The sequence below is a fragment of the Strongylocentrotus purpuratus genome, unplaced genomic scaffold (genome assembly GCF_000002235.5).
Source record: "Strongylocentrotus purpuratus isolate Spur 01 unplaced genomic scaffold, Spur_5.0 spur5_scaffold_1, whole genome shotgun sequence".
NCBI lineage: Eukaryota > Metazoa > Echinodermata > Echinoidea > Camarodonta > Strongylocentrotidae > Strongylocentrotus > Strongylocentrotus purpuratus.
This window is the reverse complement of record NW_022145594.1, coordinates 46,658,744-46,730,832: the sequence shown is the minus strand read 5'-3', so window position 1 is coordinate 46,730,832 and position 72,089 is coordinate 46,658,744. Positions and strand designations below refer to the sequence as shown.

Below are 72,089 nucleotides of genomic sequence, written 5' to 3'. Positions count from 1 at the left end.
GAGTTGATCCTTGCAGGCTCTTGTCTCTGGTTGTCACATTAACACACAAACTAATTTCTTTGGCTTCTGCTTTCAGGTTGAGCTTCTTAGGCTGGGGAACGTCTGAAGTATCGGTGTCCAAAATATTCCAAGCATCAGTCACCATTTCTAGCACAGTCCTGGGTTTTTCTTCATCTTGGTCACTCACAGAAATATTTATTGCACTAGATTTTGCAGGGTTTTTAGAGCTCCGACATTCCCAGCCCACCCCATGCACACTTAAAATATCAGTAGGTTTTGGTGTTTCATTTACACCTTTTCTTTCCTTTTTGTCAGATCGAGTCTGGCTTGATAAAATTCTGTCTACTTTCTTAGATTTTGAAACACGAGGTCGTCTCTCAGTCCCTTTCATCTGCTTAGAGTTCAGTTCCTTAGACCAGCTTTGTATTGCCATCTCTTTTGAAACACCTCCACTGCCAGATGGTTTTCGGCTTTTGTTTGACTTGCTACCTCGTAGTTTCAGAGCCATTGCTATATCCAATGTAAGGTATCTCTGTACACTCACAACAGATCCTTCCCTTCCGAGGGAAGTCAAGGTCTTAGAATATCTTTCACTGAAGGCACCACTGACATGGGTCTGCTTATGGTTCAAGAGAGCTCTTTCCCTCAGGAAACCTTGGCTGCACACATCGCATTTTAATTGCGACATCTTTGCATCTTTCTTCATGACTGTAGGAGCTGTGTCTTGATCACTCTCCTCCCTGTATTTCGAACGTATGGCAGCTGATCTCTTACTTTGGCGACAGGCACGTCCCACGGGCGGTTCCATGTTCTTTGAGGTCCCCTTTTAGTTAAGAATCCCTGAGTCTCCCAGGTGAATATTGGATCTCTAGACCATGCATCTATCGTACACAAAGATCATCTGCAGAAGAAGAATTAGTTCCACCAAAGCTTTAGATTTGCTGATTTTGGATGGATGATCCTCCACTATTCTCCAAAATAGGGTCAATCAGCTGAAGGCCGTGAAGAAAATTTTATGAAAAACTTCGCTTTTTCAGGCGAATGCGTTAGGTCAGTTCAGCTCATTCACTTCCTTTGGTCTACTATTGTTGCGTTGCGTTTTGACACAAATCAATGTCCATCCAATAGTAAGACCATATTGAACTTTTTCTCATCAAATTTGGTCAAGCCAATTCTCCAAGGATCTGTGGTAAGAATTATAGAAATGAAATTAAAGCAACCATTACCATGTTTAATGTGTATTCCTTGCTAATTGTAAAATGCACCGCACAACATAGATAATTTTCTGACATCAATCCTTTTCATCTACATGTAGATCTACAGTGGAAAAAAGTAATAACAAGGACACTTGGACTATGAAAATTATATATCAGGGCAAAAATAACACCCTAAAATATAAAAAGCTGGGACCAGCAAAACTACCTTGTTATAACGATTTTGCTGAATTTATCAACACTCCCTACATGCACCTTCTTACACTTGCCAATGCAAAATCAGGCACTTTCACGTACACCGCATGTACTTGCTTCTCCGACAGAACAAACATTGCAAACTCTTGTAAAAGCTCAGGGTTTTTGTCATGTAAAATTCAATGTTAGCTCATTATCATCAGGAATACATGGAAGATACGCAAAAGCGCTATTACTCTGGAAGGTTTTCTCCACATTAACCAAAAATGTGAAAATGTTTTACTGGAGTGAAAGCGATTTGCTTACCTTCCATGTGTTTCTGGTGATAATGAGCTAACATGCCGTTTACATTTTTGAAATGCTGACTTCTCACGAGCGTTCACGATGTTGGTTTTGCCGGAAATGCAAAGACATTGTGTACATTAAAAAAACTGTTTTTGCATTGCCAATTTGATACCGGTACCTACTTTACGATAATAGCAATTAGTTTAAAAGGGCATGTGGGCAGACTTCGGGGAATATAACAAACTTTTAGCGTGTGCCTCAGTAGTATGACCATGTTTCGCGAATGATCTAAATCTTTAAAAAATCGGCAAGATTTCAAAAATCTGATACCACCAATGGAAAGAGTAACCTAAAATTACCCAGAGACAGTTTCCAATGGAATCAAGTGTGAAATTTGAGAGCAGATGTCTTCAAAATTGAAAGTAAAAAGTGGTACCAACTGATTGTTGATATTCTGTCAAATTATGCCTTGCAAAATATGTAATTACCTTTTATTTGATTGATCGCTTTCTGTGATAAATCAGCTGTAAACTCACGTTTTTTTCAAGTCTTTTTTCTGGAGTTGCAGCGATCTGAAAATGAACTTTCAGTCTCAGATCGCCATATTTCTGGAATTCTTTGACTATAACTTTTCTAGTTGCACCAATTTGTATTTTAAAAACTCTGCAGCCCTTTTGGAAATAATTATTGAACTAAATAAATGTGTGTAGAATATGAATAATCATGAACGTAATATCACATTTCAAAATATTTTTAAAATCTCCCTGAATTATGGTCACCCACTCATATACTAGTATACCCTGCACAGATTCAGTGATTTTGGTTGCGAAAAAAATTTATGGCCAACAATCACTTTTGCCTTAGCTTTAGCCTTTGGATTTAACAAGATGCAGGAGCGGTGATCCTGGGGGGGGGGGGCCCTCAATTTCTTTAGGGGGGATCATCCAACCCCCCCCCCCCCCCCCCACCCCTGGAAAATTTGTAAAAGTGCCAAAAAAAAGTGTATAGCAAATATTGACTAAAAACTGCAACAAACTTTTAGGCTCTGGAGAGCCCAAGAGTGCAACGTTAAGAAAAATAAAAATGCAAAAATCTTCTCGCATAAAATCGCAAAGTGTTCAAGTAAATATTGCAGACAAGTGAAGTGTGAAAAAAAAATATTGCTTGTTTTTATACTATAGTTTTGCTAAGGAATGTAATTTTTTAATACAACAAAACCTCAAACCTGTGAGGGGGTAGCCACTTCCGTTATCACCCCTCTCGTTCATTATGCTCCATCGTACAGGCGTAATGATGGGGGGGGGGGGCAGTATAAAATTCAAACATGGTATATTTCCAATTCGATACCAGTGAGTTTAATACAAATGTTGCTGAAATGGCATGGTTTTCACGTGAGCTTCCGGGGGGCTTTGCCCCCTGGACCCCACCAAGGGCCTTAAGGCAGGCCCTGGTTGCTCATCTGACCGTAATTTAATGCCTAAAAAACCTAAGCTTTCGGGGGCTATGCCCCTTGGAGCCCAAAAGGGCCCTAAGGCGGGCCCCTGGTTGCTCATCTGACCGTAATTTAATGCGTAAAAAACCTAAGCTTTCGGGGGCTATGCCCCTTGGAGCCCAAAAGGGCCCTAAGGCAGGCCCCTGGTTGCTCATCTTACCGTAATTTAATGCGTAAAAAACCTAAGCTTTCGGGGGCTATGCCCCTTGGAGCCCAAAAGGGCCCTAAGGCGGGCCCCTGGTTGCTCATCTGACCGTAATTTAATGCCTAAAAAACCTGAGCTTCCGGGGGCTCTGCCCACTGGACCCCACTAAGGGCCAAGAGTTATGTTGTTTTGCTAAATTTAGCCAACAGCTGCATTGCGCAATATGTAAGCGTATGCAAAGTGGCAAATTTCGGAGCTAGGATGCAAACAACATTTCTATCGCTGTTTTGACCAAGATATTTTTAGAATTCAGACACCCCTTTGGAAATAGTTCTGCTCTCTCATATGACACCTCATTTATTTAGTATCACTTTCAGGATCACAACAAATAAAGGTTTGAATCTCAACTTAAAAAAAAAAAAACGTCAACCCATTTTGCGCAATGCACATACATGTACATGTAGATCTAGACTGCATAGGGATGCATGCAATCTCTATGAGAAGGATTTTAGAACACATCGGATCTGCGATCAGACACCCTACTTCATGAAACACGTAGCGGACAAGTAGCTCACGAACGCTGAGTTAGTCAAGAAGTTAGACTTACGACGGTTTCGAGGAATGGGCCCCTGCATGCCAGTGTCACTGTCAAATATTAAGTTGGCAAAATATGCTCATCCGACCTTAATTAAATGCCAAAAAAAACCAAAAACAGAGGTCATGGGGCCAAGCCCCTCGACCCCTGCCGTGGCTTTACCCCCCTTAGACCCTACGCCAATTTTACGCTCGATCCTTTTGCTTTGCTCTACCTGTTCGTAAATACTTAGCTCCCCCCTCCCACTTTGAAAAACTTTCCGCGGGGCCTGTAGTGTATGTAACAATGGAAGTAGGAGAGCTACCAAGTGTCACACATTTTGAGGGTCTGGAAAAGCTCTCACGCACGACGCGCACGCTAGATTTCGAAAAAATGCTATATCTTATACGAGTGTTATACCCTTGCCCGCAAGCTCGCGCGCCGATTCATGAAAATGTCACGCATTGCCAGAGACGCCAAGTTCAAAGATCGGCAATGCGTGACATTTTCATGATTCGGCGGGCAAGGGTATAACACTAGGGTATCTGATCGCGCACCCGATGTTGTGTGCTAAAATATTTCCCATAGAGATTGCACACATCCCTATGCAGTCTACGTGCATTGCGCGACCATGAAAATTGGTCAATGATTTTATGAAAAAAAATTGAAATTCAAACCTTTGGGGCTTGTGATCCTGAAGGTGAAACTCAATAAATGAGGTGTCATATGAAAGAGCAGGTTTTTCTCCATATTCCCCAAGGGGGCGCACCCACGAAATTCTAAAAATATCTTGGTCAAAACAGCGATTTAAATGTTGTTTGCATCCTAGCTCCAAAATTTGCCACTTTCCTGAGCTGCGCCCCCCGGGCTTATGTCCGGCAAGACGTAAGGAAAATATGTATGCACTTATTTTTCGCTAGCCCCAAGAGATCACTCGCCCCAACAGTTTAAAAATACCCTTCCCACATTTTTGGAATCAGCTAATTAGGGAGGCGTGAGCTCCGCTCAGTCCAAACCATGGTTACATCGCGTAACATCTGCGCGTATAGTGAATGAAAGTATGGATAGACATTCGCGCCATAAACCCCGGAAGTGAATACACGTTATAGTCCATGGCAATATCGCGGAGTATCGCGGAGACAACGTGCACGTTGTCCCCGCGATATTCCCATTGACTACAACGTGTATTCACTTCCGGGTTCTATGGCGCGAACGGCCACCCATACTAGTCAATGGCACATATCGCGGAGACAGCGTGGCTCAAGCCGCAAGTCGCGCATTGGCTCAGCAACATGCGTACGATATGCATACGCTTGCATATCGCGCGATACAGCCGTTTGTCTGAATTTAGCAAAACAACATCACTCTGCGTGGACGTCTTTTTCGTCGATTTTGAGCAAAATGATATGAATATACCAGCGTTTTGGAGGGGCTGTAGAGTAGTGGCTCCGGTCTGCGGCCGATCGGCGGGAACTGCCGATTCTATTTTTATTGGAATACTCACAGAATACTTCAATACCCTCAATAAAGAGTCCATATACTTACTTATTAAATAGAAGTCACAAATAACCAAACTGACCCACAGCGTGGTCAGCATTGACCATGTTTCGAAATGCTTCGAGTTCCCCGGTTTGCGGGCACGCAGTACCGGTTTGCGGCACGCGTACGTCACAAAGCTTTATGCGCTACGTCACGATGAAAGCATGTACCAAATTACTACGGGTAACCCAAATTCTCATGTTTATCTGTTGCTACGGTAAATTTGTGAAGTTTTAAACAATTTCACCTTTTCCTCGAATGGATCATCCCATACGGGGGTACGTACTACTAGAAACTATCGGGTCATAGGGGGTACACACATCAGCACACATACCATCATACACGATCCCGCATGTTATGTGTGTATTAACACCCCCTGCCGCAAACCAGAAAAACACGTAATTACGTGCCGGTTTGCGGTCACCCCATGCAACTAGCCATGCGGTGGCACAATCAAAATATCTGCGATAGGAGACAGACCACAGCCATCATACTTCCACAAAAACATCAAATTTCACCTCCAATCGGACAAATATCGGACAAATAGAGCTACAATATTGATCTAGTCATGCCTCGATCTCTTAACTTAAAAGTTAGCACCTGCTGGAATTTTCATCGGCGACTGGTGCCGTAGATTTCCGACATCGCTGACGGATACTCCGTACCGATAGGAGCACCTGCTACGGACATTTTCGGCAAAGCAGAACTTACCGTGGAATCCACGGTAGGTTTCAATGATTATTATCGAGTCATATTCATTTTATTTTTGAAACAAATACCCCTGGCCGCAAACCGGGCGATGCCGCAAACCGGAGACTCTACTCTATCTTTTGATAGAAACATCGCTGAGACTTGAAATTTGATATGTATTATTCTGAATCTGATTACATTTTTTATTCAAATATCAAACAAAAATGGTGAAAAACGATCCCAAATTGAAAATTGAAAAATCGTTCAGACACCCACACATACATGTAACTTGTTAGACCCTAGATCTCGATTTCTAGATCTAACTTAGACTCTAGACTAACTTAGTCTAGATCTAGACCCTACTAGTAGATCTAGACCTACAACAAGTACAAGGTAGTCTAGACTCTATAAGCGTTTTTTTCAAAATCTAGCGCGTGCGTCGTGCGTAAGAGCTTTTCCAGACCCTCAAAATGTGTGATACTTGGTAGCTCTGCATTGCTGATCTTTGAACTTTGTGTCTCTGGGTGATGCAGATTTTTTTCTGCCCCCCCCCCCCCCCCCCCGCCCTCCTCCTCCAAACAAACGTTTTTGCTCATGCATGAGCCATGACACTGTCTTCTTAAACCCAATCGGTGAGGTAATCAAAATCTTATCCAAATTTATTACGTGTAAACTTCTCCAAATTACTATTTTAAATCAACTGTCCCGATACACAAACTTTCCCGAAACACAAGGGCTGGATCTGGGCGCCGCTAGATACACGTGCACTGTACGTACACATTTGCGTGTAGAGTCAATGGGGATGTGAAACCCCTTGGCCTTGGAAGTTTGACTGAACAGCAAGATAGTCTACATAAAAAGTTAAATAAAATGAAGTGAATGAGTAGTGGCTTATTTCACTAGAATGCTGTGATGTCATGTAACCTCTTGATATGTAATTACACTACAACTAACCTGCCAACACACTTGCAGTGCCTATTTATATAGCAAAATAATATTGTTCGTCGAGCTCGAGGTGTCTGTCGAATGGCCTGGCGTGAATCGGCTGCATGCGTTATTCTTCGGCGGTTTAGGCATATACTTCGCATGTACTGTACACAGTGCATGCATGATCGACGACACGCATGATGCATTTTGACCCAAAACAAAATGCACATGGTGCGGAATCCCAGGTCGGAGAAATAGTCTGCAAAAACAGACGCTTAACGGGTGAGGGGGCTAATTTTGGCTGATAAAAGATCTTCTTACATTATTTTGTCTGACACATTTTTTGTAAAACCCCACCCCTAACAATACGAGTCAGGGCACAATTGAGAGCGGCAGGGTCTTTACATGGGGATGTTATTGGGGCATTTACCAACAAAAAAGGGCACCAACAAAGGGAAATCTCAAAGGCGAAAATAGACAATTTTTTTAGACATATTAATTGGTAGATACCCCTACATTGTGATTACGTTATCAGGGATGATTTCAAAATTTGTTTCTCTTTATACGTATCATACAAGATATTGCATGCATCATATCAGTTGGGTGTGATGGTGTGAAAATTCATTTTGTACTAGTGGTAGTGCGAAAAAATACATCTTATAAAGAAGGAAAAACCCAATCCCGATGGGGTTGACAGGCGCGTAGCCAGAGTTTGATGTTTGGGGGGGGGGGGCACATACATGTAATCGATCGAGGTCAAAAAAAGGGGTCTACAAAATTTCAACCGATCCCCCCCCCCCCCCCCCGTGGCTACGCGCCTGGGGGTTGATAAGCACATTCTCATAACTGAAGACTGAAAAGACATTTTATAAGTAACATGATTATTTCATCTATGAATGCGAGCGAAATTTCTCTTAGTCGCTTAAAATTAGGGACTTGTTTAAATTAATGTGATAGAAAAGGGGATACTTAGCAAAAGTGATAAGACACCTAATAGAAAAGAAAATGAGTATACGTGTCAAAGTACAAAGCGTAAGTTATCAGAGGTGAAAATAGGGCACTTCTTACACCTAAAAAGAGACCCTCACCACGAATAAGGCACTTATAAGAATGGGAGATAGACATTCGTCGTCGGAAAAGGGGCACCAATCAGATTTTGATAGGGGCATTTATAACAGGTGAAACTCGGGGGCTTTCATGAGAAGGGGGAAGTGGTTCTAAACTTTTAAAAAAGGGACATGTTAAAATGAAAGGGGCATTTATCAGATGTTGAAAGGGGTAATTATGAGAAGGGGAAAAAACACTTATAGGAAGGGAAAAGAGAATTTATTAGAAAGGAAAAGGGGCACGTGTCAAAATAAAAGGGGCAGTTATTAGTGGTGAAAAGAGTAAGTCATCTGATATGAAAAGAGCACTTATCAGGAGGGGAATTAGGGGAACTTGTCAAACTTAAAACGAGTATTTCTAAGATTTGAATAGGGGCAATTATCGGAGGTGAGAGGAGGCACTTATCTGAAGAGAAAATGGGCAACTTCTGTAAGCATGCGTGACCAAAACAACGCGTATGAATTTTTAAAAAATAATAGATTGGACGCGGTCCGCGCGGTGCCGCGTTAAAGTGTTAAAATACTCAATTTTCAAGAAAAGGGGTACTTTTTTCAAAATCCTGCTGTACGCGTTTATCTTATTTTTTTCTTAATCCCGTCTTATATATTAGATGCCCTGACAGGGCGGATCCAGGGGGGGGGGGGAGGGGGCGAGCGGGTCTTGGCTGCTAATCTGACGGTAATTTGTAGAGTTAGGGTTATTTTTCTAGCCCTCAGTGCCAGACCGGGGAGGAAAAAAAAGGGGTAATAATCGCCCTAATCGTTCTTTAGTAGATAAAGATGGATGCCCGTGATTTTGACCCAGACCTACCAAGCAGGCGCGGATCCACGTGGCGATTTCTCCGGCCCGTACCCCCCCCCCCTCCCCAGCCCCCCAAAAGGGTAAATTCAACTTTTTTTAAAACAAAAAACAAAAGCGGACCCCCTCCCTCCCCCCCAAAAAAATATATATTTTCACCCCCTCAACAAAATTGTGGTTCTCCCCCCCCCCCCCGCTTATTCACCGGCTTGATGAATCGTTGCAAAATATTTTCTCACGAATTGGGAACAAAAAAGTGCCCCCCCCCCCCCGCTTATTCACCGATCGCCTGAGACGGTGCTGAATTTTTCCTCAAAATACTGGAAATATATATATATGTGCTCTTCCCCCCCCCCCCCTTATTCACCGGCCGGCTAAGTCGGCGCCAAACTTTTTCTCAAGATTTGCCCCCCCCCCCCCCTCTTGTCGCCGGCTGGATCCGCCCCTGCTTCCAAGTCTCATGCCTATAGCTGGGGGGGGGGGTTTCATAAAGAATTTATGTCTAGACATAAACCCCAAAGTCTCTCTTAAGTGTCCTACTTATATGAGAGACTTTAGTTATGAGACTTTTCTGTTTCATAAAGCAAAGTCTACACATATTAAGTCTCTCTTAAGTCAAAAGTCTCTCATAAAGTTACGAGAGACTTTTACCTCTCGTAAGTATTCAAAGTCTCCTCATATCTTTCACATAATATCTATTACTACTTAAATTTCAAGAAAAACATTTGACACTAAAGTATTATGCAGTACACTTGTAATTCCAATGGATGTAACAGATATATTTCAGATATTTATAGCATACTAAGGCAGTAAATATTAGTACTCAACTGAAAATAATTTACATTGGTATTAATATAAACAATGGTGTAAGTAACAAATGTCACAATGCAATATCTTATTTTAATTTAAAATATCTTGATGAGAAGAATAAATAAATGTTCATTTTTATATTGAAGCAAACATAGTAACAAAATAAACATTCAATACTGTAAATTCTAACAAAGATTATTGCATCAAAATGTCAGTAAAATAGCAAGTTCACAGGTAAATCAAGAAAACGCACTAGTATTTATGTACTTTTTCAAAGATTAAAGTTGTATATCTCATCAGTAATTAAATGCACAGGAAAAGCTTTAAAATAATTCCACAAAATGTTTGTATTTATTTTAAATTATCTTAGTATTTATTTTGCTTGATAATGACCTACAGTGTAACTGTCCCTTTTGCAGGCTGAAAATATAAATGTGTGTAAATCAGATTGTAAACAAGATGTAATAGCATCTAAAAACTGCTCTGAAAGTATGGTGCAAATCTTATGGTAAACAAACAAGAGCAATACCAACTAAAATCGCCCCTTAAAAGTTAAAAATAGATACTAGCCTCAAGGTGGAATTTTAGCGATAAGTGGAGAAGGAAAAAAAAATAGTCTGATATTTCAGACCCTTGTACTGGACAGTGGTTTTGTGCCGAAAACAGACTCAATCACTTTAATGCTGGCCATTACAAGAAGCAGGATATTGATGTGTACAAATGCTAATGTGTCCTTCACAGCTCATTTTAATATAAAGTTAACATGTAGTTAATGGCTACCAACTAAAAACTCCTCTTCAAGGCAGCAGCTCTCATTTGCACTCCTTTCATCAAATTCCATGAAGTGTATATAGTGTATTCTCCTGCCAAAGAGTTTTACCCATGCAATTTAATATTTTGGGGAGGGTGTGCAAATAAGGGCTACCAACTTTAAAGGTGCTGTGTCTCTTTAGCAGACAGAAAATACAAAGTGGTGTAAATCAGTGGCGTAATGAGCAAAAACGTTTGGGGGGGCTGACAAAAAAAAATCCGCAGCACCCCACTCTAACATGCAGGCCCCGCTGAACGTTTCGCAAAGTGGGGTCTAGGGGCAAAGCCCCGGCGGGGGTCAAGGGGTATGGGCATCAGTGGCGGATCCAGGAATTTCTTACCGGGGGGGGGGAGGGGAACAATCTGGCATGGGGTTAAATATATGTAAAACGATGAAGCGACAGAACGAGGCTTAATTTAGCGGCGAGGGAGCGGAGCGACTAAGCGGGGGTGGGTCTGGGAGGGGAGTTCTGGCGCCCTCCAAGAGTAAGAAGCATTTGCAATTTTAGAACCAAATTAGACGCATTTTCAGGCACTTCCTGGAGTAATATGACGTAAAATTACTTTCTCCTACCCCTTCCAAGAGTAGGGATCTTTGACTTTTGCAATTTGAGAACCACACTTGGCGCATTAATGTCCACCGGCACTTCCTGAAACGAGGCCTTCTGATTGGTTAGAAGTTAGAGAAAAGTGATCTGTCACGTCTTGAGACGTTGTATAATTATGCTTTGATGCCGCACAATGCACAAAGACGGTGGTCCGGTACTTCATCAGTAGTACTTGCAGAAATGTTCTCGAGTGTATAAACTGTGTCGTTATCAGGGGCGTCGCTAGATCTTTGTCAGTGGGGGAGTGGGGAGGGAGTAGAGGCCACCGATTACCGACAAAACGAGCAACCAATTACCGACAAATATATTAATGCCAATGTCCAAATGTCTACAAATTGAACCCTATAAACCCGGGGTCAGGAACTGAGTTATTTTTCAGTCTCCCCCCATATGGAAACGTTTGCTTGTATTTGTCTCATAAAAGAATTTTAGAACAAACTGACTCCCACACGGTGTTGAGTGCTCAGGGGTCACAGGCCACTGGCTTCATCGGGCAGGTAGTTCCATTATGTGAATGGGTAAATTAACTATTACAAAATTAGGGGACTCATTACATTGTACAATAGGGACACACATTGTTTTTATTGTGCAGAACATCCTCTTTTATTGACTTACTTATTGCATGAAACTATAAAACCAAAATGCATTTTGTATTCTTACAATAGGAGTACAAAGAATAATAACAGGTGAATGAAATGCATAAACACCACAAACACCTGGGGAGGAAGCATTCATAAATTTGAATACATATAGTTGATAAACGACTCTGATAAAACTATAAGACCAAAATGAAATTTGCGTTCTGGCAATTGGAGTACAAAGAATGATAGCAGGTGAATGAAATGCTTCAACAGCAACACAACCACCTGGGAAGCTAGGAAGCATCGATAAATTTGAATAATTTAGTTGATAAACGACTCCGCATGTGGACGTTTGTTGGAGCAGAAAGCAGTGGATTCTTAACAACACGAACCCATTTAACAGAATGTCGGAACGTAAATTAAATTTGGCGCGGTTGGAAAATGCATCTTTTTACCCTACGACTTTAATGGTACGATCCAGTAAATTAAAACAGTAAAATGGCTCTTATTTTGAAATTAATCATTAAATAAAACCCAAAACTTCAGTGATATCAGAAAAAAAATGTTATATCTTACTAATAATTAAAAAGAGATGTATAAACATTTTGAAAGTGTCGCATTTTACGATAAAAGACACCGATTTAGCGAAGATGACGTCATTTGTGCGCTTGCATTAGGGAATTCAAGGTCAAAAGGTCAATTCAGACGCTGATAAGTTTTTGGTCGAGCCTTTTTGTTTCCTTTATTCCGACAAAATTATACAATCAATCAAAACAAGTTTAATACCAGAATAAAGCTAACGATTAGTATTTTCATTAACCGCTTGCCCCAAAGTCGCTTGACCACAGTGAAACGAGTGAGAGCTTGCGAGAGCGGCCAAAGTGTGATTGAAACTCGCTATTTGCTCTTCTCCAACGCAAAAAGAGACGACATTGCGCTGGATAAAAGTATTTTTTCCGACGAAAGTACAGAAAATTTGCATATGGTCTTTTTATATTATACTTTATGAAATGTTACCGGAGTGATTTCCGGGCGCCCCAATGCTGGAAAGAAACGCACATTTTAGATAACTTCACTTTTTCATGGAAAAATGCTCATTTGTTCTATGCACGCAAGTCAGATTGAGCGGATGATACAACGTTTCCATATGCCCCCCTCCCGCGCGCGACTTTGCGTTTTACACCCTGGCCTGGACCTTTTCCCAATAAATTTCAAGGAACCGACTGGGAAAAGTCTATCCATGACAAGATATTGCGCGCGCACGTAGCTCTTCTGCAATGCTCAACGTACGTCCTATATGTCCAGTGTCGCGGTACGCGGTACATGTACTTTTGTATCGAGACGTACGAGTGAGAGAAAAACAACGAATAACAACAGAAGGAAATAGAGAAAAACAATAAATAATTAAAGAACAGAGAGGAAACAAAGAATGTCATAAGCAGAGAGAGAAAACAAAAACTAACTTGAAAGAAAGAGAGAAATTAGAGAAGGAATTAATCAAAGTAAGGAAAGAGAGAAACCAAATAATATTATGGTTTTTGTGGTTTAATTCCGCCTTCTTCAGGGTTTCAATTTTTGACGTGTAGCCTACTTTCAAACCATTTGCTGATTCGGACCCCCCCCTAACACACGTGTACACATATCGACACATGCAGACTACACTCGACATAATATGTGTAATGGTAATGTAATACATAAACTGTGATTTAAATATTGCACTCGTACCATTTTCTATTATTGTGGGATCACGTCTTTCATTTTTTAAATTCATGTCATTTGTTTCTAAGACCTAATTTCTCTAATTCTCTTGACCCCTCTCCCTTCATATTTGTTTTCTAAGACCTCCCCCCCCCCCCTCATCTCTCTTCATATTTGTTTTCTAAGACCCATTTCTCCCCCGCCCCCCCCCCCATCTCTATTCATATTTGTTTTCTAAGACCTCTCTCTCTCGACCCACTCTCTCTCTCGTATGTATTTCTCAGACCCCTCTTTCTTTCTCTCTCATTAACCCCCTCTTCATATTTGTTTCTAAGGCCCCTCTCTCTCTCTCTTCATATTTGTTTCTAAGACCCCCCCCCCCCTCTCTTTCTCATTTCTTGATATTTGTTTCTAAGACCTCTCTCTCTCTAGCTCTCAATTAATGATATTTGTTTCTAAGACCCCCTCTCTTTCTCACTTCTTGAATTCATATTTGTTTCTAAGACCTCTGTCTCTCTCTCCCTTTCTCTCTTTCTCATTTTAAATTCATGATATTTGTTTATAAGACCTCTATTTCTCTCTTTTTCCATTCATCACTTTGTCTAGTGTAATGTACAGACACATAACATATAAAGGAAATTATACACCAGGTTTACATGAATTCATTTGCACTTTATTTACTGCTTTACATTCATATACTTTTTTTTTTCGTGAAGGTAATCTAATCCTTCAATGTCAGAGAAGTAATACAAAAGATACAGGAGTATGTGTATGCATAAATAGTTATATAAAGAAGAAATATGTAGTAAAAGTGAAAGCAAACAATAGTAGAAATTTGAACAGATAATTTGACAGTGTGTTAAGATTTAGATGCAAGAAATGACTATAAGAAATTTTTATTTGAAAATACATGCACATGTAGATAAAAGAGATCTGAACATAGGCGGATTCATACCCGCAAAGGCGTCTGCATTGCCACTCCGTCATCATCCTCGATGAATTCCATCGTGCAGCAAGCTTCTTAACTTGTTGTTCTGAACTTGAAATCCTATATCTTCTCCCTTAATCTTCAGTATTGCAGCTGCGTACGGTGTGTATAAATGCTGCATCGACGTACGTCTGTGCATGTACGATTCGATTTGGAACTGGCGCGCCCGATCGAGGAGCGTAGACTAGACTCATTCAAGCAGTTTCATTGCTATTTACCGGGAAAATGTCCAGGCCAGGGTGTAAAACGCAAAGTCGCCTCCCGCGCAAAGCGCGCAATCTTTGACACTTCATTAAATTATTAGAGAAAGAAGACGATCCGTTGTACCGTTCTCGACTCTTAATTCTTGTTTGGATCCAGTTCCCCCCCCCCCCCTCGCGCGAAGCGCGGCAGTTTTTACGTTTTAATAAATTATTACTCTTAATCCTTGTCTAATTTCCTTTTCGCCCATAAGCGCGAAGCTTTCACGTTTCATTAAATTATTAGAGAAAGAAGACGATTCGTTGTATCGTGTTCTTGTCTGAATTCAGTCCCCCCCCCCCCTCCCGCGCGAAGCGCGGAAGCTTTGACACTTCATTAAATTATTAGAGAAAGAAGACGATTCATTGTACCGGTTCCGACTGTTAATCCTTGTCTGAATTCATTTTCGCCCATCTCGCGTGAAGTGCGGAAACTCTGACGTTTCATTAAAATATTAGAGAAAGAAGACAATTTGTTGTATCGTGTTCTTGTCTGAATTCAGTTCCCCCCGCCCCCATTCACGAGCGAAGCGCCGAAGCTTTGACACTTCATTAAATTATAAAAGAAAGAAGACGATTCATTGTACCGGTTCCGACTCTTAATCCTTATCTGAATTCATTTCCGCCCATCTCGTGTGAAGTGCGGAAACTCTGACGTTTCATTAAACTTTTACTCTTAATTCTTGTCTGAATTCATTTTCGCCCATCCCGCGCTAAGCGCGGAAGCTCTGACGTTTCATTAAATTATTAGAGAAAGAAGACGATTCGTTGTATTGTGTTCTTGTCTGAATTCAGTTCCCCCCCCCCCCCCCCCCGTTCCCGCGCGAAGCGCGGAAGCTTTGACACTTCATTAAATTATTAGAGAAAGAAGACGTTTCATTGTACCAATTCCGACTCTTAATTCTTGTTTGAATCCAGTTCCCCCCCCCCTCCCGCGCGAAGCGCGGCAGTTTTGAATTTTCTATAAATCAATACTCTTAATCCTTGTCTTAATTCACTTTCGCCCATCCCGCGCGAAGCGCGGAAGTTTTCACGTTTTATTAGATTATTAGAGAAAGAAGACGATTCGTTGTATCGTGTTCTTGTCTGAATTCAGTTCCCCCCCCCCCCCCCCTCCCGCGCGAAGCGCGGAAGCTTTGACACTTCATTAAATTATTAGAGAAAGAAGACGATTCATTGTACCGGTTCAGACTCTTAATCCTTGTCTGAATTCATTTTCGCCCATCTCGCGTGAAGTGTGGAAACTCTGACGTTTCATTAAACTATTACTCTTAATCCTTGCCTGAATATATTTTCGCCCATCTCGCGCGAAGCGCGGAAGCTTTCACGTTTTATTAAATTATTAGAGAAAGAAGACGATTCGTTGTACCGTTCACTACTCTTAATCTTGTCTGAATTCAATTTCCCCTCTGTGCCCCTTAAGTATGGAACGCCCGGCAGTGCTTGTCACAGTTGCTTCTGGAAAGATTTTTTTTTACTAGTGTAACTGTTAGTGGCCACGTCCCCTTAGTGACTATAAAAAAACATATGCTCTTCCTGGCCATTTGGGAATGTGTCAGTTTGCAACAGAAATGGAGAAACGCGCATTTTGTTGAAAATCATGTGATATCACGAACATTTATACGTCACTTGTATATGGAATTGAAAATAAGTCATGGTTCAATTTTATTTGGGGGGGGGGGGGGGGCTGGCGCCCCCCAAGCCCCCCCCCCCCCCCCACTTGTACGCCAGTGGTGTAAATCATGATCTATAGAATTTGTTTTTGCCTGCAAAAGGGAAACACTACCATTACAAGTAATGGTTCTCATTTAAACACTCTTTCCCCCAATTAGATGATATTCCAACGTTACCTCTTTGGCATAAGAAAAACCCTGTTCAAATATTAAGAGCAAACTGACCAGTTGTTTAGAAATCATAAGTGAATAGATTTATTTTTGTTTTTTTGAAATAACAAATTGTGCTGAACACAAATAAAAGAAATCTCCTCGCTTCTCATTTACAATCTACTTATCTTTGGCTCATCAAGTTTCATCAAAATTTCATCAGGTTTACACTCATGGCAAAGAACTTCCATCAAGGGAATTTTTCTCAAAATTGGAAAGGCATTGCACTCTAAATGTATACTGAGGTTAAAGAGAATGTCGTTAAAACTCATTACTGCAAAAGTATTTTGAAACGATTGTGTATGAAGACGAATATTGCCAAAGTAATCAAAAACATTTTTTTAATGTAGGCTACTCAACATTCAATTTTTGTATTGGTAAAACAGGAGGCTTGTCGAAGTGAAGGAAGAGCGAAATCTGATCTTGCGTCATAGAAAACATTTGTTTTCAAAATCCTTTACAAATAATAAGAACAATGAAAAACAATTTAAAAATACAAATGCTCCCGGAGCACATGCAGGATATCCTGCAAGCTCCAATTCCGCTCTTACCCCACTTCAACAAGCCATCGACTGTACAAATACCCTTCACAACTTGTGCAGCATCTCCCCCCCCCCCTCTCCTCTTTCTCTTCTAGATTCTATACTGCCTCTTCTTCATCTACGGCCCCTTCCTCTTCCTCTACACCTCCAATGACGTCCTCAAGCATGCTGGTAGCAGCATTATCCTCCTCAAAGTCAATGTCCTTTAAATTAAAAGAGATTTTTAAAAAAAGAGTTATCATCTAACAAACTTTGTCGAGATAAAATCAACTATGTAAAAAATATGTGTAAACTGGGTATGTAAAACAAATCATTTATGCAGATCGATATCTGAAAGATTCGTAGCAAGCAACTACACGTTAGCTTGGGTGTGAGCGGGAATCTAGCACTTCTGCCCTAAAAGTGTCAGGAACTGCATCCATCCTTTTGTAGGTCATGCTATAATGACCGGCACTAAATCTCACAGTAATAACAAAAACACGTACAGGAACAAGATGCAAAATTGTTGTTCCTATACTGTCAAGGCCGGCATATTTATGTGCCTAGAATTAAGATAATGATTCTGTATTTAGACGGTACAAAGTCGAGGGTGAATTAAGTGACTGTAGTGCCGACTTTTTAGCCTTAGGCCACACACCAAAAGACACACATGGGACCAAGCAAATTTTGCAGACGATATCGGCCGGCAAAAATAACGAGGTTAAAACATGATTTAATGATACAGTTTGCTATAATTCTCTAAAAAAAATGTACATGATAAATCATTACTAGTATAAAAGGGACTCGAATACTGGTTATTTACACTTTACACAGAAATACAGACGACATTATATAACATTTTAAAGTCCACTTACCAAAGATTGCACTGTCTTGCAGCGGCGGTAGAGTGAAGTTTTATTCGCTGTTGACGTATGCAAACGATATGCAAATTTTTATTTACATGAAGTCACTCATAGGCTAGGAGAGTCTTCGAAGATCTTGATGAAACGAAAAATAAATTTTCACGGGAGTCTCTGGTAGCTTAAGAGAGACTTTCCATGATTTACACTAAGAGAGACTTTTAAGAGAGACTCTTTATGAAACATCCCCACTGGTCCCTTAGGCCCTATATTTTGTTTTGCATAGTAAAATAGTAATTGTCCATTGTACATTGTGTACTTTTTTCTAAACATTACTGTACCATGTATATGAAATGGATCAAATTTGAAACTTATTTCTTTCTTTTTTCAAAGAAAGGAGTTCTGATGGCTGTGCATCAAACCGGTTTGATAGTGTCGGCCTACAGTTTGATGTTATTGCTTCTCTTTTGAAATACATTTTTACATTTTACATTGTTTGATGTTCGGGGGGGGGGGGGGGCACATACATGTAATCGATCGACGTCCTTTTTTTTTGGGGGGGGGGAGCACGTGCCTCCCCCCCCCCCCCCCCCAAGTGGCTACGTGCCTGCCGGGGGACGCTCCAATCAAGTTTTTCATTGATAGAGACACCAAGGAGTCTCTCTATAACATCATCTAGTTTATTATTTAGAGCAAGGTTGTCATTAGATGTTCTACCTCTATAATATATCAATAGAATCATATCTATCATTAATTATATCAATTTGTATTATGAAGTGATTGACAGTTCCATATTATTTTTTGGATATATGGGCTTGTGCAATGCTGGATCAAGAACAATGACTAAACTTCTAGACTAGGAAACATATTTCAGTAAATACATAGGACTGCTACAAAGCTACTAAAACGCAGTGCAGTACATACAATTATTGCACAGCGCAAGATGAGCAATGCAGATGACGTATCATGACGTCATATAATCATGTTTATTCATGTTCATACGCTACCGATAGAAAAGTACAAGTTGCTCGCAATGCATGCCGGACAGGCGTATGAAAGATGACGTAATGCTATCGAAATACAGTGAATGAATATTCAAAAGAAATAGTCTGATTTCAAGAAAGGAAAACAATTTCGGGACAGTTCAAAATAATGCTGGGAAATGAAAATTCAAATGATACCGTTTTAAAATCCAGTAATTAGATATGTTTTTAGGACAAGAAGCAGAAGATAATTCATTGCTCGACAGTCTAATTGATTGTATTTAAAACAGAGTATCTAATATACCTAATATGTAAAAGTACTGTCAATTAAAACAAATAACTAAATAAACAAAAAAATATAGACGATCGATCTTGACCCAAGACTGTGGGTTTTTATTGTTGAGCACCATTTAATTCTGCTCGGGTATACAGGCGAGGTGGGGTGAATGCTTTCAAATGTAAAAGGCCCTTTGTCTCACCTCGTGCAAGATTAGGGCGCTTTTATAAAATTTATAGGAGGAGTAAAGCACCATTCATTGCATGTGTGGTGGGCCAGTAAATGAGTTGAAGATGACAAGTTCAAACATAAATGAAACACAGGAAGCTCGGAATTACAGTTGAAGTCCACTTTATTAAATATATATATCAGCCGAAGCTTCAATCGTTGCAAACGACGAGTATTATTATTATTTGAACATGGTAAATAAACTGCTTCTCTCAGAGGCTGGGCGGCCCTATTGATTGAAATTAGCAGCACATCCTACTGAACATGGTAAAGGAATGAAATAAAACTCCCCTCAAAATCCCGCACATGGCCTTTAAGTACTCCGGCACCCGAAGAGGTTTAGATATCCCATGGTATACCCAGCCAACCAGGAGGACCCTTACTCCGCTAACCAATTACAAGACGGGATACATGCAATTACCCTTAGGTCAACCGACCAATTAAAAGAGAAGTTATACCTTTACTTAATTATAACCAATGACAAAGCATCATAGATACGAGTGATTTAAACTGGTCACCGACAAAAATGGGAGGAGTTTATCTCTTCGCGAGAATGTCGCGTCCCCGGCAAAACAGTCTTATTGTCTAATGTGTTGTTGGAAATGAACACCTGTACATGTACATCTTGATGCAGGAATTCATTTCCAACGTGCTTATCGAAATGAACACTTTAATCTAATTCAAGAATTCAAAACCAGGGGTTGTTTACCAGTTCCTGGCATACTATTGGAAACATAATTAATGTTATTTAGCTTTTAGGTGTATACCAAGTCAAACTAATAATCGTACCATTAATCAACCCAACCCGGCTTTTATATGGCTCTAGCGCCCCCTTTAGCCCAAATGAGCGTACTATTACAAATCTCCCCTACTAAAACGATCTTTCACCTGGAGATCGTACAAAATTAAGATAAAATATTAGATTACCAACTGGGAATCATTTAATCAAGCAATACATATCTGTGTTGCTTTAAAGCATAATTTTGTCAATATACTATCAACACAGCATATTTGGGCTGCATTAACCAACACTTTGACTTAAAAATGTACTTTAACAAATTACAGTTAACATTCTCCTTGTAATGTCAAACACTCATTACCCATGCATAATCTTATACAACAATATCTAAATTTATTTATTGTACAACCAACTAACCAGGAAGACCTGCAATTGTAATGTCTTGTCCACCTTGCAAATATAACCCAGCCAACAGAATATAATGTCAGGATGACGTCATGCCCTTCCTCTTCTTTGGAGCTGGATAACCCTAGACCTCCAAATCAAAGGCAGGCATAAACATCATCCCTCGATTTTAACTGCTCCCAAACATGGAAGGATATAAACACTAAAATGACGACACAATGACATCCTGCAAAGTCAACTGGCAATTGTAATAATAAATATACACAACCTGTTAATTAGCACATTACAAACAACTTGCATGCATATATTCCTTAATTCCATTCTTTCCTCAAACCCCCATGAGAAAAAGCTTAACCGTACAATCAACAACATCTTCATGAAAACCTAACATCTCACTGGAAGCAAGACTAAACATGCCTTATTATATACATACAATTAACACCTTTTCTCATAAACCTGTATAATTATGTATCGTAACAATCTCAACATTCCCAGTAACAACCAGCAGTCTATAATTATCTCATCGAATCTACGTCCAACTAACATTATAAAACTCATGACAAATCTATTTTGTCACATAAATTATGTACTATTTAATGTCTACTTAATGTAGACTCCAACTGTTTAATTTTTTTATATTTTTTTTTTATATACAGTTACCAAACAAATATTAAGTGCCAACTTGGCACAGGATGGCTTCTTTAAACAAAACATTAAATCACCTGGTAACAATAATTTTGTACCTCGCAAATATATGAATGATATCAGGAAAAAAACATACAGGACAACTAATGGAGCTGGATATCCCTAGACCTCCACAGCGTACTCCGTATGATGTCACCTTCCATCTTTACAATATAAAATGCGTGTAAAGAAACCTATAACAAGGTAAAGCACCAAAATATTTGCATTCATAAATTTCGATACATTGAAATAATGCAGAATTCAGCAATATATCATACCCAGATATCATGCCCACTATACCAACATTATGAGACGGGATCTTATCATATCAAAGGATAAACGCCTCCCCAAAACATTCAACCCTCAATTCAACCTAGCCCCCAGCTTAGCATTTTGTAAATAAGCCAACGAATTGTAAATAGAACAAATGGGGCTCCCAATAAATGGTCTCTAAATTACCCACTACTGTCTATTTTAATAATTATTTAACTTTCATTAACATGATCCTAAATCTGGTTATCTGTTTTCTATTTTTTTTAATTGTCTATTAGCATATATGCTAAATGATGACGCCTTCCATCCTCCCCTACTTGTGATAGGCAAGGCCCTAAACCTTTTAGGGAATTGTATCAACTTCTAAAAAAAAACTTTAAAAAAAACCCGGATAAATAACTGGTGCCTGAATCCTCTTTTCTTTGAGCAAGTTAAATGAATCATTCGTTTGAATATTCCACTCAAGCTTAAGTAGTTTTTTCCTTATTCTTTCCTTTCACTAAAGGGGGAATTAACTATCAACTGAATCAATGGTGCAGCTAACTTAGCAAATTAATAAACCAAAACATCTTTAATATACATCTAATCCCAAGGAGCGCCCAGCCTCTATATGAATTTGAATGTTAGGAAACATTTAAAACAATTATACTTTATCATCGAATTATCGATGCCTTTATAATCGCAAAAGATAATTAAAATACCAAACCTTTCCTCCAATGACCTAACTACAAATACTCCCACCCTACCCTATTAGGAGTTCGAAATGCACTCATAAGGAGTATTGGCAAAAAAAAACAACAGAAACCTTGGGATTTTTCTTTATCAATTTACTTTAAATACATTTTCTTCCAAATTTTTACCTGGCCCCTGGTAGTGGAGAACGACCCTTTCCCTGCCATCGGCTAACTCTTTTCTCTACAATTACTGAACAGGATCTCGCACAATGACCAAACCCCCCACAACGCCAGCAAGCACCCTTGCTCAATTGAGATTGAGATGTGTTATTTGGAAGGTAATTGGGTGGAGATTGGGAAGTGGAGGAATTCTGACGCAACAATTGATCTAAACTTTGTTGCAATTTTTCTATTGCTGATAGGAGTTTAATGGCCAAGTTATCTCCACTTGCACCTTGTGGTGCTTGGCTCTGATCTTCTAAAATGGAACCAAGGTGAAGTTCTCTGACCACTCCCCTCCTACCCTTAGGAGTCTCGAATTCACCCAACAACCCCAAAGCCACTTCCCTCACATCTTCAAAGGATTGTTCTTCCGAACTCATTTGTATTCGTTTTAATTCTAAACGAAAACTTGGGTGTTTGGTTCCCGCAACAAATTGCCCTATCAATGACTTATCTCGCAAAACCTTGAGAGCTTGTGCTTCTGTTTTAGAAGCTTTATCAACCGCACGGTCGTATAATTGAATAAGTTCTCGTGAGAACTCGACCAAAGATTCATTATCTTGTTGCACCCTATCGTAAAAAGCCTGTTGTAAAGATTGGACAGTTTCTCTGGGGCCAAAATACTGTTCCAATATCTGAATCAATTTTTTTCTATCTTTCTCGATACCTGAATGGCACCTAACCTCAGCCCTGGCAGACCCTTCTAAGTGTGCGAGAATAACAGAAGGTTGTTGGCTTTCTGGAATATGTGCTTGATCACAATAAAATTCTACGTCTTCTAGCCATTCCTTTAAAGTCGGGTCATCGGGCAGAGTAGGACTACCATGAAATTTGCGTAATTTTACTGGACCGGATGTAGTAAACCTACAACCCTGTAAAGCTTGGGTTAGCCCGGTTACTAACTTTTCCATTTCAATCATTATGAAACTATTAATATTAAGTGCTTATATTATACTAATTTAGGTTAAACGTAGGTTTAAGTTTAAATTAACTATCCTATGCTTACATTAATGCTAGCCAAAATTTGAAGAGCAAACGGGTACAAATAATTTCACCAACACACAATATTCCAACACTTAGTCTTACACTACAATAATTTCAAAAAATCTAAGACATCAATCCAAAAATATCAAGATTCAAAGGACGTTTCAATTTATCAGTTCATTTCAGTTCTCACTGTCCACTTTGCAACTTCTGCCAACATCTTTGGTTTCAAAACATACCTCAGCTCAACTTGTCCCCCGCCGAAGGTTGCTCCCTACGAACTTGGCGTTGCAGACCAAAAAACCCAAGTTCAGCTCAACAATCGAAGTATCAGAACATCTCCTTCAATTGCGTCCACGCTACTAGCAGGGTTGAGTATCGTGACGAGGCATCGGCGTAACTGGTTTCCCCCGCGAGCTTCCCGATACGCGCGTACTTCGGGTGCCAGGCCAGCTGACAAACCAGGTCCAGAGGAATCAGCCAGACTTTGAGTAACTCCTGTACGGGGAACCTCCATTAGGTAATACGTATCAGATCGCCCACGCAGAAATGGTTTGCAGAATATTTCTGGTGGGGCAGTCGACTAAACAATTTTTTCATTAGTATATACCAAACGTTCTGGACATCACGGAAGGCACATCATCGCGGACGTGTTGGTAACAGGTAAGAGGGGGGTCTCGGTGAAACTTCTCTCTCCGTGGTGATCCCAATCACATTCACCGAGAAGAATGTGCAATGTGTTCCAAGAAGGGCCTCCAATTACCCGTTGGCCCTATTCGTACTGGACTACTCCGCTGGAGCCACATAAAAAAAAACATGCCCTGCAATAAGCGCCACGATAATCTGTCGCTAACTCCACCGGTGAAAAACAGTTCAGCAGCAGCAACTCAAAAATACTTCTGTGTTCCGAGCAAATGATATCGAGTTCGAGTGGTGGGTCGGCAGGACGAACCAGCGGTAACCGCTAGCAAGCCAACGGCAAACTTCGCCGTTAACGAAAGAAAGCTGACCCCATCCGTACTACCAAATGTGGTGGGCCAGTAAATGAGTTGAAGATGACAAGTTCAAACATAAATGAAACACAGGAAGCTCGGAATTACAGTTGAAGTCCACTTTATTAAATATATATATCAGCCGAAGCTTCAATCGTTGCAAACGACGAGTATTATTATTATTTGAACATGGTAAATAAACTGCTTCTCTCAGAGGCTGGGCGGCCCTATTGATTGAAATTAGCAGCACATCCTACTGAACATGGTAAAGGAATGAAATAAAACTCCCCTCAAAAGTTGTTGTTGTTGTTGTTTGGTATTATCGGCGTTTCATTCTTTTTTAGAATATTTACGCCTTTCACTTTATTTCTTTCTTTTTTTTTCTTCTATATTTTGGTACTATTTGTAAATTCATACTCATCTCTTTTTTTTTGTGGATAATATAATCTCAGATCTACTGGTCCATGAAAACCCCTCACCGCAATTGGCACCTTCCTGCCAGACCGGCGCGGTACATTGCGCAATCTTCTCGGCCATCATTGGCCTAGGCAACTCTGGTGCCGGTGAGAGGATTCTGGGGTAGATCTCCAGAGTCTCTTGTTTGGGGTTTACCGTCCTCAATCCGTCTTTACTCTTTCTTACCTTTTCTCTTCTAGTATTTTTCCATTTTGTAAAACCTTATTTTTCTATCAAAGTAGGTATCAACATCTTAGGGCATTTGGTTGTCGTGCGATATGTGCAAAAAAAAAAAAAAAAAAAAAAAAAAAAAAAAAAAAAAAAAAAAAAAATCCCGCACATGGCCTTTAAGTACTCCGGCACCCGAAGAGGTTTAGATATCCCATGGTATACCCAGCCAACCAGGAGGACCCTTACTCCGCTAACCAATTACAAGACGGGATACATGCAATTACCCTTAGGTCAACCGACCAATTAAAAGAGAAGTTATACCTTTACTTAATTATAACCAATGACAAAGCATCATAGATACGAGTGATTTAAACTGGTCACCGACAAAAATGGGAGGAGTTTATCTCTTCGCGAGAATGTCGCGTCCCCGGCAAAACAGTCTTATTGTCTAATGTGTTGTTGGAAATGAACACCTGTACATGTACATCTTGATGCAGGAATTCATTTCCAACGTGCTTATCGAAATGAACACTTTAATCTAATTCAAGAATTCAAAACCAGGGGTTGTTTACCAGTTCCTGGCATACTATTGGAAACATAATTAATGTTATTTAGCTTTTAGGTGTATACCAAGTCAAACTAATAATCGTACCATTAATCAACCCAACCCGGCTTTTATATGGCTCTAGCGCCCCCTTTAGCCCAAATGAGCGTACTATTACACATGCATGCTGCAAATGAGTTGTTTATGCTAGGAGTCCACTGGGCCGGCGCCAGTTGGTGCCAGTTTGCGCCAATGCAATTTACTGTGGCGCCTAATGTCGCCAATAAGGTGCCTAGTGGCGTGTAGTGGCTCAAACTGCCTCCCAACTGGCTCGTGGTGGCCCGTAATGGCGCCAAATTTGAATGTGGCGGCAAGAAAATTTCAAAATGTTTAAAATTTTCGTCGCGCCACTTGCATCGAGCAATCAGCGCCAAGTGTCCGCCAAGTGGCACCAAATGGCGCGAACATATCGCCCTTTGGCGCAAACAATCCGCCTATTGGAATCCACTGGAATGTAATGGCGCGCGCCAAGTTGCGCCAATGAGATTTCGCGCCACATGGCGCCACTTGGAGCCAAGGGGCACCTTGTTTGCGCCACTACATGAGCCAAACGGCACCCGATTGGTGACTACTTCACGCCAAATGCCACCTGGTTGCCCGTCATTCGGCGCCACTTGCCGCCTATAAAAGCAGGGCGGCTTCACAGGACTTTCTCACAGTGGTGGCGGCAGTTCTCCAAGCTCCAAGGATGAGGTTGTGCTGCATGGGCATCCTCCTGGTCCAACATGCGGACGTCCAGTGCCTGATAGCGCTTCCTGATGAGGTTGTTCAGCATGACGGCAGCTTAAACGAGCAGGCGGACTGTGTCTGGTTCCTGTCTCATCTGGCCAAGGAAGCACTGGAACCACAGAGCCAGAATGCCAAAGGCATTTTCAACCACATGCCTTGCCCTGGACAGCCTGTAGTTGAAGATCTTCTGCTTTTGGACCATGTTACGACGGCCATAGGGCTTCATCATGTCCGTCCTCATGGCGAAGGCATCGTCTCCCACGAAGAAGTACGGCATAGGGTGCTCTTCATCATCATGGGGAAGAGGAGCTGGATCTGGGATGCCTAAAGTGCCAGCTTCAATGCACTCCTTCAGTTCACTGTTGTTGTAGATCTGGGCATCAGACTGATGGCCAACCCCACCCTTACAAAAAAAATCTCTATGGTACACCATACAAACACCATAGCAAATCTACCATAGATTACCATACAAACACCATAGCAAATCTACCATAGATCTACCATTCATTTACCATAGAACTAATTAAAATAATTGGGACAAATTTATTCATTTATTCAAAATAGGCCACACCTACATATTCTACCATAGAGCCACCATTCATATACCATAGAGCCACCATAGAGCCATCATTCATCTACCATAGAGCCACCATTCATCTACCATAGAACCACCATTCATCTACCACAGGGCCACCATTCATCTACCATAGAGCCACCATTCATCTACCATAGAGCCATCATTTATCTACCATAGAGCCACCATTCATCTACTATAGAGCCACCATTCATCTACCATAGAGCCACCATTCATCTACCATAGAGCCACCATTCATCTACCATAGAGCCACCATTCATCTACCATAGAGCCACCATTCATCTACCATAGAGTCACCACTCATCTACCATAGAGCCACCATTCATCTACCATAGAGTCACCACTCATCTACCATAGAGCCACCATTCATCTGCCATAGAGTCACCACTCATCTACCATAGAGCCACCACTCATCTACCATAGAGCCACCATTCATCTACCATAGAGCCACCATTCATCTACCATAGAGCCACCATTCATCTACCATAGAGCCACCATTCATCTACCATAGAGTCACCATTCATCTACCATAGAGCCACCATTCATCTACCATAGAGCCACCATTCATCTACCATAGAGCCACCATTCATCTACCATAGAGCCACCATTCATCTACCATAGAGCCACCATTCATCTACCATAGAGTCACCATTCATCTACCATAGAGCCACCATTCATCTACCATAGAGCCACCTTTCATCTACCATAGAGCCACCATTCATCTACCATAGAGCCACCATTCACCTACCATTCACTACCATTCAAAATATGCAACAAAATGTTACGCTTAATTGTAGCATTTTGAAATGGTATATTCAGAATGGTAGTTTGGATCTTGATCTATGTTAGCAGAATGGTGGCTGTTGTGCGTTCTATAGTACACAGAATGGTGACTATAATATATTGAATTTTTGAGAAATCTAAACTTAAATGTTAACTTACAATACACACATGATGCTTATTAAAAAAATGAATTGAATGAAAGTGGCAGGATGTATTTGGTTTATATCAAAAGTTGTATGCATGTACATATGCTAAAAACTAAAATAAAAGGCAAGTAAAAAATATATCACATAAACATGTACACTACAAACTAAAATGAAAGGCAAGTTCGTAATTGCAACACATATTACTTGGACTTATTCTACTAAGATGTAATAAATACCCACATATATATCACCCTAGTTCCTCTAAATAATCGGCAAGTTAAAAAGAAACAACTAAAATGTCATATACAGTGTGTACGTAAACATGACTAAAATGAAAGGCAAGTTAAAAATATATAAACATGTACAATAAAAACTAAGGCACTGAGTTGCAGCACAGGATTGTTCTAAAACATTGTATAAACATGTACAATAAAAACTCAAATGAAAGGCAAGTTCATAATTGCAACACATATTACTTGGACTTATTCTACTAAGGTGTAATAAATACCCACATATATATCACCCTAGTTCCTCTAAATATCTAAAATGTCATATATAGTGTTTATGTAAACATGACTAAAATCAAAGGCAAGTTAAAAATATATAAACATGTACAATAAAAACTAAGGCACTGAGTTGCAGCACAGAAATGTTCTAAAACATTGTATAAACATGTACAATGAAGTTCAAGTCAAAGAGGTTGTATGTGAGTTCGAAGAGGAGCAGAAAAGACAAGCCTTGCTGCTCATTTTTGGAGTCTCTGAAGGCGATCAAGGTCCCTCTGGCTGAGAACACTGAAGACCCAACCCTTTCTATACTCAAACTGTTCACATGATTTTGATAGACCCTCTGTGTAAAACAATCTCCCCTGTATCGATCGGTATCACTACCCCCACCCCATGATTCGATGTGTAACCTCGTCTATGCCATGTTCCATCGTAGGGCACTGCCACGTCCACGTAATCATTTTCCCTGACGGTCAGATCCTTGTCCAAGGCCCTTTGAGGTAGGCATGCTGCCACCTTCTTTTTCTGATCCTTACTGGTCTGCAGAAAAAAAAAGAGTTTGTAATAAATAACAAGTAAATTTCAAGTTCCCTCAGGCCCCTTACTTATTAGACCCTATTACAAATATTTAGATTTGATTAATTTTCATCCCTTGATTTGATAAGAAGGGATATTGATGTACATGTATTATACTGTCTATCGACCATAACTAAGAAATAAAAATATGTTTGGATTAAATGTACGTACAGCTAAGATAATGTAATGAAGAAAACACAAGGCTGGTGACTAACCTCTTGGGATAAGGAAGATAAAGTGGCTATGTGCCTGTTGTAGCTAGGGGCTTCGACTAGTGGGGCTGTTCCGAGGATGGTCAGCAAGTCGCACAAGCTATCCCGTGCCAAACCAACCTCCGTTGCTGCCAGAGTAGCTCTGCGGTTTATTTCTGCAGACTTTCCACGTCCTTCGCATTCATTTTCTGATGAAGAGAATGTCCTTCTCCTTCTTGCAAATGAAGCAACCAAGGACCATGGCGCAGTTCAACCCATTCCTCTTTGAAAAATTCTCCACAGGAATGAGATGCCCTGTAAAAGATATCCAAAACACTTTATGGAACAGGGAAAATATTTTGAAAAGCACAATCCCCAAATAATAACAAAGTGCTAGTTATGACATACATGTAGTATATTACACAAATACACATTTTCACAGATTTCACGACAATTCCGATGCCCCCACTTCGATTCACCATAGAGTAAAGGAGGGGTTTTTCGGCCACTTAAGACAAAATCCTATTTTTTGGACTCTTTACTTTCTATTTATTATCATTTCTTGTTCAAATCATGAAGCAAATACTATTATTATTTAAACAAAGAAAGCATCCCAGAAAAAAAATCATGAATTGCCATGACAACATTCATTTCCATTTTCACTGTTTCGGAGGTAGTTTTCGGCCTAGCGAGGCAGTTTTCGGCCGCATGTACAAAGTCAATAAGAAGCAAGCAAGCGCGCCATGCCTTTCCCCACTGATCTATAGCACTAGCGGCCAGAGCAGGTATCCCAAGCCGGAGCTTCCCGTGCCGAAAACTGCCTCTGCGGTGATCAGAAATTGGAATCTGAATTGGACAGAGATATCGTGTGTGCGCTGCGGTATCCGGCTGCATTGATTAAATACATGCGATGAGATACTTTTGAGCTTGCGACTCACACAAAATTGGACTCTAAATCTGAAAAATACTTGAAATAAAGCTCATTTTATGGTACCCATATTTCTTACACGCGTAAGATACTTAATTTTTCAGATTCGGGGAGCGGGACCGCCGATTACATCGCTAAAATGTGATATTTTAGGATATATATATTTTCCATTGCAAATGTGGTTCTTCAGTGACTCTGGCATGGTATGGTATGTGTGGGATATATGATATGCTGTTATGCGATGGATTTTAAAGGGATTTTACCATGCATCCAACGGATCGGCCGAAAATTGGTGATGGTCGATTACCCCGTCCTTTACTCTATTCTTAATCATTTGATTTGGCTTTTTGAGCCATTCACCCCTTGAGCATGCAATACAATCTCAAAGTAACAGTTTGCAAACTAAAAATATTGTTTAATAGTAAGTACATACCTCCCAGACACACGTGAGCCTTTTGCAAAGCAGCTGCAAGTTGTGGGCCACTAATGACGCGGATCTTCACATGTGGGACCAGGGCCAAAAATAGGGCTGTCCAAACACTTATTCAGGGAAAGCTTCCTCGATCTCTGAATTAGCTGTTAGTTATTCTGGCACCTCTGCAGCATTTATGTTACTCTTCTGTAATATCGGGTATTGATCTCCTTTGAACACCTTCCTCTTCCTCACATATTTTGGAGTTTTGCGAAGCATTTTCAGTGAGTAGAAATTGGAGACCAACGGCTAGAAGAGTTATTCAAATCCTGGGCACAAGGTGGCAGCAAACAGCCCTTGTTATCTACTTTCTGCTGATATACATTACTTGTTACAATTTGGTTTAGAATTTTTTATTTAATGATTTCTTTAATTGATTGAGACTAATTGAGTGCAAACAGAGGCAGTGGAGCGACTTCCAAAGTGGGGGGGGGGCGGGGGGGAGCACCATCAAAAAGGGCACTTTCTGGAGAAAATAAATAGGGCACCTACAAAGGGAAATCTCAAAGCGAAAATATATATTTAAAAAAAAAAAAAATTGTATATACCCCCTATATTGTGATTACATTATCAGGGATGATTTCAATATTTTTGTTATCTTTATAAATAAGATTTGTGAGGTCGCAGTGCGAAAAATTACATCAATTATAAAGAAGAAAAACCCAATCCTGATGGGTTTATTACATTATCATAACAGAAGACTGAAAAGACCTTTGATAAGTACCATAATTATACCATCTAGAAATGCGAGTGTGCTTTGGGTGATATTGCTCTTAGTAGCTGGAAATTAGGGGCACGTGATGAGAGGAAAAGGGGACACTTATCGAAAAGGGTGACACTTATTAGAAAAAAAAGGAGCACATGTCAAATTACAACGGGTAATTATCAGAAGGTGAAAATGGGGCACGTATCATTGTTAAAGGGTAATTATCTGAAGTGAAAAGAAAAGGGGCACTTATGATCAGTTTTTAATAGGGGCATTTAATACGAGGGGAAGGGGGGGGATTTATGAGAAGGGAGAAGTGCAGGCTATTATTAAAAAGAAAAGAGGCACATATGTCAAGATAAACGGGGCACTTATGAGAGATGAAAAGGGGGTAATTATGGGAAGGGGATGGGGCACTTAAAAGAAGGAAAAAGAGCATTTATTAGGAAGGGAAGGGGGCATTTATGATAAAGGGAAGGGGCTCTCTTTTAAATGGGGCAAAATAAAAGGGGCAGTTATTGAAGATGAAAAGAGCACTTATCAGGAGGAAAAGGGACACTTGTCAAAATAAAACGAGTACCTCTCAGAATTTAATAGGGTCATTTACTAGAGATGGAACGGGACTATGAGAATGAAGAGGGACTTAAGAATGGAAAGTAACTGTTTTCATAGATGAAAAGGGGGCATTTATGATAAAGGGAAGGGGCTCTCTTTTAAATGGGGGCACTTGTTAGAAAGGAAAGGGGGCACATGTGAAAATATAAGGTGCGCTTATCCGAGTTAAACAAGGGGTAGTTATTAAAAGGGGAAAGGCCCCTCTCAGATTTGAATAGGGAAATTATCAGAGGTGAATGGGGCACTTATCAAAAGTGAAAAAGGGCACTTCTCGTATCTGAAAAGGGGCACTTACTAGAGATGGAAAAAGGGCACTTATGAGAATGGAAAATGGACACTTATTGCAAAGGAAAACCGGAACTTATCGAAGGAAAAGGGACACTTTAAAACAAATAATAGGGGCACTTTTTAAAGTAAAGGGGCCCTTTTTATGTAAAAAGTGCCACGCTAGAGCCACCATGGAGTCACTAACCACTAGAAATATATCATAAAGTCATCATCCACCATAGAGCTACTGCTAAAATATCTTACACCACAGGGATATACCATTCAACGGAAATACCATATAATATACTCTACCATATATCATACCGTAGAAATACCATACACCATACCCCGCCCCCCCCCCCCCCACTCAGTGTTATTTAGGGTACGCATATGCTCGTTCCCTCTTTTAGAAAGCACCCCCTATCTGAGGACTGCCAACATTTTCGAACCCCCTTTCGCGGGCTTTACGTTGGCTTTTCCTGCCTTGGAGACCCTCCTAAATCGGGAAAAATGCTCAATGTACCCCCCTAAATTCGGAATAATTTCTCAGGAGTCCAAAGAGATGAGAGAAAAAAAGAAAAAACACCCCCTTTTTAAAGAAATCTAAGGGTGAAAAGTCAAATACACCCCTTTTTTTACAATTCTCGGGCCGGACTTTGTCGCACGAAAAGTACCCCTTTACCGGACATTTTGGCAACACGCATGCGGTCATTCCGACCCCTGAGTGGGGGGGGGGGCCGTGCACCATACAGCCACCATAGAGCTACCATAGATCTACCATTCACTTTAGAGCCACCATAGAGTCACTAACCACCATTAATATACCATAAAGTCAACATCCACCATAGAGCTACCACTGAAATATCCTCCACCATAGGGATACCATTCAACAGAAATACCATAGAAATATATTCTACCATATAACATACCGTAGAAATACCATACACCATACAGCCACCATAGAGCTACCATAGATCTACCATTCAGCCACCATAGAGTCACATAACCACCATAGATATACCATAAAGTCATCATCCACCATAGAGCTACCACTGAAATATCCTCCACCATAGGGATACCATTCAACAGAAATACCATAGAAATATATTCTACCATATAACATACCGTAGAAATACCATACACCATACAGCCACCATAGAGCTACCATAGATCTACCATTCACTTTAGAGCTACCATAGAGTCACATAACCACCATAGATATACCATAAAGTCATCATCCACCATAGAGCTACCACTGAAATATCCTCCACCATAGGGATACCATTCAACAGAAATATCATAGAAATATATTTTACCATATAACATACCGTAGAAATACCATACACCATACAGCCACCATAGAGCTACCATAGATCTACCATTCACTTTAGAGCTACCATAGAGTCACATAACCACCATAGATATACCATAAAGTCATCATCCACCATAGAGCTACCACTGAAATATCCTCCACCATAGGGATACCATTCAACAGAAATACCATAGAAATATATTTTACCATATAACATACCATAGATATACCATAAAGTCATCATCCACCATAGAGCTACCACTGAAATATCCTCCACCATAGAGATACCATTCAACAGAAATACCATAGAAATATAGTCTACCATATAATATATCATAGAAATACCATACACCATAGGACGGCATCAATGATATACCATTGACCATAGAACTCCACCATTCAGCAATTGTGTGGTATACCATAGAAATATATTCTACCATATAATATATCATAGAAATACCATTCACCATAGAGCCGTACCATAGGAATATCATAGATTTTTTTTGTAAGGGCACCCACATCGATCCACATGAACTGGTACTTTGAATCTACCAGAGCCATCAGGACAACCGAGAAGAACTGCTTGTAGTTGAAGTAAAGGCTGCCTGATTTGTTGGGCTTCTGGAGATGGATGTGCTTTCCATTATAGGCTCCCAGACAGTGAGGAAGATTCCATCTGGCTTCAAAATCACCTGCAACCTCAAGCCAGCCTTCATTGGTTGTGGGGAGGGAGATGACTTCTGCAGCATACTCATCCACTATCGCTCTGGCTACATCAGGAACAAACTTCTGGATGGTTTCCTTGCCCACTCGGAAGTTGTAAGACAGCTCGGCATAGGTGGCCCCAATGGCCAGATGGCGCAGGAAGACGAACAACGTACTTGAGACCAGGGGGAATGGCCTTCCCGAAGTGGGTGTCCTTCTTCTGCAAGTGGGGTGTAAGCCTGACCAACAGGTCATCAAACATCTCTGGGGACACCCTGGTGTAGTTCTTGAACTTCCTCCTGTCATTCTCCCTCAACTCTTCGATCAAAGTGTGGTACTGTCCACGTTCGGCCCTCAACTGTGGGTGGAGCATGGGTCTAAACCACCAGTTGTGCTTCCTTTTCTTCTTAGGAGGCTCTTCTTCTTCAGGATTGGCCAGCATAAGTTGCTTCCTTTTCTTCTTAGGAGGCTCTTCTTCTTCAGGATTGGCCAGCATAAGTTGATAGGCAGTGGACACCTCAGCATCTCTCATCATCTTCTGATGGAGCAGCATCATCACTCCAACATTATCAAAAGCCTCAGACATATCAAAATTGTAAATATTTAGTAGAGATGTTGTTCATACAGCAGCTGAGGAGGGTCTGAACCAGGTAGCCGATGGCCGGTATTTATATAGTCGGCAAGTAGCGCCAAGCGGCGGCAAGTTCAAACCAATTTGGCGACCTTTGGCACAAACTAATCACCAAGTGGCGCAAAGTAGCCGTCTGTTGGCGCGAATGGCGCCAACAGGGTGAATTTTGGAATCAAATGGCCGTGTAATGGCGCGAGCTGGCGCAAACTGGCGCAACATTTTGGAGCAAGCCGGGTGGCATTTGGCGCACGCCATATGGCACCCAGTTTATCCCACTTGGCGACATATGCCGAGCGGACATTAATTCGGCGCCACAGCGAGCCACTACGCGCCAATCACATAATCTTTGGCGCAAACTGGCACCAACTGGCGCCGGACCAGTGGACTCCTAGCATTACAGGCTGGAAAAGGATAGTATGGGACAGTAGAGAGTGATTTAAACGAGGAAATTGTGATTGAAAATGTAAAAAAACGTTGTTAACCTGGCAATAAGGGGCTCTTGAATCTAGTTTTTAAAATGGACATGACTCTGTGGCTACCGCTACCGGCCGCAGGCCACGCTGACGACCGCCAGCTAGCTGACGACCGCCAGCTAGCTGACGACCGCCAGCTACCCCCACCCCAAAAAAAAAAAATAATAATAATAAAAAAAAAAATTAAAAAAAATGTATCAATCAATTAAAAGAATTATAGCAATAAATATGGACTTTGAGTGAGATAAAAAGGGGTTTAACATAAGTTTTTCTCTTACAAAGATTTTTTTTTAAAAGCACTTGCTGTGTTTCGAACCAGGTACCTTCCAGTTACCAGGCAATTGCCTATCCACTAGACTAAATGTGTCACACTGCCAATTTCTATGTATTTTTTCATATTGATACTTATCGTGTAGATGTAGCAAAAGACGTTTTTCTTTTTTTAAAGATTAAAAAAAAAAAAACACTAGCTGGGTGTCGAACCCGATACCTTCCGGTTACCAGGCAATTGCCTATCCACTAGACTAAATGTGTCACACTGCCAATTTCTATGTATTTTTTCATATTGATACTTATCGTGTAGGTGTAGCAAAAGACTTTTTTCTTTTTTAAAGATTAAAAAAAAAAAAACACTAGCTGGGTGTCGAACCCGGTACCTTCCAGTTACCAGGCAATTGCCTATCCACTAGACTAAATGTGTCACACTGCCAATCTCTATGTATTTTTTCATATTGATACTTATTGTTGTAGATGTATCAAAAGGTGTATTCTAACGACTAAGTAATTCAAAAGGTCGCTCTTAAAAAAAAAGGAAAGAGTATCACATGTTATTTACTCCTTTTTTAGGAGGTCGGGGGGGGGGTGTCCCCTTTAAAAAAAAGAGATGGAAAGTCAATATCATGGGGTGAAGAAAAATAATAATAAAAAAAAAAAAAAAAGGAGAAGCTGGGAGTCGAACCGGATACATTGCATTGTGAAGCGATCAGTCTTATCCACAAGACCACTTTGCCTCATTGCTATTCTCTGGTTCGTTTGTTGTTGTTAACACTTTCTGCATGATAATGACTTTACAAAATATGCCGATTTACTGATTTCACGCTTTCGGGAGGCATATTTATTATTATTTTTGTAGTCCGATGTTGTCAAGATTGCCCCTATTTTTTTCTTTCAGTTACTGATATTACTGATATATATAGGGAGGTTTTATGTTATTTTCATTTATTCTGCAAACTACTGACTTTAACTTAAAGTGATATGGCAATAGGTCACTGCCCTGACATAGCATAATAAATAGAACACGGGTCTATTCAATTTAGTATACGCTACGAATTCTATAAAAGGGCACCAAGGAATAAAAGAAGCTTGGCTTTTCAATAGCTTGCACCTGCAATTTTTGAATAGTTACGTAACAAACTACTCAGCTCTTTCAGACATGGCATCAATTAATGAATTGAAGAAAAAAAATCCGACCCTCCCTTCATTGAGCGAATACTTTTGGCAAATACGTGGATTACCAAAGAGGTAATAATAGCATTCCTGACATTGCAACAATGACAGCATTATTTTAAAGTATTGTCCCTAAAGGTAGCCTACTGAATGAGCTTTTTATCCTTGTCTGCATGGAGGGCAAGGCCTTTCAATATCCCCATGCATAAGAAAAGAATAGACTGGGGCTGTAGTCTGATTTCAAGAAAGGAAAACAATTTCGGGACAGTTCAAAATAATGCTGGGAAATGAAAATTCAAATGATACCGTTTTAAAATCCAGTAATTAGATATGTTTTTAGGACAAGAAGCAGAAGATAATTCATTGCTCGACAGTCTAATTGATTGTATTTAAAACAGAGTATCTAATATACCTAATATGTAAAAGTACTGTCAATTAAAACAAATAACTAAATAAACAAAAAAATATAGACGATCGATCTTGACCCAAGACTGTGGGTTTTTATTGTTGAGCACCATTTAATTCTGCTCGGGTATACAGGCGAGGTGGGGTGAATGCTTTCAAATGTAAAAGGCCCTTTGTCTCACCTCGTGCAAGATTAGGGCGCTTTTATAAAATTTATAGGAGGAGTAAAGCACCATTCATTGCATGCATGCTGCAAATGAGTTGTTTACAGGCTGGAAAAGGATAGTATGGGACAGTAGAGAGTGATTTAAACGAGGAAATTGTGATTGAAAATGTAAAAAAAACGTTGTTAACCTGGCAATAAGGGGCTCTTGAATCTAGTTTTTAAAATGGACATGACTCTGTGGCTACCGCCAGCTAGCTGACGACCGCCAGCTAGCTGACGACCGCCAGCTAGCTGACCGCCAGCTAGCTGACGACCGCCAGCTACCGCCAGCTAGCTGACGACCGCCAGCTAGCTGACGACCGCCAGCTAGACCGCCAGCTAGCTGACGACCGCCAGCTAGACCGCCAGCTAGCTGACGACCGCCAGCTACCCCCACCCCAAAAAAAAAATAATAATAATAATAAAAAAAAAATTTAAAAAAAATGTATCAATCAATTAAAAGAATTATAGCAATAAATATGGACTTTGAGTGAGATAAAAAGGGGTTTAACATAAGTTTTTCTCTTACAAAGATTTTTTTTTAAAAGCACTTGCTGTGTTTCGAACCAGGTACCTTCCAGTTACCAGGCAATTGCCTATCCACTAGACTAAATGTGTCACACTGCCAATTTCTATGTATTTTTTCATATTGATACTTATCGTGTAGATGTAGAAAAAGACGTTTTTCTTTTTTTAAAGATTAAAAAAAAAAAAACACTAGCTGGGTGTCGAACCCGATACCTTCCGGTTACCAGGCAATTGCCTATCCACTAGACTAAATGTGTCACACTGCCAATTTCTATGTATTTTTTCATATTGATACTTATCGTGTAGGTGTAGCAAAAGACTTTTTTCTTTTTTAAAGATTAAAAAAAAAAAAACACTAGCTGGGTGTCGAACCCGGTACCTTCCAGTTACCAGGCAATTGCCTATCCACTAGACTAAATGTGTCACACTGCCAATCTCTATGTATTTTTTCATATTGATACTTATTGTTGTAGATGTATCAAAAGATGTATTCTAACGACTAAGTAATTCAAAAGGTCGCTCTTAAAAAAAAAGGAAAGAGTATCACATGTTATTTACTCCTTTTTTAGGAGGTCGGGGGGGGGGGGTGTCCCCTTTAAAAAAAAGAGATGGAAAGTCAATATCATGGGGTGAAGAAAAATAATAATAAAAAAAAAAAAAAAAGGAGAAGCTGGGAGTCGAACCGGATACATTGCATTGTGAAGCGATCAGTCTTATCCACAAGACCACTTTGCCTCATTGCTATTCTCTGGTTCGTTTGTTGTTGTTAACACTTTCTGCATGATAATGACTTTACAAAATATGCCGATTTACTGATTTCACGCTTTCGGGAGGCATATTTATTATTATTTTTGTAGTCCGATGTTGTCAAGATTGCCCCTATTTTTTTCTTTCAGTTACTGATATTACTGATATATATAGGGAGGTTTTATGTTATTTTCATTTATTCTGCAAACTACTGACTTTAACTTAAAGTGATATGGCAATAGGTCACTGCCCTGACATAGCATAATAAATAGAACACGGGTCTATTCAATTTAGTATACGCTACGAATTCTATAAAAGGGCACCAAGGAATAAAAGAAGCTTGGCTTTTCAATAGCTTGCACCTGCAATTTTTGAATAGTTACGTAACAAACTACTCAGCTCTTTCAGACATGGCATCAATTAATGAATTGAAGAAAAAAAATCCGACCCTCCCTTCATTGAGCGAATACTTTTGGCAAATACGTGGATTACCAAAGAGGTAATAATAGCATTCCTGACATTGCAACAATGACAGCATTATTTTAAAGTATTGTCCCTAAAGGTAGCCTACTGAATGAGCTTTTTATCCTTGTCTGGGAGGACAAGGCCTTTCAATATCCCCATGCATAAGAAAAGAATAGACTGGGGCTGTAGTCTGATTTCAAGAAAGGAAAACAATTTCGGGACAGTTCAAAATAATGCTGGGAAATGAAAATTCAAATGATACCGTTTTAAAATCCAGTAATTAGATATGTTTTTAGGAAAAGAAGCAGAAGATAATTCATTGCTCGACAGTCTAATTGATTGTATTTAAAACAGAGTATCTAATATACCTAATATGTAAAAGTACTGTCAATTAAAACAAATAACTAAATAAACAAAAAAATATAGACCTCGATCTTGACCCAAGACTGTGGGTTTTTATTGTTGAGCACCATTTAATTCTGCTCGGGTAAACAGGCGAGGTGCTGGTGAATGCTTTCAAATGTAAAAGGCCCTTTGTCTCACCTCGTGCAAGATTAGGGCGCTTTTATAAAATTTATAGGAGGAGTAAAGCACCGTTCATTGCATGCATGCTGCAAATGAGTTGTTTACAGGCTGGAAAAGGATAGTATGGGACAGTAGAGAGTGATTTAAACGAGGAAATTGTGATTGAAAATGTAAAAAAACGTTGTTAACCTGGCAATAAGAGGCTCTTGAATCTAGTTTTAAAAATGGACATGGCTCTGTGGCTACCGCTACCGGCCGCAGGCCACGCTGACGACCGCCAGCTAGTTGGCGGTCGTCAGCTACCCCCCCCCCCCAAAAAAAAAAAAATAAATAAATAAATAAATAAATAAATAAATAAAAAAATAAAAAATAAATAAATAAATAAATAAATAAATAAATTTTAAAAAAAATAAAAAAATAAAAAAAATAAAAAAAATGGTATCAATCAAATAAAAGAATTATAGCAATAAATATGGACTTTGAGTGAGATAAAAAGGGGTTTAACATAAGTTTTTCTCTTACAAAGATTTTTTTTAAAAGCACTTGCTGTGTGTCGAACCCGATACCTTCCAGTTACCAGGCAATTGCCTATCCACTAGACTAATGTGTCACACTGCTAATCTCCATGTATTTTTTTTTCATATTAAAAGCCCACTGCACTACTTGTAGCTACTTGCGCCCTCTATATAACAAACAGTGCCTAATCGGTGACCATTGGTCCCCCATGATCCTCTTTTTCTTATGTTAACTGAGAGCTGAGTTGATGAGATAACCACCTGTCCAGTGACCTTGCAGGGCGCTCTAATCCCTCCTGTAAACTACGGCAGATAAGCTTTAATACTTATTGATGTAGATGTAGCAAAATAAGTTTTTCTTTTTCAAAGATTTAAAAAAAAGCACTCGCTGGGTGTCGAACCCGATACCTTACAGTTACCAGGCAATTGCCTACCACTAGACTAAATTTGTCACATTGCCAATCTTAGCTTAGACGTTTCCTTAAATTATTAGGAGAAGAAGACGATTTATTGTACCGTTCTCGACTGTTAACCCTTGCCTGAATGAATTCCCCCCCCCCCCTCCTGCGCAAAGCGCGAAAGCTTTGGCGTTTTATTAAATTGTTATAAAAAGAAGACCATTTGCTGTACCGTTCTCGACTGTTAATAATTCAGTTCTTCCCGCCCACCCCCCTCCCGCGCGTAAGTTTTGGCGTTTCATTAAATTAGTAGAGAAAGTAGACGAATCGTTAAACCGTGCTCGATTCTTAATCTTTGTCTGAATTCAGTTTCTCCCTCTCTCTCCCGCGCGAAGCGCGGAAGCTTTGACATTTCATTAAATTATTAGAGAAAGTAGTCGAATTGTTAAACCGTGCTCGACTCTTAATCTTTGTCTGAATTCGGTTTACCCCTCCCGCGCAAAGCGCGGAAGTTTTGACGTTTCATTGAATTATTAGAGAAAGCAGACGATTCGTTGGACCGTTTTCGATTCTTAATAAGCCCTATTTATCTGAATTCAGTTTCCCCCTCTCGCGCGAAGCACGGAAGCCTTGACGTTTCCTTAAATTATTAGAGAAAGCTTACGATTGGGTGTACTGTTCTCGACTCTTAATCTATGTCTGAATTCAGTTCCCCCCTTCCCGCGCGAAGCGCGAAAAGTTTAGACGTTTGATTTTATAGAAAGAAGACGATTCGTTGCACTGTTTTAGTTTCTTATTAAGCCCTATTTATCCGAATTCGATTCAATTCGTTCAATATAAACAACACATTAATTCATTCATAGAGCTACACAAACATCACATGCATTGCAGCCATTAAATATCATCCCCTCGTCCCTTAAGTTTTAGGTGTGAACAAATGACAACCACCGAGTAGGCAATGCAACAGTTACTGTATTATGTATCACTCTCAATCAGATGCGTTCACAGCTTTCACACCTCTTAAAAAATGTTTCTGGAATTCATATAATGATACATGTACTGTGTTTATTAATTAAATCTAATGAATTCTTTAATTATCTCAGTCAAAATCCTTTCTCAAATATAAAAATAATAAGAATGTGTGCAGGCTTACCTTGAAATAACTGAACTGAGACAAACGGCCACTGTAAGTCTTAAAAACGCCAGGTCTGGAACTTCAGTCTTCATCTATACCCCCCCCCCCCACACACACACACTCCGGGGTTGGAGGAACCGCATGCGCGTTCCTAAAATCTCCAGGAAAGGGGTACTTTTTCGCACGACAAAATCCGGCCCGAGAATTATTGTAAAAATGGGGGTGTATTTGACTTTTCACCCGGAGATTTCTTTAAAAAGGGGTGGGTTTTTTTTCTCTCTCTCTTTGGACTCCTGAGAAATGTAAAAAGGGGGTTATATAATATCTTGAATATCATAGAAAAATTGATCAATTCCCGGGAACAAATTCCTGAAATTCCTGCTAGCTTTGAAAGCTCATTCAGGATTACTTCATTTTGAAAAGCAAAAACATTGGCTCCAAGTCCCCCTCGATCGACTAGAGCTCACCTGAAATTGGGGGGGGGGGGGGGGGGGGGGGGAGAGTGGTACATTTAGCAGTGTTCCGGATTCGGGGGAGGGGGGGGGGGTCTCCAAGGCAGGAAAAGCCAGCGAAAAGCGGACGAAAGGGGGATTCAGAAATGTTGGCAGTCCTGAGGGGGATGGGGAGGGGTGCTTTCAAAGGGAGTGAACGAGCATATACGCGTACCCTAAATAACACTGAGTGCAGTGTGGAGGGGGAGCCGTGCATCTACTGTACATGATTGCACTTTTTAAGCGGTAGCGCGCTGGCGCACTTTACGTCTAGGCTATAATAATACCTTGCAAAATAACGAAAAATTATTCTGAAGTTTATGAAGTGCTTGTTCGCGCACGTCGCGCAACTACTCTTAATGATCGTGACATACTGTATTCGTGTAGGCTATACAGTTATACATACATTAAAAAAACCCACTAATTTCTCATGCATTATGCTGAAATTGAAACAATCACATTTTTTTCCTTCTTCTTCTTCCTTTTTTCTGTTTTTGTTGTTGTAATCTCAGGGGGGATATTTGTACAGACCATCCCCCTCCTTCAAGCGAGGGGGGATGCATCCCCCACCCCCCCCAGATATACGCCCCTGATTCAATGCAATTTTGAATGTTTAGCATTCACTCTGAGGACCTCCCTCCTGCCCTTGCTCAAATCTTTAGAAGAAATAACTAAATTCACAGGTATGATACTAGACAGGCCTCTGCTCTCCATTTACCATATGCAAGGACAACCTTCACTCTGATTAGGCCTACTCTAATGTCCACTGGCCCCAGGTTCTGGAATTCACTTGATACTAGCCTACCAGGGGCGGCGATCCCGGGGGGACGGGGGGGGGGACACGTCCCTCGATTTTTGTAGGAGGGGATCGTCTCCCCCGGAAAATTTGAAAAAGTGCAAAAAAATAATGTACAACAAATACTGACTAAAGACTTCAACACACTATTAGGCTTTGGAGGGCCCAAGAGTGCAGCGTTTAGACAAATAAAAATGCAAAAATCTCCTGGCTCGGGAGCTATGCTCCCTCGCATAACATCCTTCAAAATGTACAAGTAAATATTGTAGAAAAGTGAAGTGTGAAAAAAGTACATTGTTTGTTTTCATACTATAGTTTTGCCAAGGAATATAATTTTGTAATACAACAAAACTTCAAAACCTGTGAGGGGGTACTCACTTTCGTCCCCTTCACCCCTCTCATTCACTATGCTCACTCACTCGGGCTTGGGGCAGTCCCCTCTCCCCATCCCGATAAAATTCGAACGTGGTTTATTTCTAATTCGATACCAGTGACTAATTTACAAATGTTGCTGAAATGGCATGGTAATTCCCTGAACTTCCGGGGGCTCTGTCCCCTGTACCCCACCAAGGGCCCTATGGTGGGCCCCTGGTTGCTCAGCTGACCATAAATAAATGCCTAAAACACCTGAGCTTCTGGGGCTTCGCCCCTGGACCACACCAGGGCCCTATAAGTGGGCCACTGGATGCTCATCTGACCATATTCAAAAGCCTAAGACCCTGAGCTTCCGGGGGCTCCGCCCCTAGATCACACCAAGGGCCTAAGGCGGCCCCTGGATGCTCACCTGATCGTAATTTAATGCCTAAAACCGCTGAGCCTAAAAACTTGCTTTGCTCTATCCGATCACAAATACTTTAGCCCCCCACCACTCCCACTTTGAAAAACGTTCCGCGGGGCCTGTATGTAACATGTAAGCGCGGTGATGATGCCGATTTTTTTCTACCCCCCCCCCCCAAAAAAAGTTTTTGCTTATTACGTCACTCCTCCCTCGTTCCTCGCATTTCGTCCCCCCCCCCCCCCCCGGTCATGAAAAGAAATCGCCGCCCCTGTAGCCTACTATAACAAATGCTTCAAGTATGATCCGTCAGCTTTTAAACGTAGACTTAAGTCATATTTACTTCACAATGTCGATGACACATGCATATGTTATCAAGCTTTATTTTTCGTGTACTGTAGCATATTTAACCTCACTCTCGATCTATTTTTTGTTATTTCTTGACTTTGACATAATCCCCTAATTTATCCCTTTTCTTTTTTCTTCTTCTTTCTCATCTGTACATGTACCATATATTCCTACTTGTCGTTCTTGACCTCTGCACTCTTATAATGTAATCACAATGTAGTGTAGGGGTATATACCAATGTCTAAAAATTGCATATTTTGGTTTGAGGTTTCCCTTTGTAGGTGCCCCTTTTCCCAGAAATTGCCCCTCATTTTTTTGTTGATGCCCCCCCCCCCACTTTGAATGACGCTCCGCCGCCCCGGGCTACAACTCATATTTTATTATTCAAACATCTAAATAAATTTCATAGATTTTTAAATATTTCTAAAAATGATTTTCTCAGACCTGCTAATTAAAGCTCCACCCTGAAAAATGCTCCACATTCTCAATCAGTGAGCTATCAAAAGACAATATGGTACCGGTATGTAATTTACCAGAGCTGACTACCTGTACACAAACCATATAATACCAACATAGGAGTTGCTATGTCAGACATGCTGTAGCCCGGGGCTGTAGCATCACCAAAAGAAAGGAAAGCATGCAATTCTTTTGTTCAGCATGTGCTGAGCTGGGGTATACCAGGGAGGTGAGACTTTAACTCACATGCCCTGGGTATACTATTCAGATCAGATTCAGATTAATTTTATTGGTCCATTTGGAAATTCCGTCTCTTGAGTCTTGTTAGCTCACTCATGATTGACATATATGATATCATCAGGGAAATGAGATCTGGAGCAATTTTTAGGGTGGAGCTTATAGCATGTCTGAGAAAATTATTTAAAAAACATTAGATCTAGACTTAATAGGCCATTTTCGTAATGTAACCAAATTTAATGCATAAGTCTTTGTGAAGTGCCTCAATACAAATTATTTCATTCACCTGATAAGAATAATAGTATTTCAATAGACAGAATCTGAACTGCATACATTAGTTGTTGCCAGGTTGGACAAACATTATGGCTTGACCTACCTAGCAACACTTAATATATTTAGCTGCATTCTAACTATTGAAATACTATTATTCTTATCAGGTGAATGAAATAATTTGTATTGAGGCACTTCACAAAGACTTATGCATTAAATTTGGTTACATTACGAAACTGGCCTATTGGCTCACGGTCATGGTGTATGAAAATGTGTATGAAAATCAAAATATAGTCTGCATTTGCAGACTATTGCATGTTTTCATTTGACCTGAAGTTTCCGCATGCTTTCTTTTTGCTTCGACTAGCAATAATTCTGTTGACAGCTGACTGGTGGTAATGGCGTCGGTGAATGAGAACCCAAATGAAGAGAATAAAGGCTACTTTGACATGCTTCCAGATGTGGCGTTAATCGAAATTTTGTCATATCTCCACGCAACTGAAGTCTCCAAAGTAACCAGTATCAGCAGACGCCTTTTCGACCTGGCGCTCACCCGTACAGCGGGGCGGTAAGCTCAGTTGAATTTTCGCTGGATTAGAGAATCGCCAGCACAGCACGTGCTCGGCCCCGGTCGTTCGACTTACATGTAGACCTCTAGGCCTAGCCTACGTTAGAATCTGATTTTGAAATATTTACGTCAGACTCGGGGTCTGGACTGAATAAAGTTGTTGTTACTGTAAGACAGTAAGATGACCCACCAAGGCCAGTGAATTAATCGTAAACCCTTTCTGTATATTTGTATGATTTTTAAGGCGGAAAAGTGGAAACTGACTTCCTTTTTAAATCATTTAGAATTTAGTGCATGCAATGATGCATAGACTCTAGGCCCTACGGCTAGAGTCTACACTTTTTGATATTCAAAACTTGAACAAATTCAACAGCCCTTTACTCCTTAGCTTTTTTAATAATAATTTTACAAAGGTAAAATTGTGTTTGGCGGGAGGTTTTTTCATGAACCGGGAGATTCTACATGGAAGCGGAAAGAAGGGCGTGGTGGCGGGAGGGAGTCTCCCATATCCCGCTACGAGCTCGTGGGACGGTGGGAGAATAAACGTGATTGCGTGAGACTCCCTCCAAAATAATGCAGAATGGTCGACAGCCGGCCCTGCAGTGCTGTACTCCCCAGTACAGTAGGCCATACATGTATAATTTGCAGGGCCGTCAACTTTTTTTTTGAGAACAATTTCGCAACGACTCAGCCAGCCGTTGAATAACATCAAATCAGCTCTCAATTAACATAAGAAAAAGGGATCATCATCATGGGGGACCAACAGGCACTGATTAGGCATTGTTAGCTTTATAGAGGGCGCAAGTAGCTATATGTGTCATGGGCGTAAATCCTTACGTAATACCTATTGTTCAGGGGGGATGAATGAATAGATCATCCCCCCCGGAACAATAGGTATCAATTGCAGATTTACGCTCATGATACGTGTAGTGCAGTGGGGCTGTAATTAAATGCTTGAAATTTGAATACTGTTTTACATGTGAGAATGCTCCATATAATACTGATCTCCCTTGAAGTTAAAATAAATGATTACTGTTCATTTTTTCCAGCAATGTGAACCTCTCTGGATGTCGTGACAACACATGGGGCTGGTTGCTAGACTACATGAAGACACTCTCAGGTGTGATGATTGGAGCCCTGGACCTGAGCCACAATCCTTGGATATCGGCCAAGTATCTTGAAAAACTCACCAATTTCATGGTCAATGTCACGTGTTTGGATGTAACAGGATGTTGCATCAGTGAAAAGGTGGGTGGCACAACTCGGTCGCAAGAGTTAAATTTTCTCAAAGTAGAATCAATTTAAAATCAAACAATGCAAAATTTGTAATAACTATACTTCCTTAGTCAAGTTTTACATAAGTCAAACTATTTTTGTTGCTATCCCATTACGGTCCTGACAGATTTGATTTATAAATGCTGATTATATTCTTTCATATTTTGGGTGCTGTTCTATAGACTCTAAATGATAATATGGAGAGAAGGTTTAGTTATTTTTTTGAAGGGTGTCTGAGATTTCTGCAAACGGCCAACTCATAGCTCCAAGTAAAAGTGATACTTTAATCCTTGGCCCTTCTACATACAGTATACTTATCTTTCTCCATCTTCATCCTTTGTTTGTTGTGTGTAGGGGGTGGGGAGAGGGGCAGAGCAGGTGGGGTATTTGTCTCTATTTGATTCCATGACATTTGCTCCGGCGACAATTGCTCCGCTGTAAATTTCATACACTAATCGAATGGCTAACTTCAACCCTGGATTCAACACTATACCCTACCCTAAACCTAACCCTAAACCTAACATAAAACCCTATTGAAACCCTAACCCTAACCCTACATCTTAGACGAAATAAAGCCCGGAGCAATTGTCGCAGGAGCAAATGTCGTGTCACCCTCTATTTACCTCAACATGAAATGGGAAGATTCTTTGAAAATGTAGCGAAGGAGAGGTACTGTACCTTACTTCATTTAAATTCTTCATATGATTCAACTCTGAAGCCTGTTTATAGACCAGGGGGGTGTTTCACAAAGATCCTAAGTTGAACTTATCTCTAAGTTGGACTTAAAAATTATGGAAAGCTGTTAGCGTCATTGACAATATTTTGTAAAAGTTATTTAAAAGACATTAAAAGTTGATTCAAAACATTCTTATTTTCAATTATCAAGGAATTTTCAATGTTGTTGATGTGGAATTTATGAAAAGTCTAAAATACTTGAATTTTCGCTTTTGAATATATTTGATTTTAAGGCTACAAAGGGCTCTCCATAATATTTAAGTCCAACTTAGAGTTAAGTTCAACTTAGGATCTTTGTGAAACACCCCCCTGTTCACGGTTAGCACATGCCAATTTCCGGTGGATATTATCCACAGATCTTCAAAACATGAAGAGGTCCCACTTTGTACATTTTGAAATAATCACTCCTACAGTGATGGAGGTGCTACATAAATAGCCTTTATTTCTCCGTTTCAAAGAATACTTCCACCTGTGTATCATGGAGTGCGCTGCTTGTGCATAAATGAATAATGATTACATAACTTTCATGAGCACGCATCCAGTATTTTGTCTCCTTGTATTTCACAATTTGGTTTGCAACTTTGCAATGACCTTTATCTGCTCATGCTCAGACTGCAACTATGAACTGGCTTATTGCATGCAATATCTCACTTTCATCAGCAAAACTTTGTGATGAAATTCATCTCTAAGATTTTTTCTATGATGCACTCTGAATGAAAAATTTATCTGCTAACTTTATAATTAAATTTTTATTTGATATCTTCATTCTAGTGTATGGACATGATCCTATCCAAGGCGACCAAGCTCCACAAGCTGGCTTATACCGATCGCAACTTCACTTTCATCTCTGCACCTGAAGAAGGATCCTCTCACGAGGGAGCCCTGAGCAGCGAGAGCCTCTGTACCCTCTCTGGAATCACCCATCTCAGTATTGCATTCTTGATGTGCTGTGTGGATCTCTCTCTGGTCGCTTACTGTCCCAAACTCAATGCCTTGAGGCTTGATCATCACCTCAAAACCGCAGGCTATGTAGACTGCAGTTGTTCATTTCAAAATCTAACCGGTGAGTTTCTCTCTAAAAAAAAATCTTGGATGAAAGCCCCACTGCACTACTTATAGATACTTGCGCCCTCTGTATAGCAAACAATGCCTAATCAGTGCCTATTGGTCCCCCATGATCCTCTTTTTCTGATATTAATTGAGAGCTGATTTGATGAGATAACCGCCTGTCAGTGACCTTGCAGGGAGGTCTAATACCCCTTGCCAAAACTACTGCAGAACTTAGCAGAAGGGCTGTAAGTCAAGCTTATTTGAATATCTTATTCAATGATTTTTAGTAATAGTAAATTTCATTTGGAAAGCGCTTTTCGAAGAGCTTCAGAGCGTAATCAACTAGAATACATGAAATGCAGCATTGTTCAAAATGCATTGTCTATAAATAAGAAAAAATAAGTGTGCATCAAGAAGAAAAAATATGTTGATATGATTTTATCTGCATTACCCCCTCTCAATCCAGGTGTTGAATGGGAACCCGGTAGGATGAAAACGTCAATGTTATTGGATGAGCATGTGATGGTTATAGCGGAGCATTTTCGTCACCTGAAGCAGTTCAGTCAGACCAGAGCTCACTCTCTAATGCATCCACAACTGACTTACATCATGAAGAATATTATCAAACATTTACTGGTAAGGAAGCTCTTTCTACTCCTCCAAATTTTGTTTTGTTATGTACTATTATATTGGTATGGTCTATAATTCTTGTTGCTTATGGTACTTACCTATTACCTTTAATAGAGGGCTTCACACCAACTGTTTTGGTATAGGGTCCAGATTAATCTTAATAGAGTCTTTGGCCCGATTTCACAAAGGAGGTTTGTCGACAAACCTAGGTTTAAGCGCGTCATATGACGCTACAAACCTTTCTCGAAACACATTGAAATGCGTTATATAACCTTGGTTTGAAACAAATAAATAGAAGAAAGGCAAATAAAAGGAAGGGATAGGTGGAAATGAAAGTAAAATTGAATTAGTAACTGGTGCTAAGATGATAGAAAACTTGAAATTTGCTTTAAACTTCACTTTGTCGTGCAGTCATGCATATGAATGTGCAGTTCATAGACTCGTGAATCTGAAATACTCTTTTGTAAAGTCAGTCGGAAATCTTTTGCAATTAACCCATTACCAACATGAACTGGGCGGCTCCTTTATTAAGTCTATGGGGATGAGAGAATTCAGTACTCAATGGGTTCAAGACACCATGAAATATTTAACTCTTCAATATTTTCTCTCTTCCTACAGCTAAACGGAGCGAGCTTCACCAAGCTGTTCTTCTCACGGGCAATATCGGCCACTGAAAATGATCAAATTTTCCAAAGTAAGCTAAATGATAAACCTTACTGGTCGCCAAACCTTAGCCACGCAGACATGCCATTTGACTTGAAGAGGACTGTACCTTCTCTACGCTACCTCAGAACAGACATTGTCCGTCTTAAGAATGTGGAAGACAACATCTTCAAGCAATTCCCAAATCTGCAGTACCTGCGTTTATGTCAGGGAACTTCTGAGAAGGTAATGAGACTTTCTTCCAGAATCTGTATAGTCCTCTGAATAGAGTACTGTCATTTTTATGTGAGGTGCTGTTAATTAGCATTCCATACTGCATACCTGATCCTCGATGTAAAACTGATTATCTATAACAAACATTAATTATTTATGGCAGAATTTGATCACTTCTTTGAGTATTAAAGGCCTATCACCACATTGATTTCCAGCATTGAAATGTGAGATATTATCCCACTTACACTTAATTGCAAATGTTAAAGTGTAGTGCTTTTAATAATAGTGAACACTTATAATGCACAGTGTCTCTCAAAAATGTCACCTCTGGCGCAGTTGTGTGAAAATTGTATGACTGTGGGCATACGACCATCAAGTGATTCAAGAAAGAAAGTAAAATAAACCTACCGGTAAGTTAAATTTTGAAGAAAATGATTTTCTATTTGTTTCAAATTGTATCTGTTTGTTTTGTTAACAGATGGAGAGGCTGATTCTAGAGCTGCTTCCCCAAGTGGCTTCTGCTTGTCCTAATCTGCTGGGTCTGTGCTTACCAGGAATTCACATCCACCCAACCACTCTGGACACTCCAGTCTCTCAAATCCTGGGCAGAATGAAGAGTAAGAACTTCTGAGTGTTCAACCCTTGTAAATATGAAACTGAACAATAATTTAAATTTAAAGATAAAGGTGAGTTCTGGTAAAAAATGAAAATGAATTCTCACGGAATCAAACAAAACTTACACTGAATGTTCAAGATTACAAATAAATGTCAATTGCCAAACAATTTTGGTAGAAAATGTATACTGGCTGAGTAATGAGCATAGGAAAATTAGGAAATCAAGGTTAGTAGCCCCGACACCATTTGTGTAGTCATGTATACATCTTTCTGTGTACAGTTTTTGTTACTTTACAAAGACTGGGCCTAATTTATTATGATTTTGATGACTCCAGAACTTTGAAGTACACATCAATACTTACATGCTATATGATCAACTTTTTCTGATCCATTCCACACCTTTTCTTTCACAATGCAATCGCATGACCAGAACTCAACTTTATCTTTAATGATGATTGCTGTATAAAAAGACTTACAACAACAGCCAATTCCAGTTCTATAACTGCTTTTCATTTTGGGTTTGCTTGTCCTCGTATTTTGGATTTGTGTTTCCCATCCGACAACCAACACAGTCCAGTTGCTCAAATACCGGGCAAGTTGAAAGTTACTCTGTCTCTCTCCCACTCTCTTTCTATTTCCATCTCTCTCTCTCCTAGTCCTACTCTCTATTTCTGCCTCTCACTCTTTTTCTGTTTTCATCTATCTCTCTCTCTCTTTTTATCCCACTCTTCCCGTTTCCCCCCCTCTCTCTCTCTCTCTCTCACTCCCTAACTCTTTCCCACCTCTCTTTCTGTTTCCATCTCTCTATCACTATCTCTCTCCCTCTCTCTCTCCTTGTCCTTGTCCCTCTCCCATCTGTCTTTGTTTTCCCACTAAGTCACAGCCATCATGTTTCATTTTGCCTTTTCCTCCTCACTCTAAGTCTCCTTTCTCTCTATATGTTCTTTATTCGCAGAGCTGCAGTATCTATCCATTTCACCTTGTGCGTTTGGGATACACAGACGGACTAATCATTCAATGTAAGCGTTTATTCCATGCTCAAGCATTAGTGAGTATCAGGCCTGATAATTACCTGATTTGTTTTCCTCCAGATCCCCCCCCCCCCTCCCCCAGGTTTTTTGTTCTTTCTGATTTTTCCCCAATTTTCTGATTTTTTTTAGTGCTCACTATGAACCCTGGAGTAAGTACAAATGCTGTTTACAAATTTATTACGCAATTCAAGTTCAGTAACATTGATATTAATTCTACTACAGCTTTGAGAAAAGAATAATTATGTGATATGTTCAGCAAAGAGTATGTGTTGTGATAGTTTAGTTGCTTGTGTATTCTTTATTATATAACAGCAATCAGCTTTAACAATACACCCTTTCACGGTTACAAGAGTGCGCATGCCCCGACATGGGCGCCATTTTAAATTGTGAGTAAACAACGTTGTTTACTCGCAATTTAAAATGGCTCCATAGTCAATAATGATGTGAGCGCGCAGCACAGGTAATGACTCGTCAATACAGGCACATCTGAAAACATTGATGATGCAATGTTTACTCGCAAATTAAAATGGCTGCCATAACTGTGAAGGGGTGTACTGCCATCAAGCAGATAATAATCAGTATTTTTGTTTCCAACTTGTTTTGTAGATTTGACACTAAAGAAGACATTGCAGAGAGGGCCTCAGCGCTACCCAAGGGCATTGAAAATGTAAGTATGTCTATTCTGCAGTGATACAATCCTCTGGCGACATTTGTTCTGAGCTTGATGTTGATATTTGGTAATTTGCATGCCTCCGGAACAAAGTAGCCGGGAGCATGATGTTTTGGGGTTGTCCGCCTGTACGTCCTTCCATCCCGTTCTCGTGATCACATTATTATTAGAACCGATGGACGGATTACCATCAAACTCAGGACATGTATGTATCTTGCAGAGCCAATGAACTGATTAGATTTCTGGGTCATGATGTCAAAGATCAAAGGGTCAAACATGTACGGTATTTGAAAAATAGCTTGTAATCACGATATGCCGAGAACCTGTTGATGGATTACAATCAAACTTGAATCTTAAAAATTGCTTCCGTTTTGGGTCGTAAAATCACTCTATGGCGGAGGCATCATTTTCGACTGTGCTCAGGTGGAGATCCATCTAGTTTTTTTCAGTGTCAAAGTCCAAAATTTAATAAGTGTGACGAATTGAACCTGGAGCAATTTTCAAGAGATCATATATTGTACAATCCTTTACGGAGTGTCCAGAATCATCAATAATCTTTCATATGGCCTTCAGCTGATGTATGTTATCAGTATTTGTACCAAGATGTGCTCCATAAATTGACTTAATTAAAGTTCACATTTGTTGTTGGTGTTCATTTTTAGAATAAACCCTGCTTCTGAATGTTTTTCACTAAATCGATTTGAGATACTTGACTAGTAGGCTGACACAGTTTCTACCAAAACTGTTCAGCAGGTATTATTTATTTGAAGACTACAATATTCAGCTTAATTTTTCTTCTTTTTTAACTTTTTAAAATAAATCTGATTGTTATTTATACAAACAGAGCCAGACTCCTGATGATTTAGGAAAGGACATATCAGGTCTGGTCCAAGCCTGTCCTGGTCTTACAGAACTAGAACTGATCAATCCACAGACTAGGGTCTCCCTAGGGTATCCCTATGATGGCATCAGCGATTCAAGGTGAGCTCAGCTGTCTAAGACATTCGTCCACTATTCTTTGACCAGGGGAGTGTTTCACAAAGACTAAGGTCGACTTTAAGTTGGACTTAACTATGGCAGGCCGTTCATGCCGCTGTTTGGTCTCAGCATTTACTGGCATTGGTCTCTCAAGGACATACAAATCATGGTCACACATCTACAGAATTTACATTATTCGATAGTTCATTATTGAAGGAAAAAATATCTAAAGATCATGCTTGAGAGACCAATAGTGAGAGCAACCAATGGCATGAATTGCCTGTCATAGTTAAAGGTAATACAAAGTTTTGGTATAGGGTCGTGAATTTGGTTCAAATGAACATATTGGAAGCATATGCGATCCTACAATATTCACTGTTCGTTGTCGCGGTCGAAATCGACTCTAAAGTTATGAAATTATAAATAATAAACACTTTATGTTGTATAGCTCCCTCTCATGGTCAAGATATTATGTTTCTTGACTAAAATCGACCGATTAGCTATTCTCGTTCGGAAATTATATACCACAACCACATACTCTGAGATTTTCATGGTGGCAGCTACCATTGTACGGCCGTAGGAGCTATTTGAAATTTATCAAAATTTGCCGGGAGCATCGGTAAATCTTTATATTCAATTTTTCTCAAAAGCAGAAGTGTTTTAGGAGCTAACATTTCTGGTGTTTTTGATACATCCACGGGGGCATCCAAATATATCGAAATTGTAAAGAATCGCTATCCACCCAATTTTCAAAATTTCCCAAAACTTTGTATTACCCAAGTCCAACTTAAATTCAATCTCATTCTTTGTGAAACACCCCCCCCCCCCCCTTAGGTATAGTAAGTAGAATGTGCTGTATAAAACACATTTCAACGTGCGTCTGTAATTCCCACCAATAACAATACATTGTTTATTTTAGAATTGATGACCTTTCATGAAGTCATCATTATAGATAGATCATATTGAGGGTTCAGTGACACAAAGACGTAACTCCATATTTTGCCAAAATGAGTATTTGTAATCAAAATGTTCAGAAAAATGTGGGCTTTCCAGGAAACACAAAGATTTAACTCCACCCAAGTGAAACATAGACTGAACTCCTTAAGGCCCAAGTGCTCAATGACATTTAAACCACTTTTTCTCAAAATGGAGTTACATCTTTATGTCACTGACCCCTTGATATGAATTTGTTTGATTCCTTTTAGCATTGAAGGCTGCAGAGGAACTTCTAAAGGCATGGTTCCAACAGATGAAACCCTCTCTGCCCTCGGCCACCTCAAGTACCTTCAGAGACTTACTCTAGGTGGGGTTTCAGGGATTCGCCATGGGGCGGGATTTAGCACCATCTTCAAGGAATGCCGCCAGCTGTCCTTCCTGTCCCTGGCAGACTTTGGACTGAGAGGGCATTGTTTGTGGCTGCCAGCATTCTGCGATGCTCTCAAGTTTGCTACATCGCTGCAGGATTTAAGGTGCGTCATAAGATCAAGTGTCTTTAAGAAGGTGGTGGTTGTGATGGTGGTGATGATGGTGGTTGTGATGGTGGTGATGATGGTGATGATGATGATGATGATGATGGTGGTGGTGGTGGTGATGGTGGTGATGACGATGATGATGATGATGGTGATGATGGTGATGATGGTGATGATGATGATGATGATGATGATGGTGATGGTGACGATGATGATGATGGTGGTGATGATGGTGATGATGATGATGGTGATGATGATGATGGTGATGATGATGATGATGATGGTGATGATGATGATGATAATGATGATGGTGATGATGATGATGATGATGATGATGATGATTATGATAATGATTATGATAATTTTCCATGATTTCTAAGAAAGCAAATATGTTTGATCAACAATGACGGCCGCATCCTACCGGGTACCCATTTGACACCTGGGTGGAGAGTAGCAAGTTCAGGTTAATATCTTGCCAAAGGATATTAGTGTCGTGTCGGGATTCGCATCTCCAGTCAACCGTTGGTCCCCCATGGCCCCCTTTTTCTTATATTAATTGAGAGCTGATTTGATGAGATAACTTACTTTCGGTGACTATGTGGTCACTTTGATACAAAATTTATATTGTCAATGTTGTAATGGTCCATTTTCTAATGCATTTATTTACCAGGATTGATCACAAGAATCTTAATGTATCAATTCGGCTTCAGAGTTCACTTCAGCACTGCAAGAAGTTGAGAAGGATCTGCTTGATATCTGAGAATGGAAGGTAAGTAAATGGATACCTGGGGAGTGTTTCACAAAGACTAAGATAGACTTAAGTTGGACTTAACTATGGCAGGCTGTTCATGCCACTAATAACCATTTCTCACATAGGTTTCTCAATGGACGTACTGATAAGATTTTAGGGTCATGAGGTCAAAGGTCATGGGAGTCATTACATATGCAAAAATAGCTTGTGATCGCATTATTACTAGAACAGATGGACGAGTTACCATCAAACTCGAGACATTTATATGTATCTTGCAAAGCCAATGAACTTATAAGATTTTAGGGTCATTAGGTCAAAGATAAAAGGGTCATACATGTATATCAAAAATAGCTGGTAATCATGATATTCTGAAAACCTGTTAATGGATTACAATTAAACATTGAATTTGAAATATTGCTTCTGTTTTGGTTTGTGAAATTAAGTTCTATCTAGTTTACCCCTGAAAAGTTAATTTCAAGATGTAACATGGCTACTGTGTATCAGTATGGGCAGTATGCGTCTTATTTTTTCGTACCACAGCGAGCCCAGATTCCAGTATGAACTCATTTTCATACATAACAAGCTACAAAAGCTTGCAAAGAGGTCACAAACATCTAGACTTTGATTATTTATTGCTTTGCCTTACTATTTATAAAGGCAAAAAAAGTGAATAAATACTGAGATTCGAACCCTCAAGTCAAACTCAAAAATGCTATTAGTATAACTATAACGCTGTCCTTACGGATTGAGCTAACGATTGGTTGATGAAAGATTGATTTGTGGCCACCAAGGCCATGGCCTTGGATGCCCCTTTGATTGGCCTCAATGCCCCTCACTGGCCTTGGAGATTTTTTGTGCCCTTTCCAAATCTTCCTATTTGTGCTGTAATATAGGAATGTGCCCTACAGAAAAGTGGCCTTGCCCTAAAAATATTGAAATTTAAGGCCTGAATTAGTATCACCCTATTAACATCCCTACCAGATTCCATGTGCGCATGGTCGGGTTTCCTTCGTGAGCTTAATCTGGGCTCCCTGTGGTACAAAAAAATAAGAAGCGGGCGGTATGGTATGCAGAGTGAGTCCAAAATGGCTTTTTGCAAGTAAAATATCCTCTGTTTAGAGCAAGAAGGGCATTCTCTGTAAAATGGATCTTTGTATAGTGATACGATGTACAGAGCTGCCAACCATTCCGTTTTTGCCAGAATTACTCCGTTTTTTCCTCCCAATTAGGGTATTACGTTTTTATGCCTCCGCCACCGAAGGTGGTGCCGGAGGCATCATGTTTTCGGGTTGTCCGTCCGTACGTCCGTACGTCCGTACGTCCGTCCGTACGTCCGTCCGTACGTCCGTCCGTACGTCCGTCCCGTTTGACCGTTATCACAATATCTCAAGAATCATTTAAGATTTAAACTTAAGACTCGGGAATAGTATTTATCACCATAGGAAGACGATCTGATTAGATTTTGGAGTACGTAGGTCAAAGGTCACAGGTCACAGAGGTCAACTTATGAAATTCCTTGTATTGAGTTTGTTAGCGCGATATCTCAAGAACCATTTGAGATTTAAACTTCAAACTTAAGGATAGTATGTATCACCATAGGAAGGCGATCTGATTAGATTTTGGAGCACGTATATCAAAGGTCAAGGGTCACAGAGGTCAACTTATGAAATTCCATACATTGAGATTGTTATCATGATATCTCAAGAACCACTGGAGATTTAAACTTCAAACTTAGTGATAGTGTGTATCACTATAGGAAAACAATCTGATTACATTTTGGAGCACGTAGGTCAAAGGTCAAGGGTCATAGAGGTCAACTTATGAAATTCCATACATTGAGATTGTTATCATGATATCTCAAGAACCACTGGAGATGTAAAAACTTCAAACTTAAGGATAGTATGTATCACCATAGGAAGACGATCTGATTAGATTTTGGAGCACGTAGGTCAAAGGTCAAGGGTCACAGAGGTCAACTTATGAAATTCCATACATTGAGATTGTTATCATAATATCTCAAGAACCACTGGAGATTTAAACTTCAAACTTAATGATAGTGTGTATCACCATAGGAAAACAATCTGATTACATTTTGGAGCATGTAGGTCAAAGGTCAAGGGTCATAGAGGTCAACTTATGAAATTCCATACATTGAGATTGTTATCATGATATCTCAAGAACCACTGGAGATGTAAAAACTTCAAACTTAAGGATAGTATGTATCACCATAGGAAGACGATCTGATTAGATTTTGGAGTACGTAGGTCAAAGGTCAAGGGTCACAGAGGTCAACTTATGAAATTCCATACATTGAGATCGTTATCGCGATATCTCAAGAACCACTGGAGAATTTTCACTTCAAACTTAATGATAGTATGTATCACCATATAATATCTCAAGAACCACTGGAGATTTAAACTTCAAACTTAATGATAGTGTGTATCACCATAGGAAGACAATCTGATTAGATTTTGGAGCACGTAGGTCAAAGGTCAAGGGTCACAGAGGTCAACTTATGAAATTCCATACATTGAGATTGTTATCATGATATCTCAAGAACCACTGGAGATTTAAACTCCAAACTTGTTTAAATTGCTCTATGGCGGAGGCATCATTTTCGACTGCGCGCAGTCAAAATTCCATCTAGTTTCTTCATAAAATACGTTTTTTAATAATTTTTTTTTTTTTTTTTTTTTTTTATTTTTTTTTTTTACATACCGCATGTCAAACAACTGCCCTAAAATGGTGATTTGATCACAAATTCAATAGAAAAATAATTTTAAAACATACTTGAAGAGAAATGAAAATGAAATGCCGATAATACCAAAATAACCACCAAAAAAATTACCTGCTTGTATAGAAAAAACAGCATGATGAATGAACATTTATGCATTGGAAGTGTGTCTCGCTTGGTTTTAAGTTTCTTTTTAATGAATTCCTTTTTTTTTGCCATCATGATTCCTTTTTTTGGTCGCACAAGGTTGGCAGCTCTGGATGTAATGCCCTTCTGGCTTTTTACAGACGATACGTTTGTGACGGATACCTTGTCCTGAATGATGGTTTGATTTGTCAACTTTGAATTCTGTGCAGGATTGAGAAACCAGCACCATCACATTTCATGGATCTTGTGGAGAGCTGTCCAGATCTCTATCTGTTGGTTCTTTTTACGGCAGACTCTTTTCCAGTGAGGAAGAATCTGGGATGGTACATCAAGAAGGGGTGAGTGTAATGTAGCATTTAAAGCCCCACTGTACTACTTGTAGCTGCTTGCTCCCTCTATATAGAAAACAATGCCTAATCAGTGACCATTGGTCCCCCATGATCCTCTTTTTCTTATGTTAATTGAGAGCTGAGTTGATGAGATAGCCACCTGTCACTGACCACACTGTGTGGTCTAATCCCTCCTGGCCCAAAAGTACAGCCGGCCTTTAAAGTTGCATAGTAGTGGGCTCTCATGGCGGATTCGACACCACTCCGGTGTACACCAAGGTCAATCACCAGGATTAGCCTTCAGTTTCATGACCAACAGGCCTTATGTAATGCTCTGCATTTTCCACCTTTCGACCCGTATGGAGACTAAGGGGTTACTTCTTGATGGGACCACGGGCTTGCTTTGTTTAACCCTATTTAGCCCAGGCTATTTTGAAACTGCATAGCCCGGGGGGGGGGGGGGGCTTCTAAAGCCCCCTCCCCCCCATGATCTCGGCCTAGAAACGACCGATCGCCGCAAAAATTTGCATACATGTCAAGTGAAGTGTATAGAATACTATGGTAATTTCAATTTTTTGAAAAATTCACTCATTTGCATATTTATGGTAATTTATGCAAATAAAGTCATAAAATTCACATTTTTGCCCATAAATCAGACAATATTCATATTTACGCATTCATTTTCACTACATATAATTGTTAGACCATTTGGAATAATAATACAACACAAACAATTGAGGGTAGTGAGCATGATTTTTGTTTTTCTTACTCAACACCCCCCCCCCCCCCCTTCCCTGTTGAGCCAAAACAAAATTGTTTACGATGTCCCTCGAAGCAGTTCCCCAAAGTTGACAGCCCTGCATAATTTGTACGTCAGATGAGAAAACCTCTTGTGAGGTCCCCGTGAAAAGGGACTCTGGCTTTAATAGTACTTATGTTTTTCCTCTGTCGTAGGTGCAAGGAGATTAGGCCATCGCTGCTTGTAGACTTTGGATCGTCAGAAGAGCTGAAGTCAGTAGTGAGCCGAACGGATAGACTCTCATTTGTACCCAACATCGAGTGGGGAGAGTTTTTTTATTTCAAGTACCATGTATGTAGCCCCGAGAGACACAATGGCATCACGTAACCTAGATCTGAGAGAGCGAGTGTTCTTCAAGCACCAGGTGTGTAAGTCTGAGAAACATGATGGAGTGAACCAGGAACCATCCAAGAAGCTCGATTGCATCACATAACGACTGTCAAGATTGATTGTCTCGACTGCTGACGGTAAGAAAGCCATTCGTAAGAAAGGGCAAGCTCACTTGAGGAGCGACACCCTGGAATCATGCAACACTTGTCAAGAAGAGGTAATGATGTGTATTCCTTTGTTTCGCTTGTTATTCAAATACGTTGAGGGGCATAATTTTGATTTAAGCATTTATTTTGTATTCTGTTTTTGTCACGACAGAATGTCTTATTTGAAGCCATGTTCTATCTCAACCTAATAATTATCAGCTCTTATCTTAGGGACGTTACGCTTTAAACATTTTTGTTTATGCACTGTTCCTACTATGTATTATATCTCGATGTAACCCACTGAATTTTATTATCTGTAAACAATTATTTTACATGGTGAATAAATCAAACAAACAAATTTGCGCGATGACAAAAAATTACAACTTAATGAAGGCCGATAAGCAAAGTGGTAAAACAAGCCAAGAACTACAGAGTTTGACATACTCAAAGCATAAAGTTATAGGGAAATAATAATGACCTATGCATGTATGTGTACATGTACTTCTCTTTCGTGAATAATGCACGGTGTAGATGATAGAATGAAAAAAAAAAGTTTGATTCAAGGGTATCCAGAAAATAAATATACTGGACTATGTTAGTTAGGAGGTAATAGAATGAAGAGTTTTTGTTCCTTTATCTAAGAATCTTTTAAAGCATGTCTGTACTAGTTTGGCCAGGGGGGTTAGACCTCCCTGCAAGGTCACTGACAGATGGTTATCTCATCAAATCAGCTCTCAATTAACATAAGAAAAAGAGGATCATGGGGGACCAACAGGCACCGATTAGACATTGTTTGCTATATAGAGGGCGCAAGTAGCTATAAGTAGTGCAGTGGGGCTTTAAAAGGCACCATTGAACATCTTGGAGATCTATCAGTTCAAAGACCTCTTTCTATGGAAATCACAGAGGAGGTCTCTAAAGAAAGATCAAGGGTTTCCAAGTTTAAAATTATATACTAAGATTTTATGGATGTAGAGGGGATAGAAAGAAGAAATTTTATTCCCATTTTCTTAAAAAATAACCCATTGACCTTCTTCAAGTTGGTGATCCATCGGTTCCAAGAGTACTTTCGATGGAAGTCACATAGGAAGACTTTGAGGAAAGGGTCAAGGGTGTCCAAAGCCAAATATGGCATGCTCCCTGATTTGTAGTGATGAAGCAGTGGCCGGCTCAAAGAATATTCCACCCTTTACTTTCATTTTGTTCAGAGGAGACCCCATTTTCCATGTGCCTTCCCCACCATTTGCAGGCTTTACTGTATCTTGGAGTGGCCTGAGAAAACTTTAATTAAAATTCAAAGGTCTCTAAGTTGAGCTTTATGGCTGGACTGAAGGAGCCGAAGCAATGAGCCATTGGTACAAAGAATATACAACCCTTTTCTTTTTAGAGATCCCATTTTCTGCCTACCATTGTCACCAAGTATAGGCTTTGTGCTATGTGGAGGTCACTTCCGAAGACTCTTATGAAAATTCAAGGGTATGAAATGAAAAACTTTGTTTTCCCATCTGGGTTTTTATTTTGGGAAAAATTAATCCTGCGTTTTGTGCACTGCGCGTTCTAATGTTATGTACAGATTGGGTTTTTTGAAACATTTGTGAACAAGTGGAAATGGATATGATAAACAAATTTTAAACTTACGATGCTGGGTGCACTTTGGAGCGTCGCCCGCGAATCGGGAATCTCTGCTACATCTCGAACCTTTCCTTGTGATGGATGTACATTGCGGTATCCTGTTCAGGTACAGGTTGACCAGCCTGTATGAGAACAAAAATATCTTAATATCAGCTTGTCATTTATGGAATTAATATATAATATAGGCCCTTAAAACCTTAGTGGTTTGGGAGGTGCAAGCGACCCCAACATAATTATACAGGCATATAACACGTCCGGGGGGATGGGGGGGGGGGGGTTGACTCGAGGATGCATTATCAACTCTCTGCTTTCATTTCCGAGCAGATCTCATGCCCTCTTCTTAATTGATGGTAATCCTCAGACTCCTTCATACCCGATATGGATGACGTCGACCCATCAGTAGAGCCTGCAGGCCCAGTGTATCCAGGGGGACCAGAGTGTTCAGGTTGTTGCACAGGTTGAGGTTCACAAGATCCCTACAAATTCAGAATTACAACAACAACAAAAAAGAAATTTACAAATGAAATATGGATAACAATTAATTCTAAACCACTGCAACTATGACCACCATATCCATTATTATAAACAAAATCAATCAATCAGTCAATCAATCAATCTACTTTACTTACAGCCTCACCCCTCCCCCTGCCTGCCCTGTAAATACAGCCTGGACTCTTGTGGGCCGATCGCCCAATATATCTTCAAGTTGCTCATAGTTCACACAGGTCTCTTTTGATCTCTTTTCACTAGCCTCTTGTATTTAGATCCATATACATAAACATTTGATTTCTTTACGTATATTTTATACCAGCATAGGTGTTATTGTCCGATAATGGCATAACGGTTCCGCACATCAACATAATCATATTCTGACAAAGTTTTCAAGCCAGCCTTACCAATACAATAAATTTCATCACACACATGAACCCATGAACTGGAAGAGTGGTAGTTCATCTTATCAATGAACTCGGTGACCTCTATATCATCATTACCAAGTTTTTCGGTGAGTACTGGAATTGCCTGGATTAAATTAAATGTATTTAGTACTTGTGTATCAACACCTTGTGTTCCATGAATATTTCGCATAATAAAACCATTGAAATCTTCAAATACAAAACAGTTATTTGAAAACAGTGGACCTGTGAAACATACTGTTCTAGTTAAATGTACAAGTTGGTGAAGGTTCATTGTCATGAAACGCAAGGAATACTAATCTGCAAAGTTTTCGACAAACTGTTTTAAACAACTGTCAGCAAGGACCAAGTCTTCAATGTATCATGCGGATAAGGTCTTTCAATTCCACAAGTGGAAATAGATATAATAAACAAATCATAAACTTACGGTGTTGAGTACACTTCGGAGCTTGTCCTTCGACTTTAGCATCCCGACTGCACCTTAGCCCCTTCCTGGTGATAGATGTGCACTTTGTTTGGTCGTCGTGAAAACTAGTATCATGCGAATAAGGTCTTCAATTCCACAAGTGGAAATAGATATAATAAACAAATTATAGACTTACGGTGTTGATTACACTTTGGAGTGAGGCCTTCAAATCTGGCATCTCTGCTGCACCTTAGCCCCTTCCTCGTTATTGTTGTGCATTTAGTTGGTCGTCGTCAAAACAAGTATCATGCGGATAAGGTCTTTCAATTCCACAAGTGTGGAAATAGATTTAATAAACAAATTATATACTTACAATGTTAAGTACACTTCGGAGCTTGTCCTTTAAATTTGGCATCCCTGCTGCACCTCAGCCCCTTCCTCGTGATGGATGTGCATTTTGTTGGATGGTGCAGATATAAGTTGACTAACCTGTATGACAACAACAATATCTGAATATCAGCTATAATAAACAAATCATTAACTTATGATATTGTGTGCACTTTGGAGCTTGGCCTTCAAATCTTGCATCCCTGCTGCAGACTCGCCCCTTTCGTGCTATTGTCATGCATTTAGTTGGTCGTCGTAAAAAAAATTATCATGCGGATAAGGTCTTTTAATTCCACAAGTGGAAATAGATATAATAAACAAATTATAAACTTACGGTTTTGGGTACACTTTGGAGCGACGCCATCAAATCGGGAATCTCTACTGCACCTGAGCCCCTTCCTGGTGATAGACGAACATTGGGGAATCCGGTTCAGGTATAGATTAACCAGCCTGTATGAGAACAACAATATCTGAATATCAGCTCGTCATTTATTGAATGACTTTCGTTTATCAATATAGGCCCGTAAAACCTAAGTGGTTTGGGGGGTGGAAGCGACCCCAACATAATTAGACAGGCATATAACACGTTTGGAGGGATGGGGGGGGGGGGGTTGACTCGAGGATGCATTATCAACTCTCTGCTTCCATTTCCGAGCAGATCTCATGCCCTCTTCTAAATTGATGGTGTCATCTTCAGACTCGTCCATATCTGATATGTACCTGGTACTGTCATCCTCAATGTACCCCTCCCCCCCCCCCCCTCCCTGCCTGCCCCCTCCCTGCCTCCCCCGTTAATACAGCCTGGACTCTTGTGGGCCGATCGCCCAGTATATCTTCAAGTTGCTCATAGTTCACACTGGTCTCTTTTGATCTCTTTTCACTAGCCTCTTGTATTTAGATCCATATACATAAACATTAGATTTCTTTACGTATATTTTATACCAGCATAGGCGTTCTTGTCCGATAATGGCAAAACGGTTCCGCACAGCAACATAATCATATTCTGACAAAGTTTTCAAGCCAGCCTTACCAATACGATACATTTCATCACACACATGAACCCATGAACTTGAAGAGTGGTAGTTCATCTTATCAATGAACTCGGTAACCTCTATATCATCATTACCAAGTTTTTCGGTGAGTACTGGAATTGCCTGGATTACATTAATTGTGTTTAGTACTTGAGTATCAACACCTTGTGTTCCATGACTATTTCGCGTAATAAAACCATTGAAATCTTCAAATCCAAAACAGTTATTTGAAACCAGTGGACCTGTGAAACATACTGTTCTAGTTAAATGTGCAAGTTGGTGAAGGTTCATTGTCATGAAACGCAAGGAATACTAATCTGCAAAATTTTTGACAAACTGTTTTAAACAACTGTCAGCAAGGACCAAGTCTTCAATGTATCATGTGGATAAGGTCTTTCAATTCCACAAGTGGAAATAGATATAATAACATACATGCCAACTGTTCAGATTAAAGAGGAACATTCCTCTTTTTGGGAGAAGATAATTGTCATTTTAATGCAGGTGTTCCTCTTCCTGTACAAATTTGTCTGTAGTATTGAATAGGAGAGTTAGGGTTGTACTTCTTTTTATGCCTCCGCCACCGAAGGTGGTGCCGGAGGCATCATGTTTTCGGGTTGTCCGTCCGTACGTCCGTCCGTACGTCCGTCCCGTTTGACCGTTATCACAATATCTCAAGAACCATTTAAGATTTAAACTTAAGACTCGGGAATAGTATTTATCACCATAGGAAGACGATCTGATTAGATTTTGGAGTACGTAGGTCAAAGGTCACAGGTCACAGAGGTCAACTTATGAAATTCCTTGTATTGAGTTTGTTAGCGCGATATCTCAAGAACCATTTGAGATTTAAACTTCAAACTTAAGGATAGTATGTATCACCATAGGAAGACGATCTGATTAGATTTTGGAGCACGTAGGTCAAAGGTCAAAGGCCACAGCGCACATTATGAATGCAAAAACAGCTTGTGATCGCGTTATCTCAAGAACCGATTGATGGATTCATGCCAAAATTAGGTCATGTTTGTTACTTGCAGAGCCAATGAACTGAGTAGATTCTTGGTTCATAAGGTCAAAGGTCATGGGCCCATTATGTATGCAAAAATAGCTTGTGAACGCATTCTCATTAGAACTGACAGATGGATTACTATTTAACTCAGAACATCTTGCAGAGCCAATGAACTGAGTAGATTTTATGGTCATGAGGTCAAAGATCAAAGGGTCATATATGTATATGAGAAATTGCTTGTAATCACAATATTCTGAGAACCTGTCAATGGATTACCATTGAACGTGAATTCAATTTTTTTTTCTGTTTTGGTTTGTAAAATTGCTCTATAATGGAGGCATCATTTTTGACTGCGCGCAGTCGAATTCCATCTAGTTTTGAAAATAGCATAATTTGTACAGATTTCTGATTTTCAAATGTTGGCATGTATGTAATAAACAAATTATGAACTTACGGTGTTGAGTACACTTTGGAGCTTGTCCTTCAACTTTAGCATCCCGGGTGCACCTCAGCCCCTTCCTCGTTATTGTCGTGCATTTAGTTTTTAACAATTTAAAAACAATTATCATGCGGATAAGGCCTTTTAATTCCACAAGTGGAAATAGATATAATAAACAAATTATAAACTTATGATGTTGGGTACACTTTGGAGCGTCGCCCTCGAATCGGGAATCTCTACTGCATCTCAACCCCTTCCTGGTGATGGACGACCGTTTCAAGTAATTTCGTTGATTATGTATGATAACCCCGAAATCCTTGTTGACGTCGGTAAAGCAATTTTAGTCTAGGTGGAGATCCCTGATGATCCCTCTCACCGTTTCGAGTAATTTCGTTGATTATGTATGATAACCCCGAAATCCTCGTAGACGTCGGTGAAGCAATTTGAGTCTAGGTGGAGATCCCTGATGATCCCTCTCACCGTTTCAAGTAATTTCGTTGATTATGTATGATAACCCCGAAATCCTCGTAGACGTCGGTGAAGCAATTTGAGTCTAGGTGGAGATCCCTGATGATCCCTCTCACCATTGTTGATTATGTATGATAACCCCGAAATCCTTGTTGACGTCGGTAAAGCAATTTGAGTCTAGGTGGAGATCCCTGATGATCCCTCTCACCGTTTCAAGTAATTTCGTTGATTATGTATGATAACCCCGAAATCCTTGTAGACGTCGGTGAAGCAATTTGAGTCTAGGTGGAGATCCCTGATGATCCCTCTCACCGTTTCAAGTAATTTCGTTGATTATGTATGATAACCCCGAAATCCTCGTAGACGTCGGTGAAGCAATTTGAGTCTAGGTGGAGATCCCTGATGATCCCTCTGACCGTTTCAAGTAATTTCGTTGATTATGTATGATAACCCCGAAATCCTCGTAGACGTCGGTGAAGCAATTTGAGTCTAGGTGGAGATCCCTGATGATCCCTCTCACCGTTTCAAGTAATTTCGTTGATTATGTATGATAACCCCGAAATCCTCGTAGACTTCGGTGAAGTAAGTTGTATCTAGGTGGAGATCCCTGAGGATCCCCTCACAGCCTGATTTATTTCTGGGTGTCGTACGGTCATCAATTTCTTTTCACTAATGGTGGCCCGAATCATCAGCTGTGGCAAAATGACAGTGTTGGCATTCAGTTTTACATCATGTATCTTTCACAAAGAAATTATGATTTATATACGTGTTACAAACCTCTATAAATTTGTATACTTCTGGGAAGCTTCACGAAGGGAGATCCAGGTCCCAATTATTTCTCTTACGGCTCTATTTATTTGAGGGTGCTTCATGCTCTGAATCTCTCTCTCGGAGACACTTGTTCGAATCATCATCTGTGGAAAAATACACATGTATCTCTGGATAAGATAAATCAGCCCCATATGCGCGAAAGGACTGAGCCGTTGCCACTAGCAACCACAACTCCGTGTCCACAGTTGCCCACGACGGATGTCGCCGAGTAGCGTGGCGCAAACGAAACTGTATATCGTAATCGCACCAGTTATAGTTCGACGCCGCTGCAGTTCTCACTATGCTCATATATTTGAGCAGCTCGCGAGACCTAGACATGTGTCGCTCAGTATATACAGAAACAAATACAAGCATAGCGTTTGTCCACTGTTCGATAGAGCGAATAACCAGCGGACGGGATTGGGGGCGGAGCTGAAAACCCCCGTTAGCCTGATCCAAAGCGAGGGTTAAATCTGAAGAAGTAGGGGAACCCTCTTTTAGCAAATGCCCAAGTTCAATGCATTCCCCTTTCCAAATCCGCTCGCGCATAGCGTGTTGGACGGTCAAACCCAACTCCTCGCAAATGCCACGCCGCATGCACGGAAGGCCCGGTTGCGTCAATTGGGTTGGAAAATTAATGCCAGTAATAGTAGAATGAGCATCAATTAATTGAGGTGAGGTCACAGCACTGTTCGACCCAACCCTGTTCTCTTCATGCCTCCTACTTCCCGAATCCTGCAAAAATAAAGGCCGTGACTCACCCGATTGACTAGTATTTTCGTTATCACCCGGCGGCTGGACATCATCCCCTGCGCCGATCGCAGTGGGGATGGGCCTAGCAGTCAACCCTGTCGTCCCTGAAGAAGAGGCCGTTATCGTGGCTGATGTTGAAGATGTCCCGGCGTATATTCTGTCGACAGCAGATGAAGACGCTGACGATGGCTGTCTTTTCTTCCAACCCGCCGCCTTCGCTGACTGCGGCGGAGCTGTATTCGCCACCACTGAGATGCCCGCACTCTGGCCAAGACGGCCTACTGATACTGACGGTTTCCTTCCACGCCCCCGCTCCGATGACCGCTGCTGGGCTTTCGCTTTCGGCATCTTGCCTATATTACTGATTACAAACTCTAGTTATTTACCCCTTTAATGCTGGGATAAGAAGTCTATGTAGAGTTCAGGAGTGTTAATCAACCACAAGATGAAGGAAAACGATATACGAATAAAAAATGGAAATAATACAGATTATTCCAAAGTTTGGTCACAAAGTTTTAAAAAGTTTGTTCACGAATCTGACCATCTCTCATGAAGACCATAGAAAGAATGAAGCGAGCCGAGAGCACGCGATGCTATGGCGCGAACCTTACTGGTTTTATTGCTGACGCCAATACTTCTGCGACCAGATTGGGAATAACCTTTTTTAGCTTCTTGCACAGTTCACTAAAATGTATTATATTACATTGATAAGAAAATTTAATGGTTAAAAAATCAAAATGATTTAGTGATTTTCAATAGGCAGCTTCAAAAGTTATAGCCTTACCTCCACAATGTAAGCCTGTGTATTCTTTCCAACTGGAGTTTTGATGAGAACAAAATCTCCTATGCTATATGATGAAACTTCTGTAAGGTGGTCAGACACAGGATGGGATCAATGAAGTCTTCCATTTGAGCATCTCTTTTCTTCTCTGCATGTCGTAGGGCTAAGATTTTGAGATTTGTTTTATATTCTCTCTTAGTTTTTTTCTGTTGTATACCTTACCTGCGCATGCTGGTAGGCAGGTATTAATGAGTATGGAAATCATTCCAGAAATGCTAGTGTCGTTTTTCTTCCCCAAGAAGGAATATTTGAATATTCCATTCTGCCTTTCAAGTCCGTTGTTTGTGTTAACCTGAACTCCTTTGTTGCAACGGTTACCCCATACCCAGCGCTGAAATATAAAACAAATGTATAATAAATTTGTTGTTTTTGTTCCGTTGTTGGTTTTCACTGTTTTCAGTCTTCCAAAACTACCTTCGATAACCATTCTTGCCCTGCTGAGTCTATAATGGAAGTTAATCTGATCTTCAGTGAGACGACCATTATCAGCAAAACATTTCATCAGCCATGGCAGCAGTGGGTAGGCAGCGTCCCCAAGTATCATTAGAGGAACATCTTGGCCATTGATGTTTCTTGTCATCTGGTCAAAAAAACAATGTATTGAAAATGATAATAATTAATATAATCATTTTATAATATTAACAACATCAATACTAAGTATTTAATATATGATGAAGATGTTTAGAAAAAAATAAAGGTCTATATTAAAATTAATTCATTAAAATACACATTGATCATGCTGATGAGATATCAATATTACACAAACCTCAGTGTAATTTTAGATGAACAGGTGGCGCAAATTAATGGTAGCCTATTATTACTTATAGGCTTGATTTCTCTGGGTTTACTTTTATTTTTGTAATCCTTTGTTCAATTTGTTCATATTATCCCTTTACAAAAATGAAATAAATGTGCATGTACTAATTGACTTGTATGAGATTTTAAATGAATGTATCATAATCTTTTGTGGCTTAAAACTTTAATAATAAAATGAAATTTAATTCAAGACCAAGTTTTATAAATTAGGTTAGATCTAAAGTAAACTTACATATGGAAGCAGTTCTCCATTTTCCGCTCCTCGGTGAAAAGAAGAGTTTGCCAGCACCCGGGCATCGTGGCAGCGTCCTGGCCATCCTACCATTATATCTGTGAACATGTACTTATGGTCACAAACTGCCTGGAGAATTACAGATTACCATCCGTTTCTGTTGTGATAATCGGCATGGTAATTAAAAGGTCCAATTATAGGGATATGGGTGCCATCAATGGCACCTGCAACTTGGGGAAACCCCATCTCCTCGAACCCCTGAACGGTTGCCGCAATCTGTCTCCAGAAGGAAAGGTTATGTATCTTGTCATAAGTTCTTGAACAATAACAAGGCAGGTGTCGTTGACGATGACATTGGCTGTACATCTGGCCACCCCAAAAAGATGCCCGATCATTCAGTACTCGCAGTTTGTTGACAAACACCACAGAGTAATGGCAACCCCCTTCCTGACATCAACTGCTTTGCGCCATCGAGTGTTTTGGCGATGAAAAGCAGGTGCTAGCTCACCACACAGAAAATCAAATGTGACCATATTCACACGGAAATTGTCCTTAAAAGTCTCTAGCCGTGAGTCACTTTCTCTGAGCCCGTCGAAATTCCCTCCTTCGATCAGATCTCAACTCGAGCCATTCTATCGACGGATATGATCCAAAGACGTTTAAATATAATTACCAAAGATGCAATTATATAAACAAAATATGGAGGTAAGAGGGCGGTAAGATAATTGTACGGACCTGGACCACCTAATACTTTAGGGTGATCTATATAATGTTTGGTGCATACGTCCCTAAAATAGTTATGCCAATCCACAACGGTATTGCCAATTCCTGAATGGGATCTCTGCCTTTCTCCAGCTCATCCCCGATGCCAGAATCGTTCAATCTTCGTTTTTGCTTCCTGCATGAATTGATCAAAACACAGATAAAACGAATTTTAAAATATAATCATGCCATCTCCGCAGTCCAAGTAATCTGTTGCGTTGGAGTACAAAGAAGTGGTTGAAGGATGACATTCAACTAATGTGTTCCACACTCCTTGCACTGGCGTTTAATGCATGCAGGATTGTGGAATCTGGCACCAACTGATTTCTGACACATTGTTGCCGATACCAGGCTGTACACTACTCATCCTTGAATATCCCAGGCTGTAATTAATTGATGACTTTGAGCTTCAGGAAAATATTTTCACAATACTCGCACAGGCACCCTGTGTACTTTGCTTGGGATTTGGTCCTGACATGCCTCGGCCTGTGCGCAAAGAACACGCCGAATGAAACTTTGTGATCTGGGTGCGCCTTCTGATATTGGGAGTACAGTTCGGAGATGGTGCACCGCATGATGTGTCTTGGTTTTTGGGTCTTCTTGCTTACTAACTTCTTATCAGGTACGGGACTTGAGTTTTCCTCATAAAAGGCTTGTATGAGTTGGATTGTTTCCAGCCTGATCCGTTTTCTTCCGATAGCTTTCAGTTTGACATTTGTCAGAAGTTTCTGGGAACATCTAAACTTCTTCGCGGCCAATGGAGGGTCCTTATCCAGTAGGTTCACACAAATCTCCCTATTCATAGTAGGCGGAAATACTTGTGTCGTTTTTCTTCTCCAAGAAGGATATTCAAATATTCCATTCTGCCTTTCAAGTCCATTGTTTGTGTTAACCTGCACTCCTTTGTTACACCGGTTACCCCATACCCAGGACTGAAATATAAAACAAATGTATAATAAACTTGTTGTCTTTGTTCAAGAAATAAGTATTTTATTGAGGATTTGGTTTTCATGTATATCCAATAGGACAAAATAATTCATGCATTCCTTATAACCCACTGCAGAGGTGGATTTTATCCATAAACCATAATCTACTTGGATGTAAATATGAAAATCCACGGAAGGGCAGAAAACTACACTTACCGGAATTGAACCAAGGATTATAAGTCTCCAATATTCTGTTATCAGTCCAGTGCAGTAGTCTTCTTAGGCCTGTGAGCTACTTCTGAACATCCAGTATGACTTCCTATTTTATAAGGATACATACTAGCACCGATTTGCAGCTTTTACCTCGGACATGGTCAGGCGGGTCACTAACTATAACTACACCAGTACTCACTGACAGATCGGCCTCGCTCTACGACCCCTCCAGGTTTTCTGGAACATCAGTAGCCACGGGAGATAGAGAGCGGGCATGGGAGAGCATA

The 72,089-nt window shown here is 40.1% G+C and overlaps 2 protein-coding genes and 1 long non-coding RNA gene across 3 annotated transcripts in view; 1 reads left to right on the top strand and 2 right to left on the bottom strand.

Moving 5' to 3' along the window:
- The window catches only part of LOC105443458 (myoneurin-like), a 10,455-nt gene extending 3,284 nt beyond the window's left edge, over positions 1 to 7,171 (bottom strand). The window contains exons 1-2 of the mRNA XM_011676610.2: positions 7,089 to 7,171; positions 1 to 1,184 (exon numbers count right to left, since the gene is read on the bottom strand). The exon at positions 1 to 1,184 is cut by the window's left edge and continues 1,028 nt beyond it. Coding sequence (XP_011674912.1) covers positions 1 to 808 — 808 coding nt within the window. The 5' untranslated portion in view covers positions 809 to 1,184; positions 7,089 to 7,171. The remainder of the gene's footprint in view (positions 1,185 to 7,088) is intronic.
- Positions 7,172 to 27,954: 20,783 nt separating this feature from the next.
- On the bottom strand, positions 27,955 to 30,857 carry LOC115921171. The gene is made up of 3 exons (XR_004062786.1): positions 30,544 to 30,857; positions 29,207 to 29,497; positions 27,955 to 28,955 (listed from the first exon to the last, which is right to left on the bottom strand). It is a non-coding gene; the product is annotated as an uncharacterized LOC115921171 (long non-coding RNA).
- Positions 30,858 to 45,339: 14,482 nt separating this feature from the next.
- Positions 45,340 to 60,511, top strand: LOC105445784. The gene is made up of 13 exons (XM_011681764.2): positions 45,340 to 45,601; positions 46,651 to 46,849; positions 48,383 to 48,674; positions 49,128 to 49,297; positions 49,910 to 50,179; positions 50,646 to 50,784; positions 51,738 to 51,801; positions 52,420 to 52,480; positions 53,328 to 53,464; positions 54,667 to 54,930; positions 55,601 to 55,699; positions 58,772 to 58,900; positions 59,846 to 60,511. Exons 1-13 carry the CDS (start codon positions 45,432 to 45,434, stop codon positions 60,015 to 60,017), a joined length of 2,166 nt encoding a protein of 721 aa, XP_011680066.2. The 5' UTR covers positions 45,340 to 45,431; the 3' UTR covers positions 60,018 to 60,511.
- The last annotated feature ends 11,578 nt before the right edge of the window (positions 60,512 to 72,089 follow it).

Excerpts from the sequence above, each read along its gene's own strand:
- LOC105445784 (XM_011681764.2), top strand. The coding sequence starts at position 45,432 with ATGGCGTCGGTGAATGAGAACCCAAATGAAGAGAATAAAGGCTACTTT. Across the intron at positions 46,850-48,382 it reads GATGTTGCATCAGTGAAAAG|TGTATGGACATGATCCTATC; the intron begins GTGGGTGGCACA and ends TCTTCATTCTAG. Across the intron at positions 49,298-49,909 it reads ATATTATCAAACATTTACTG|CTAAACGGAGCGAGCTTCAC; the intron begins GTAAGGAAGCTC and ends CTCTTCCTACAG.